The sequence below is a fragment of the Erpetoichthys calabaricus genome, chromosome 9 (genome assembly GCF_900747795.2).
Source record: "Erpetoichthys calabaricus chromosome 9, fErpCal1.3, whole genome shotgun sequence".
Lineage (NCBI taxonomy): Eukaryota > Metazoa > Chordata > Cladistia > Polypteriformes > Polypteridae > Erpetoichthys > Erpetoichthys calabaricus.
The window spans coordinates 179,447,435-179,512,042 of record NC_041402.2 but is presented as its reverse complement, the minus strand read 5'-3'; the positions used below and the strand labels follow the sequence as shown (position 1 = coordinate 179,512,042).

General features: G+C 42.0%; 2 protein-coding genes across 3 annotated transcripts; both read left to right on the top strand.

Annotated features, from left to right (window-relative positions):
• The first annotated feature begins 10,776 nt into the window (after nucleotides 1-10,776).
• chek1 (checkpoint kinase 1) lies at nucleotides 10,777-30,489 on the top strand. 2 transcript variants are annotated; one of them, XM_028808460.2, is made up of 13 exons: nucleotides 10,777-10,944; nucleotides 18,635-18,727; nucleotides 19,112-19,335; nucleotides 19,510-19,574; nucleotides 19,681-19,750; nucleotides 28,344-28,532; nucleotides 28,719-28,823; nucleotides 28,900-28,995; nucleotides 29,083-29,182; nucleotides 29,388-29,565; nucleotides 29,658-29,789; nucleotides 29,861-29,962; nucleotides 30,039-30,489. In XM_028808460.2, the coding sequence occupies exons 2-13, from the start codon at nucleotides 18,660-18,662 to the stop codon at nucleotides 30,132-30,134; spliced, it is 1,425 nt and encodes a 474-aa protein (XP_028664293.1). In that variant the 5' UTR covers nucleotides 10,777-10,944; nucleotides 18,635-18,659; the 3' UTR covers nucleotides 30,135-30,489. The 2 variants fall into 2 exon arrangements, with proteins under 2 accessions (XP_028664293.1, XP_028664292.1); XM_028808459.2 differs by having other exon boundaries at nucleotides 10,778-10,944; nucleotides 29,385-29,565.
• Nucleotides 30,490-30,686: 197 nt separating this feature from the next.
• Nucleotides 30,687-50,323, top strand: LOC114656871 (uncharacterized). The gene is made up of 9 exons (XM_028808461.2): nucleotides 30,687-30,773; nucleotides 32,462-32,707; nucleotides 32,800-32,846; nucleotides 37,951-38,074; nucleotides 38,472-38,608; nucleotides 38,698-38,866; nucleotides 41,509-41,592; nucleotides 45,548-45,652; nucleotides 45,743-50,323. The coding sequence occupies exons 2-9, from the start codon at nucleotides 32,483-32,485 to the stop codon at nucleotides 45,896-45,898; spliced, it is 1,047 nt and encodes a 348-aa protein (XP_028664294.1). The 5' UTR covers nucleotides 30,687-30,773; nucleotides 32,462-32,482; the 3' UTR covers nucleotides 45,899-50,323.
• The last annotated feature ends 14,285 nt before the right edge of the window (nucleotides 50,324-64,608 follow it).

The window sequence follows — 64,608 nt, the reverse complement described above, 5'->3', positions numbered from 1 at the left end:
AGGTAATGGACAACGGGTTAATGTTCTGTGGTATATCAACAGTAATGTCCTCCAGGCGGGACCCCCTCACCTTGAATTTTATTAAATGGGTTTATAAATGGATGTCCTACAAGTGATGTGGCAGATCAGTTGTAAATTATAGAGTAGAATAGTCAGAGGCAAGTCTTCACTTCAGGGTTAGAAGGAGTTGATGCCAACCCTGGATAGGATGCTGATTTGATGCACACTTTCACACACACTTGAGGCAGTGGTCAGTTTTTTTTTTTGACCTAAATGAAACTGCAAGAGTGTATTACACTTTTGGGATGCAGGTCCAAACTAAACTGCATGCACATGGTGTAAGAATTACAGTCCAGTGAAGAGTTAAACTGGTGTGTGTGACACAAGGAGAACAGCGATAAGCAATACAGACCACTTTATCACCATGCCACTTGGGATTGTAGTCCTCTTAACTGAAGTTGTCATTGGTAGTGACAAAGGGAATCTGCTTTTTGTTCTTCCAACTCTGCCTCAGATTTGATACTAAAATCGATGGAAATTATTGGGGAATACAAAATTATATAATCTTGGAGTGGACGAGATTATAGGATATCGTTAAGGGGCTACTGAAATATAAAGACTTGTGCAACATAAGCTACACAGATCCACCTATTGCTCTCTGGTACAGTTCTGGTATGTGGAATGCTGGCAAATAACTTGACAACAATGGGGACAAAGTGGAAACCATACTCTGGATTGGGGGACATTTTAACTTTGCATGCTCATTCATACTTCTGTTATAAAATGGATATATACGGTGTAACAAAAGAGACAAAAGTTTTTGGGGATCCTCCCTATTAATGAAGGTTGTCAAAACATTGAATTGGTCTTTACAGACTTGAGTCCAAACAGAACTGATCAGAGCAATAATGGTGGACAGTTGTATAGTGGAACAGCAGGAAATGATGTAAGCAGGTGGCATTCTGGGAACCTGAAGTGACATCCTCTAGAGGTGGGACTTGGAGGGTTGGAACCGGAAGTGACTGTTGTTGTGATTATTCAGTTCTGTGGTGAAGAGAGGAGAGACGGTTAAAGTACAGTGCCAACCCCAAGTCTGGAGAGCAACGACCCTTATTTGAGCCCTTAAACTCTCTCCCATTCGTGTATGTGGGAAATGGGAGTACTGGTATTGGATTTGAAACTCCTTCCTTCGGGATCCCCATGTGACTGCAGGTTTTTGTCCAAACCAAGTTTCCCCAATCCGAGTTGTTTTCCTCCTAATTGGTTCTATTTCATTAGCGGATTTTTCCTCCTTTAATCTTCAAGTATGTACAGCAGTGTGACTTTTCACATAAGACATTTAGAAATACTTGCATTTTTTTGCTCTAACTTCAAATGCTTAATATTTTTTGCATTTTTCCTATTAATTTGCCCCGTTCCGTGGAGTTTGCTCCCTTAAATTAATCCTAATACTGAAAATTAGCAATGAGCCGAAGGCCGAGCAAACGTCAACAGAATGATGAACGGCTACAGACACACACACATATACATTACTAAACCATCAAATAATCCGAATGCTTGGAAAAGCTGAATGAAAATCATGACGAAACTTCTAAAAACTTAAGTGTATTCCCATGCAACATAAATAAATGCTTGGCACATTCTAATAAGCAGCTCTCTTAGTACTAGTTTTGTAGTTTATAAATTGACCCCAGGAGAGGACCTGAGTAGCAACTTACATGATTTAGGCTAGGAATCCATTTAGAGACGGAAACAAAAACCTGCAGCTGCATGGTGCCCCCAGGGTCGTGATTGAGAAACACTAATGAAAATCTCGGCAACAGTGCATGGGGACAAGGTGGGTACCAATCCTGGACTGGTTGCCAATCCATTACTTGGCAGGGCACACTTTTATACTGAGCCCACAAGTCATTGCATTTTTCTAACTTGCATGTCTTTTGAATCTGGGAGGACCATCTCTACCCAGCTAGTGCCCAGGCCCGGTCTTAGGTATTATGGGGCCCTAGGTGAAAGGGGGGTCCAGGGGCCCCCTGAGGGGGGCGGAGCCCCCCTGGAAGCTCTGTGAAATGCGTGAAAATTAGACCAAGGAGTCGATCCGGGGCCCTAGGCGGTCGCCTACTTCGCCTATGCCTAAGGCCGGGCCTGATTGGGACAAATAATGCTGTAGTATATTTAAGTATATATGACAATTGCTCACTCGGACAATTTGTTTTGGGGGCCCCCAAGAAGGCGGGGGCCCTAAGCTATAGCTTGTGTAGCTTATACGTAAATCCTGCACTGCTAGTGCCAAGGCTGAGGTAGAAACTCTGTACCCGGGAGCTGTGAGGCTAACTACAGTCCAGATTTGTGGAATGCTAGGAACCGACCTTAGACTGGGTGCCATTCCATTACTTTGCCCACTTATTCACACTTTTCTCATAACATGGATCTACTAAAGTACCAAGTAGCGCAATGGGGGATGAGATTGTATAGGCTTCTGCTGAGGTACTCTGAGATCCATCCTTGCTTCTACAGTTCAAGTTTGTGGAAAGCTGATACCTTTCCTGGCAACAGTGGGTTAGGTGCCATGTCATCTCTTGGCACACTTGTTGATAATGTTGGATCTGGGAGGAATGCATAATCTCCATACAGCTACATCGTGCCCTGGTTGGGTGCGACCCTGGATTTCGGAGGCTGCAGTGCCAACTGCAACACCAACGTGCTGCATGCCCTACTGACATTGGGGGGTGAGTGATCCCTCTTTACAGACACGTTAAATAAAGCGATGATTAAACGAGATGACCTACGACCAAGAGTGTATCCGTGAATTCCAGGATAATGGAATGTTTTGTCTTTAATAATCAGAAAATGACTGGGCATATGTTACCATGGAATCCGCCTTTTTTTAAGTTGCTAAAATACTAGTAGAGTCAGACTCGCATATGCCTGAGGAATTAAATAAAGCAAGCAGCAAACACGAAGTCCGAAATGGAGCACCGGTCCTGCCATAGTCAGTGTGAGTCGCCAGTTATCTTAACATTACGGACGGGGATTCAAACAAAAATGATTGAAACGTTAACCACTTCGTCTGCTCACTCCGTGACAATATACAGGTGCTGGTCATAAAATTAGAATATCATGACAAAGTTGATTTATTTCAGTAATTCCATTCAAAAAGTGAAACTTGCATATTAGATTCATTCATTACACACAGACTGATGTATTTGAAATGTTTATTTCTTTTAATTTTGATGATTATAACTGACAACTAATGAAAGTCCCAAATTCAGTATCTCGGAAAATTAGAATATTGTGAAAAGGTTCAATATTGAAGACACCTGGTGCCACACTCTAATCAGCTAATTAACTCAAAACACCTGCAAAAGCCTTTAAATGGTCTCTCAGTCGAGTTCTGTAGGCTACACAATCATGGGGAAGACTGCTGACTTGACAGTTGTCCAAAAGACGACCATTGACACCTTGCACAAGGAGGGCAAGACACAAAAGGTCATTGCTGAAGAGGCTGGCTGTTCACAGAGCTCTGTGTCCAAGGACATTAATAGAGAGGCGAAGGGAAGGACAAGATGTGGTAGAAAAAAGTGTACAAGCAATAAGGATAACCGCACCCTGGAGAGGATTGTGAAACAAAACCCATTCAAAAATGTGGGGGAGATTCACAAAGAGTGGACTGCAGCTGGAGTCAGTGCTTCAAGAACCACCACACACAGACGCATGCAAGACATGAGTTTCAGCTGTCGCATTCCTTGTGTCAAGCCACTCTTGAACAAGAGACAGCGTCAGAAGCATCTCGCCTGTGCTAAAGACAAAAAGGACTGGACTGCTGCTGAGTGGTCCAAAGTGATGTTCTCTGGTGAAAGTAAATTTTGCATTTCCTTTGGAAGTCAAGGTCCCAGAGTCTGGAGGAAGAGAGGAGAGGCACAGAATCCACGTTGCGTGAGGTCCAGTGTAAAGTTTCCACAGTCAGTGATGGTTTGGGGTGCCATGTCATCTGCTGGTGTTGGTCCATTGTGTTTTCTGAGGTCCAAGGTCAACGCAGCCGTCTACCAGGAAGTTTTAGAGCACTTCATGCTTCCTGCTGCTGACGAACTTTATGGAGATGCAGATTTCATTTTCCAACAGGACCTGGCAACTGCACACAGTGCCAAAGCTACCAGTAGCTGGTTTAAGGACCATGGTATCCCTGTTCTTGATTGGCCAGCAAACTCGCCTGACCTTAACCCCATAGAAAATCTATGGAGTATTGTGAAGAGGAAGATGCAATACGCCAGACCCAACAATTCAGAAGAGCTGAAGGCCACTATCAGAGCAACATGGGCTCTCATAACACCTGAGCAGTGCCACAGACTGATCGACTCCATGCCACGCCACATTGCTGCAGTAATCCAGGCCAAAGGAGCCCCAACTAAATATTGAGTGCTGTACATGCTCATACTTTTCATGTTCATACCTTTCAGTTGGCCAACATTTCTAAAAATCCTTTTTTTGCATTGGTCTTAATTGATATTCTAATTTTCTGAGATACTGAATTTGGGACTTTCATTAGTTGTCAGTTATAATCATCAACGTTAAAAGAAATAAACATTTGAAATACATCAGTCTGTGTGTAATGAATGAATCTAATATACAAGTTTCACTTTTTGAATGGAATTACTGAAATAAATCAACTTTGTCATGATAGTCTAATTTTATGACCAGCACCTGTAGTTTGGGTTTACCAGACGTCCTTTTTAACCCGGACAGGTCTTCTCTTTTCAATTGTAAAATAAGCGTCCGGACGGACTGCCATAAACCGGTGTTTTTCAACTAACACCGCGAGACAGTGCTGAGCACTAGAAACAATAGTGTAGCGCCCCAAGCTCCGCAGGTGGTCAAGACCTGTCTCTGTCTTAGGAGGAGGACAGAACTATACCCAGAGAAGCTGGACAGTGAAGGACAGAACTATACCCAGAGATCGCGCAGACACAGCACTTTGGATGCGTCTCCAGGCTGCTAGAGTCCATCTGGCTGGGTGTGTGCTCGCCACCGAGTCTCACGGGGCCGCTAGGGAGTGGGACATACGAGTGGCCCGCCTACTGAGAAAGTTTTTGGGGGTATGGGATAGAACGACAAAGCAGGTGGTAGAAGTCCAACAAAATGTTCGCTAAGCATTGTGTCTGTGAACGCTGATCTCAGAGCTGCTATTTGTTTTATTTTTAGCAGCTTGTCTGGCAGTCCCGCCATTTCCAAAGACTGAGCATCAGAGAACAGGCCATTCAGCCCAACAAAGCTCGCCAGTCTTAATTCTTCTAAAAAACATCAAGTCGAGTTTTGACAGTCCCTAAACTCCTACTGTCACGCTATTTGGTCACTAGTTTTTTGTGGTTCTCTGTGTAAAGAAAAACTTCCTAATGTTTCAGTTTCCAACTGTGGCCATGTGCTTGGCCACGTGCTCTTGATGAACTCATTTTAAAATAACAGTCTCATCCACTGGACTAATTCCCTTCATAATAGTAAACACTTGGCAATCATGTCACCCCGTAATTTTCTTTTGCTTAAACTGTAAAGGCTCAGCTCTTTTAATCTTTCTTCATAATTCAACCCCTGTAGCCCTGGAGTCAGCCCAGTTGCTCTTTCTGTTCCTTTTCTAGTGATGTTATGTCGTTTTTGTAGCCTGGAGACCAAAACTGCACACAGAACTCTGGATGAGGCCTCACCAGTGTGTTATAAAGCGTCAGCGTCACCTCCTTGACTTGTGCTGCACACATCAAGGCGCTATTTCCTGGACCCATGCAGTGAGAAGATCATTCGTGCAGAAAACATCACCCCATATTCCTGCAGCACCTCCTAAAACACCTGCAGTGGGATACGCTCATGCATGTTCTAGATGTACAAAACGCAAGGTTATCAAACTCACATACATCATCCAGCAACTGAGCCAGGATAAAGGGCTGGTCTGCTGTCCAAAGGCCAGGAAGGAATCCACATTGGCCAAGAAGAGCGGGGATCTGTAGCAGAGGACTGAGACGTCTGTGCTGCCACTTCGACCCTCACCAGAAGAAGCGCACAAGAAGATGAAACTACATCTGATCCTGCACTTATGAAGGAAATATTTCCCACATGTAATATTTTAAAATGATTAAATTAAGTGCTGTAATTTAATAATAATAATCTTTATATATAATACGCTGGGCGGCAAGGTGGTGCAGTGGTAGCGCTGCTGCCTCGCAGTTAGGAGACCCGGGTCCTCCCTGCGTGGAGTTTGCATGTTCTCCCCGTGTCTGCGTGGGTTTCCTCCCACAGTCCAAAGACGTGACGTCTATTATCCGCTTTCGGTATGATGATTGATCTCCAAGGTTATTCCTATTTTTATTTTTGTATTGTAGAATCAACTCTCCGTAGCGGCCAGCAGGGCGGCGCATGAGTACGGGCGCCGTTATCATCCCTTCCATCTTTGCTGTCACATCTTCATATCTTAGATCATTCTTGGTGCAGATTGAAGACTTAAGTGCCAGATTAAGAAAAAAATTAAAAAAAAAAAAAGAAACTAAGTAATTGCAACACAAACACTGACTTAATCAGTTTTAACGCCAAAAGATGCCGACGGAAGGAAAGAAGAAGCGGGCGGCTAGAGTGGAGAAAACGAGCTGCTCACGAAGCAGCAAGCGCATCAAACTCTGAGCAAACGAATGCTAAACGTACAGAGAAAGAGTATGAAAACTATAAGTCAAGTGTATTCATTGCACGTCATCGCGCAGTACGCCGTTACTGGTAATAGTACTCATCATCATCATCATCATCATCATCATCATTATCATCATCATCATCATATCTGGGCAATCCAATTACATCTTGCCTGAAGAAGGGGCCTGAGTTGCCTCGAAAGCTTGCATATTGTAATCTTTCTAGTTAGCCAATAAAAGGTGTCATTTTGCTTGGGTAATCAAAGTAATTTTTTAAAAACAAAGATGCAAGTGTGGCTCTTGAAAGTGAGGCCATCCAAGAACCATCCTCACGAAAGTTCCAGAAAGAACCTTTATTTTTTTTTTTAGATCCGTAACAGGCTCTTTAAATAGCCACGGATAGATGTTAACAGATTTGTACGATACCAATGTGTTCCTTCTTTTAAAAGAACACTTGCTGCATAAAATAACATAGTCTAAGTTCAGGTTTTCTTGATCTGTTGTATTATCGCCACCCACAGTATCGCAATAAGACCTGGCTGTACAAAATTAACACCCGAAAGAGTATCATGCTGCAGTTAAGAGCTGGAGTGAAACTGTGGAGTCAAGCTCAATGTTAAACTCCGCCCACTCACGTATGACGGCCTTTGAGCGGGCGGGCGCCACTTGTTTCACACCGTCTGTGCGACTTTCGAGGAGTTACATATTGCTGGAAATATTAAAGTAAGTAATCTGTGTTTGTCATGATTGATTGTTTGGTTTGAATGTAACTACTTTTACATGTGAGATTCATTTTTTTTTTTTTTTAAATTAACAAATAGTAATCTTTTAGCAGCATCGCAAACCTCCAGAATATTTTATGTAAAGTTAATATCCAGCTGAGCAATTTGTACCACTGCATAATGTATATGAGTTATCTGAAAATACTCAGCTGCAATATTGCATAACAATACAGAATAAAGAAACTGTCCGTTTAACACTGTGCAGTACCTGAGATATCACAGAATGAGTAAACTGAAGTTTAAGTGTCTCTTGTACAGTAATAAATAACACCCCACAGAATAAGAAGAGATTTGAATCTCATGCAGAGTGTACTTGTACTGTGTATACTTCAGGGAGTTAAAGATGTGTGTCAGCGTAATTTTTATTTAGTATTCAGCTAGTTGGATAATGTCAGTTTAATTTTTTTTTTTTACACCGGATGGTGTAGTGCAGGGGTAGGCAACGTCGGTCCTGGAGTGCCACAGTATGTGCAGGTTTTTGTTCCAACCCAGTTCCTTAACGAGAACTCAATTATTGCTGATGAAGCACATATTGCTTAAGTGACATTTTAATGCTTCATTTTAGTGGTCTCGCTTGTTAAGGTTCTCCAACCTTAATTGCTTATTTCAATCTTAAACTGCTGCATTCAGTGTTTTAATTGCTCCTTATTAGCAATAAGATGTAAAAGACAAAGCAGCCAGCAGTTCTCCAGCTAGCTTTTTTCCAATTACATCTGTGTGTGTTCATCATGCACGGTTTGATTTAATAAAACACTTAATAGAAAAATGTGACAGACTGAAAATGATCTGTTTTAGGCTTGAAATCATTTGGATGATATCTTTGGAAAGGAAAAAAATCTACGATATAAAAGCCTTACATTGCACAGACTAACAAGCCATAAAATTAAATAAGGTCTGAGATTGGCAATGATTGGTTTCTAATTAAGCAATTGGGTTGGAATGAAAACCTGTAGCCACTGCGGCTCACCAGGACCGACATTGCCTACCCCTGTTTTACATCTTATTGCTAATAAGGAGCAATTAAAACACTGAATGCAGCAGTTTAAGATTGAAATAAGCAATTAAGGTTGGAGAACCTTAACAAGCGAGACCACTAAAATGAAGCATTAAAATGTCACTTAAGCAATATGTGCTTCATCAGCAATAATTGAGTTCTCGTTAAGGAACTGGGTTGGAATAAAAACCTGCACATACTGTGGCACTCCAGGACCGACGTTGCCTACCCCTGGTGTAGTGTATGTTAGAGTCTAACAAGAAATGGAGTAAAAACAACACTGGAAAACTGAATACTCTACAAAGAGTACTTTTAACAGTCTGGAGCCAGGGCAGGACCAAATGTTATCTGAGACAGTGTTAACTTTAACGCTGACAGATTTTATATTAAAGATATATATTTGGTCCACATTGTAGAGCTCCACCCAAGTCACATATGCAAAGAACCCTTCTCAGAATTATATGTTTCTTTGTCAAGCAATGGCTCTATGAGGAAACACACCACCCAATAAAGTGCCATTACAGAATTGTTATCTTCAAGAGTGACGTTTACTTCCATTGGTTTCTACAGACATGGAAAATATTTTTAAAAAAGTGAACCTTTTCTGGCTGTGAATTATAAAATGTGCAATTAATACCTGGAAACAATTTGCTTATAAAGGCATAACTGGGTATATATGAAGATGGTCCTGGATTTCATAAACCTTTACTAACAGAGGATAATTATATCAATTAACCAATAATCTTTCAGCAAAACTGATGTTATCTTTTATAACCTTCCTCAATAAACTCTTGGATTAATCTTGTTTAATAAAGAGATATGAATCCTGATAAATTTATTTGTACATTTTCATTCCAAAATATTTGGAGCGCCAACGAACAGGTCAAGAAGGCTCGGGACAAATGTTATGTAAAATCTGAATTAGCGCAAGTCACACTATTTCGGGGTGTTCATAAGAAATGCAATCATTTACTTCACAAGGTAGTATTTGACGCACAACAAACGGTCCGTCAAAAATATGAAATTTTAAAAACCGTGCTTCATTTTAAATGTTGAAAGTCTAAATATTCTCGATTGTGATAGAAAGTCGTCAACTCCGAGAGCGCCAGATCCGAAATGATCCAAAATTAAAAATAAAATCATATTCGTAATCACTGACCTTGAAATAGTCTAACACGACATCCCACATGATTATGTTTGGAAATATTTATGTTTAACCTTCTGGGAATGGGTCTTAGAGGGCTTGAACGACCGGTAAAGAATCAGATTATCAAAAATATTATTTTCCTTATCAGCAACCTTAAAATATCATAACATGAAACTCCACATGCCTATATTACCAATCCCTGTGTTTTCAAAGTTTTTCGAAAAGGAGTAACTTTGTCCCCTCGTATCCCATTAGGACGTGAACCCCTTGGTTCAGCTCTTTCTGATCATTTTAGCCGAAGACATTTGCTGAAGGGCGTAATTCCCCGCACAAAATTCAGTCCACCAAAAAAAAGATGGGAACCCCAACTTGCATAACTGGACATGAAGACCAGTCGAACGGTATCATGTGTGGGGTTTTTCACGTACTGTTGGGTCTGGATGTGCCCGGCAAAAGAAACTAAAGTCATTTCAAAGCGTTCATAAGCGATTCTTATGAACACAACAATGCATATACATAAATGGAATAAGTTCACTGGAGTAGCATTTAAAAGTAAAATAAATTCCGGAAAATATACAGAGAAACCATATTCTAAAATACTCATCAATGTCAAATAAAAACAGTTATTAACCCAATTGTCTAAAAAGAGATTTATTTTTATATAAAATACATACGTTATTCCAAACAGACCATTTATTTGGAGAAACATTATGTGAAACACACAGTTTTGCTGCCTTTGGTGTTTCTTGCATTCAAAGTTACCACGAAGAACATAACGAAGGCCACAATATCATGTAACAATAATTATTGGAATATGGGTCCATTTGATTCATTATGCAAAAAAAAAAAATCATCTTAATCCACTAAATTCTAAACGCACTCACTAAACAACTTAAACATATAGAACCTAAGCCACACTCTGTATAAATGCTACCCAACAAGAGGCTACTTAATTTATGATTTATTCTTCCATACAAGCCTAAAGTGGGCTGATCAATTCTGTTATACCACACAGAGGGTCCAGAAACAGACAACGGGAGTTAAACTGATCAAGATCTGCCAACTACTCCTGTCATGCTTTACTCTCTTCCGCGAACTCGTCGCAGAAGTGATGACGCAGTTGCAAAACTGGTCGCAGATTTTTTTGGGTAACTCGGCACTAACCGGATGTGACGTTGTAAACCTGTCGCGCGCCAAACTTTGGAACGCCCCCCGCGTGAAACTTCGGCGTTCACAAACACTTGCAGTCTGATACAGCGGCTACTAAAACTTGGAGAAAAAGTCTGAGATTTGCGCCAGTTTGGCGCCCTGGGCCAAGCTGCCCCTTCAGTAACAATTGTTTTAACCGGAGGCAATTGCGTGGTAAGTTGTTGCAATAGTTTCTGCTCTTTGGAGCCGTTGTGGGCATACTTTATTATTAAGGATGCAACGTCTGACTTGTGATAATTGTCAAGATTTGCAGAGGGGGATGCTTAATGATATTTAAGTTTAACATCGCTCATCAAAAAAGGAGATGATTTCAAGATGCTTTCGATCCGGTAGCATCAGTTAAAGCGGGTGCGTTAAAGCTGTAAGTTGCAGAGGCCGATTAAATGTGTTTAAGAGTTAAAAACGTAGGGTACCAAAGTCTTGGGCCAAATCGTTGCGCAAAGGTATGTTGCTTTAGAGATCGAAGTCCCAACACCGGCAGACAACATAGTTTTCTTAAGTAGATAAGTCTTCAGTAGATAAAATGTAAGATTTTAAGTTTTACTGTTAGACAGCAACTGTATGAGAATATAACTTAGACGAAGTAACATAAAAAATTATTAGAATTTAGTGGGAGAAAGTAGAATGGTAAACTAGCAGTATAGGCTATGCAGCAGGTCCAGTGGCATCAATTTCTTGTGCTGTAAAGCAGCAGTAAGCAAAGGAGTTTTAGCATCATCCAGCAAAATGGTAAGGCTATAGGATGCTTCCTTCCGATTTCTTTAGAACGCGAAAGCGTAATAATTTTAAGTTTTTAGAAGTTCTGATAACGTCAATTTTTAAGTTAGCAAAACAACAGAAAGTGAAGTTCTAATACAATTAGCAGCTGTAGTTAATTGTTGGACATTATGCGTTCTGAATGAGTTGAGAGTGCAATTTACAGGCAGCATGTTGTCGTTCTGAGATGAGATGTGACATCAGGTGACATCTCGGGTAAAGCTGTAATGTCTACAGTTCTGACAGTATCGGATTTTAGTGAAGTAAATCGGCATTGTGTTATGTTCCAGCAGTGACATATTTTGGTATCAAACGGCAAGGAGTAACACTACAGGATGCTAACATCTCATTCCATCAGGTTACAATGGAATAAATGAATAGTTTATTTGAACAGTAACGGTAATGGAGGTCATAGGTTTTAGCGTCATTGTACAGTGTACAGTGCAGTTCTCACTTTCATGCACTTTCGTAAAACAGTAGGAGCAAGGGTTATTAAGTAAGTAAAATGACACAGTAATGATATAAGAACCTTTTCGGTTAGCCTATAGGATTTTTAAAGTTTGATCACATTAGTCCCTTGCAGGGTTAAGATGCAAGATGAGGCTTCGTGTTGGCTTAGCTTAAGAATAACTATATTTGATATCACCTGGCAGTGAGAAGGCAAAGGTGCAGCATGATGGCAAAAGATGGTAATTCCAAGTACTTAGTCTTGCAGGCTATAATGGACTTGCTTGTTAAGGAAAGGAAAAAAAAAAACATCTCTATTTACTTTACGTACAAGGGTAAATCAAAAAATAAAGCCGATTTGAAAAATGTATGTGGTAACTGCAATGGATAGAAGCTGAAGAAATTGTGATGGGTAGTTTGAACATGCACAGTGCACCACTCTGTCGTTGGTCTAATTGAAGCCAAGGGTAGGTGAACATGAGCAGGTTTCGATCCTTCTTCCCAAAGAAATCTCACTACGGCATGTTGTTCAATAATGGTGCAGTCCCAAAGCAGAGTGTCCATGTTCATTTGACCTTGGCATTAACTAGACTAATGGCCGAGTGCTGTGATGTGTGTGTGTTTGAACTACCAATAAGCAAAAGCAAATGTGTTGGATTGCGTTGGCTTCTACCCATTATGGTTACAGCTTAAATTACTAATTGTGTTTACTTTTTGATTTACCCAGCACCTCAATTTTTTATTTACCTTTAACAAACAAAAGAATTCTAGGATTGCAGTGTTAATCAAACAATGGTGAGTATGAAGCCAACCTTGCCATTACAAGACAAAAATATGGGAGGATTAATGTACTGCATTTTTCATTCAGCAGTATAATGGAAGAGTTTAAAGTCTCTTGTACAAGTGAAGCACTGCAGTGTAAGGACTACAGGGACACTAAGTATCTTAATATTTTTATTTTATTAATTTTCATTGTAATCATTCCATACAAACAGATCAATTTATAACCCAACAAATTTGAAGACAAATCAAACTCCACCCCTGAGAAGGAGAGCTTAGAGGGACACTAAGTTTCAACAGCAGACGCTGAGGTTCAGGGACTGTGGAATTTCTGCCAGCTGGTTGAAACAGGATGTAGGGGCTTTACAGGGCCACTCGCTCTGCAAAGTATACAGTCGTGGCCAGAAGTTTTGAGAATGACCCATGTATTGGTTTTCATAAAGTTTGCTGCTTTGGTGTTTTTAGATCTTTGCGTCAGATGTTTCTGTGGTATACTGAAGTAGAATTACAAGCATTTCATAAGTTTCAATGGCTTTTATTGACAATGACATGAAGTTTATACAAAGAGTCCATATTTGCAGTGTTGGCCCTTCTTTCTTTTTCAAGACCTCTGCAATTCACCCTGGCAGGCTGTCAATCAACTTCTGGGCCCAATCCTGACTGATGGCAGCCCATTCTTGCATAATCAGTGCTTGGAGTTTGTCAGAATTTGTTTTTTTTTTTGTTTGTCCACCCACCTCTTGAGTATTGACTACCAGTTCTCAATGGGATTGAGGTCTGTGGAGTTTCCTGGCCATGGACCCCAAATTTTGATGTTTTGTTCCCTAAGCTACTTAATTGTCACTTTTGCCTTATGGCCCGGTGCTCCATCATGCTGGATTGTTCATTGTTGTTCACCAAACTGTTCTTGGATGGTAGGGAGAAGTTGCTCTCGGAGGATGTTTTGGTCCCATTCTTTATTCATGGCTATGGAGCAGGGCACCACCAGTGCAGAGCTTGCTCGGGAATGGCAGCAGGCAGGTGTGAGTGAGGCGAAAACTTTTGGAAAATGGCCTGGTGTCAAGAAAGGCAACAAAGAAGCAATTTCTCTCCAAGAAAAACATCGGGGACAGACGGATATTCTGAAAAGGTGCAGGGATTGGACTGCTGAGGACTGCTGGGGTCAAGTTATTTTCTCTGATGAATCCCCTTTCTAGCGCTGCTGCCTCGCAGTAAGGAGACCTGGGTTCACTTCCTGGGTCCTCCCTGCGTGGAGTTTGCATGTTCTCCCTGTGTCTGCTGGGTTTCCTCCCACAGTCCAAAGACATGCAGGTTAGGTGGACTGGCGATTCTAAATTGGCCCTAGTGTGTGTGGGTGTGTGTCCTGCGGTGGGTTGGTGCCCTGCCAGGGATTGGTTCCCTGCCTTGTGCCATGTGTTGGCTGGGACTGGCTCCAGCGACCCCTGTGACCCTGTGTTCGGATTCAGCGGGTTGGAAAATGGATCGATGGATGGAATCTCCTTTCTGATGAAAGGTGATGAGAAGGAAAAGGCGAGCGGCGCTACCTTCAGTCCTGTGTCATGCCAACAATAAAGCATCCTGAGACCGTTCACGTGTGGGGTTGCTTCTCAGCCAAGGTAGTGGGCTCACTCACAATTTTACCTAAGAACACAACCATGAATAAAGAATAGGACCAAAACCTCCTCTAAGAGCAACTACTTCCACAACAGTTTGGTGAACAACAATGCCTTTTCCAGCATGATGGAGCGCCGGGCTGTAAGTTAAAAGTGAGAACTAAATGGCTCGGGGAACAAAACATCGAAATTTTGGGTCCATGGCCAGAAAACTCCCCAGACCTTAATCCCATTGAGAACTGGTGGTCAATCCTCAAGAGTCAGGTGGACAAACAAAAACTCACCAATTCTGACAAACTCCAAACATTGATTATGCAAGAATGGGCAGCCATCAGTCAGGATTGGGCCCAGAAGTTGAATGCCAGACAGCCTGCCAGGGCGAATTGCAGAGGTCTTGAAACAGAAAGAAGGGCCAACCCTGTAAATATTGACTCTTTGCAACACCTTAATGTCATTGTCAATAAAAGCCTTTGAAACTTATGAAATGCTTGTAATTCTGATATAGAAACATTTAAGAAAAAGATCTAAAAACACTGAAGCTGCAAACTTTGTGAAAATCAGTACATGGGTCATTCTCAAAACTTTTGGCCTTGACTGTACTAATCTCATAGATCCAAACTATCCAAGCCATCCAAACTATCACACAGGCTGTGGAAAAGTGCCTGTAGGTGGCTTTGGTTCAAGAGGGGTGATTTGTGGACTAAACCTACTGGGAGACAAGTCAAGGCCTGATTAACCCTAAATGGGTTGGTGGACAAGGTTGTTGAATGTTTAAAAACCTGAAACCCCCAATGAACCCAGGGTACGTCACTGATAGCATGTCCAAGATCATCTAATGCAGCGTTTCTCAACCTTTAAGTATTTGCGACCCGAGTTTTCATAATAGTTTTAATCGCGCCCCCCTAACATTTTTTGAAAGTAGCCCACTAATACCAATTTTTTCTTTTTTTAATTAATGATATATCATAGATGCATATTTTATTATACCTACTTAACTTTTATCGACATTTATCTAACTCTATATTTATTTTTCTAGTATCAGAATGTAGTTTAAGTTAATTTATTTTGGTTTCAATAGATGTATTTTTCGTATTATCGATTCTTGTTTTCTTTTTTTCACATCTTCGCGCCCCTCTTTTTGTTACTTTGCGCCCCACAGTTTGAGAACCACTGGTCTAATGAGTGTATCAGTATATCAGGGTGTAGTGATTATGTTTGTGTAGCATGACATAATGTAATCGAATGCCATTTAAAGAAAAATGCAAGTTAAGCATCTCTACTGATTGTTAACATTTGTGTGTGTCATCAAAGAAGAAACAGAATATTCCTAAAAATTAGATCTTCATATTGCAAAGGGAAAAAAATATTCATAAATCAGGCATCTAGGACTAGCATTCAGTTGAAGAAGTTTCATCCAGTGAACTACACAGAGATACTAATCAGCTCCCCCAGAGATTGTAAATTTGGTTAAGATATCCATAAACAAATCTACCGTAAATCCAAGATAAAAAAAACAAACTGTAGTTTGCATTCAAGAATAAAACATACAGTGAGAGAAAGTGAGAAGTAGTGCAAGAAGTGTAAGGTTTAAGAAGTGTGAGGGGCGGAGTGCTGGCTCTGAGGCTAAGGATCTGCGCTGGTATCCCGAAGGTTGCCGGTTCGAATCCCTGTCAGTGCCAAAAGAGATCCTACTCTGCTGGGCCCTTGAGCAAGGCCCTTAACCTGTAATTGCTCCAGGGGGTGCTGTACAATGGCTGACCCTGCGCTCTGACCCCAAGGGGTATGCGAAAAAAAACTAACAAACACTGTTGTAAGTCGCTCTGGATAAGAGCGTCTGCTAAATGATGTAAATGTAAATGTTTAATGCAAAGTGTTTTGTTCGCACAGACTAGTGGCACCAAGTGTGTGGCAGTGTTCCCATTCTGCACTATGTGTGTGTTTATAAGTAATAAGATATGTTCACCATATTACTTTATGCTATTCTATCCAGATTGGGATGTTGCTTGGGCATCCTTTTCCTGCCCTCAGGTTAGTACTATAAAGGAATTAAAAAAAAAAAATGTGATCTTCAGCTGCACTTTCTAGTTTATGAGAAAAATATTAATATAAACATGAAAGAGATAATGGGAGAGCTTCCACCAAACTTAAGAGTTTCTACAAAGTCTTCAGGTAGTGAAGAAAAAGTTCCCAAGTGATTTTTTTTTTTTTGTGCATCTTTTTGTGGCATGCAGTATATAATGTATGCAGATTTTTAGGTGGTTTAACTTTAAGATCTACGGACATTTAGTTGCTTGAAGATGATCCTACAATCAGTACAGTCAAGTCAGTTCTGAGGTAATTTAGTCAAAGTTCTGACACTGATGATGTAAGGTTATTGAGGGAAAGATTGAAATATTCAGTCTAGTAGTAAAGTAAGGCAGAGAGAGTACTTCGTCATCTATGCTGGGGAGACATGCTAAAGCTTTAAAATGGGCCTTAGAAGTCAAGACTAAAGTTTCAATTGAAGCTTATATGTAAGGTTTAAACTTGTGGGGGGGGATGATAACCCTATTCAATGTGTGAGAGCCAGCCAGAGCACTCACAGACAGACATCGTTCTTAAATAAACCGTGTGTGGTGGACTTGCAATATTTACAGTGAAGTAAAAGTCCCACACAGCACACACTGCTCCAGCACCAAACACCCTTTTCTTGGGCCTCTCAATGGTCCTCTTCGGGCCATCTTTTCTTCCCACTCCGAAGCCTTGTCCTCTTCCTCCCGACTCTCGCTCCTTGACTGTTGGAAGGCGGCCCCTTATATGCTCGCCCGGATATGCTCCAGGTGCCCTCCGCCGGCACTTCCTGGTGTGGCGAAAGTGCCGCACGAGCACCCGGAAGCACTCCAGGTGACCCTGGAATTCCTTCCACCAGCACTTCCTGGTGTGGCGGAAGTGCTGGCTTCCAGGGCTCTAGGATCCACCAGCTTCCCAGCTCGATTCCCGTGACCCCCATAGCAACCAGGGCGGCTGTCCTCTCGTGGCCCGGGGGATGGATTAATCCCTCTCCCGGTTCTTCCAGGCGTCCCGACTGGGTATGGCGCCCAGCCGCCCGCCACAAATGTAACACGTCTTCCATTTTTGATATGTGCAAGTGTTTTTGAGACTTACATTTTGACTAGTCAGTGTACAAATTAGAAATCAATCAGCTAAGCAGTCTTTTTTTTTTTTTTTGTTTGTTTTTCTTCTGTCCTCCATGGCCAAAGGACCTTACATTTATTCTATGTTAAGTAATATTGCCTAATTTTATTTATATATATATATTTTTTCTCTTTCTTCATCCTATAAAGCACTTTGAGCTACATCATCTGTATGAAAATGTGCTATAGAAATAAATGCTGTTGTTGTTTATTCTCAGAATCGATATCCATGGACTACATCATCACAAGGAGCTTCACATAAACACAAACATACATTTCAAAACAAACCGTAAAAGCAGTAGCTTTAATAATAATCCAAGTGAGGATAATTATTTTCATTGGTTGCTGTATTTGTTAAATTAATATACTTTTTACCTTGTTATTTTGTTATTCCTTGCATGTAATACCTGGTTGATCTGCAAAACAAAACTGATATTATACGTTAACAAGTGCCTTTGTATTTGTATTTGCTTTCGTGCATTTTTTTTTTTCAATTTTGAAGCCTTTTTTGATAAAAGTGTTTGGTAAGTTGCTGTAAAATTCATACTCCAGTCAAAGTTATGATGCATATTCAAAAACACTCAATTTCCAAAATCCAGCACAATCTTTTTTGAGTATGTTTAAAGGTGGACAGGGCTGTGTTGTGGTAGCAACTGCTAAACACTGCACCAATATGTACCTGGCATCTTGAGTTTGTAGCCACACCAGTTTATTTCTGTGTGAAGTTTTCACATTCTCCCCCATGTCTGCCTGGTTTTTTACTGTGGGTAATATAGTTTTGATTCCATTTTTCCAATGCCTTGTTTTTGTGAACACAATGTTACATTGAAGCAAGACCGAATGGAATACATAAATGTAGGTTTCATCAATAAAGGGCCATTTTGTTCATGTTTGAAGACCTCGGAAATGAAGACAGATAATGATATGATTACATGCCTGGGGATTAAGATTAGGGGTAATTGCAGATAGTCATGCTTGTGACAGAACACAGCTCTTGAGATAAAGGTACAGAACCAAGCTTTTATAGTCCTATGGTGGCAACAACTGAACAGACCTTTTTTCTCTATCCTCTAGAAAGGTAACGATCCATCTGATCCTGATGATGGCAGTCCCTTTTGTCCAGGACTGGGATCTGGTACAAACACTAGGAGAGGGTGCTTATGGGGAGTAAGTACCCCTTTTTTTGGAAAGAACTTAGCATGCATTTTCTACTTGGCATTAGTTATTCTATAGAGGAAAAAGTAGTTTTGAACCATATAGAAAGTAGTAAATTGGATTAGTCATACTCTGCTATAAATGTCTGCACACCAGAAATGTCCGCTTTATTTTTTGAGATGCAGTAGTGGAATAAATCATTCCTTCTTAATTTTATATAAAAATAATTTATTTTCTGATTTGTGTGTATTATTTTTTGTTGCCCTTGATATCCAACTGACAGCTGGTCTGACCAAATCAGCTGTTTCTAAAATGCAATGTAATGGTTAACCAGCATTTTCAATGAACTCTCGGCTGTCTTCAAGCATATTCTCCTGTTGTCCCTTTCTACTTCAGGGTGCGGTTGCTGGTTAACAGAAAGACAGAGGAGGCAGTGGCAGTTAAGGTGGTGGACACATCACGAGCTGCTGACTGTCCTGAGAATATTAAAAAAGAAGTCTGTATCAACAAAATGCTCAACCATGAGGGGATTGTCCGCTTCTATGGCCACCGACGTGAGGGGAGCATCCAGTACTTGTTTCTGGAATACTGCAGTGGGGGCGAGCTGTTTGACCGTATTGGTGAGAAGAAAGAGCGTAATTGGAGTAGGGGTGGGATTTGTTGCTTATTATTTAAGGAATTTGGGCAGCCATTGCGAGGTATTCTGGTGATATAATCCTTTAGGGGTTGAGGGGCTGTGGATGCTTATACAGAATTGCGCTTTTCTTTGGTGACTGGTTTCCCTGTCCCCCTAGAGCCGGATATTGGAATGCCTGAAGCTGATGCACAGAAGTTTTTCCAGCAGCTTCTTGCTGGTGTGGTGAGTCTGCTCTGGTTGCCAGTCTTATGTCCTTCATATCATTGTATATAACTAGCAGAGGAGCTTCTGCTACACCAGTGTAACTCTGTCTGTTTTTGAATTATAGGAGTACTTGCATAGTCTTGGAATCACTCACCGTGACATTAAACCAGAGAACCTGCTGTTGGATGACCGAGGTGAGCAGAGCTGTTTATTGCACACACACATTCATTCTGTGATGCTTGCATTCTTATACACTGGCAAGTATTGTACATCATCTTATGCTTCCATGCAACTGCATTATGTATTTACGTCATGTGTTTTTAAAAAAGAGGTACTGTGTGAGAAATTCCTTTTATCTCGGTTTTTGTGCTCGTGTCTTTTATACTTCTCTATGATGTTGCTCTCTCACTCTCTTTTTGGCATAATCTGACTTAAGACGTTCTCTTAAGCATGCTGTCTGTCTTTATCTTCTGCTAGGCTATCTGTTATAAAATTACTGAATGCCCAGGTTTCACTGCACATTGTGTAAATGGTTGTAGTTGTTGAATCAGTCTCATAATTAAGCTTATTGTACCTCCACGGTTGCACCCTAAGGCTGAACAGAAATGGAAATTAGAGTTAAAATATTTTTAATGTCTAGTAAATCTTGGATCTCTTTGCAATAACTTTTATTAATTTTGCTAAACAAATGCAGCATATTGCAATTATTTAAGCTGAAATGTATATTTCTGTTCTACGACAAATATAAAACGTGATATGACAGTACATCATCTCTCATTGAGGAAAGTATCAGTTACACCCTGTGTTTTGCACAGTACTGTTGTCCATTTCATTCAAAGATATTTTCAGTTTTCTCTCTTAAAATAATGTTCTATCTTAAAATGTCTTTTTCTGATCTGTTACTTACCCCACATTGTTTGTCTTGATGGACGAGAAAAAAATGTGAATCTCAAATGAAGGGAGAGGTTGGTCTTCAAATTAAAAGCTTGGCCAACTCTGGATATACTTCACTGACATACAGTGGGGCAAAAAAGAATTTAGTCAGCCACCAATTGTGCAAGTTCTCCCACTTAAAAAGATGAGAGAGGCCTGTAATTTTCATCATAGGTATACCTCAACTATGAGAGACAAAATGAGAAAAAAAATCCAGAAAATCACATTGTCTGATTTTTGAAGAATTTATTTAATTTCAGAACTTAATTACAGAATTCACAGCATTTAATAAAATTTATTAAATTATCACTAAATCTTGACGTACAAAGAAGTAGTATTTGTTGCTAGTCCAGCTGGTGCAGAAGCATAAAGTATGCAGTGACGGCACAGCCCATGGTGGACCTGTGTAGTGCAGCAGACAGAGATTTCTAAATCGCCAATAAAAATGCAACTATATCAAGTAAAAATATTTAAAAATAAATATACAACATGTACCAAAACAAGTAACAGCCACACAATGTAAATAAGCACCCATAGGTTAGAAGTATCTGATTGGTAGAACAAATTTGCACTTAGTGAAGTTTTGATCAAAGGTCAAGCTGATGACTGTGTGTTAGTTCAGTTTAATGGCCCTGGGTTGAAAGGTGTTTGAGAGTCAGCTGGTAGAACATTTACTGCTAAACTACTTACAGGACAGTGGGGGGAAGGAACCCTTTCTGGCTCAGGTACAGTGGTGTGAAAAACTATTTGCCCCCTTCCTGATTTCTTATTCATTTGCATGTTTGTCACACAAAATGTTTCTGATCATCAAACACATTTAACCATTAGTCAAATATAACACAAGTAAACACAAAATGCAGTTTGTAAATGGTGGTTTTTATTATTTAGGGAGAAAAAAAAATCCAAACCTACATGGCCCTGTGTGAAAAAGTAATTGCCCCCTGAACCTAATAACTGGTTGGGCCACCCTTAGCAGCAATAACTGCAATCAAGCGTTTACGATAACTTGCAATGAGTCTTTTACAGCGCTCTGGAGGAATTTTGGCCCACTCATCTTTGCAAAATTGTTGTAATTCAGCTTTATTTGAGGGTTTTCTAGCATGAACCGCCTTTTTAAGGTCATGCCGTAGCATCTCAATTGGATTCAGGTCAGGACTTTGACTAGGCCACTCCAAAGTCTTCATTTTGTTTTTCTTCAGCCATTCAGAGGTGGATTTGCTGGTGTGTTTTGGGTCATTGTCCTGTTGCAGCACCCAAGATCGCTTCAGCTTGAGTTGACGAACAGATGGCCGGACATTCTCCTTCAAGATTTTTTGGTAGACAGTAGAATTCATGGTTCCATCTATCACAGCAAGCCTTCCAGGTCCTGAAGCAGCAAAACAACCCCAGACCATCACACTACCACCACCATATTTTACTGTTGGTATGATGTTCTTTTTCTGAAATGCTGTGTTCCTTTTACGCCAGCTGTAACGGGACATTTGCCTTCCAAAAAGTTCAACTTTTGTCTCATCAGTCCACAAGGTATTTTCCCAAAAGTCTTGGCAATCATTGAGATGTTTCTTAGCAAAATTGAGACGAGCCCTAATGTTCTTTTTGCTTAACAGTGGTTTGCGTCTTGGAAATCTGCCATGCAGGCCGTTTTTGCCCAGTCTCTTTCTTATGGTGGAGTCGTGAACACTGACCTTAATTGAGGCAAGTGAGGCCTGCAGTTCTTTAGACGTTGTCCTGGGGTCTTTTGTGACCTCTCGGATGAGTCGTCTCTGCACTCTTGGGGTAATTTTGGTCGGCCGGCCACTCCTGGGAAGGTTCACCACTGTTCCATGTTTTTGCCATTTGTGGATAATGGCTCTCACTGTGGTTCGCTGGAGTCCCAAAGCTTTAGAAATGGCTTTATAACCTTTACCAGACTGATAGATCTCAATTACTTCTGTTCTCATTTGTTCCTGAATTTCTTTGGATCTTGGCATGATGTCTAGCTTTTGAGGTGCTTTTGGTCTACTTCTCTGTGTCAGGCAGCTCCTATTTAAGTGATTTCTTGATTGAAACAGGTGTGGCAGTAATCAGGCCTGGGGGTGGCTACGGAAATTGAACTCAGGTGTGATACACCACAGTTAGGTTATTTTTTAACAAGGGGGCAATTACTTTTTCACACAGGGCCATGTAGGTTTGGATTTTTTTTCTCCCTAAATAATAAACATCATTTAAAAACTGCATTTTGTGTTTACTTGAGTTATATTTGACTAATGGTTAAATGTGTTTGATGATCAGAAACATTTTGTGTGACAAACATGCAAAAGAATAAGAAATCAGGAAGGGGGCAAATAGTTTTTCACACCACTGTATGTAAGGGACCAAGACAACGGAATGTGTTTCATTATAGGCATCTCTTGTCCTATATGGATTGGCATGTGGCTCCAGTGAAGAACTGGGCCATCTGAACAACCCACTGCTGGGCCTTGCAGTTTTCCAGAGTGCAGTTGTCTTGTCAGAATGTGTGTGTGTGTATCTCCACATTGACTTATGTGAATACAGACTGACTTCTCATCCTTCTGAAAAAGTGAAGGCTAACAAATGCTGCCAAATAGTTTAATGGGCAACGAACACCTGTATAAGTCATCTTGGACCAATGTAGAGAAGTACGCTAGTGAAAAAATATATCTTAAGATAAATATCTCTGAATTAACATAACTTTTGAATGATGATTGGAGGCAACCTATGACTTTTTTTTTTTTCCTCCCCTCACAAGAGCTACCGTGAATACATAAATTTTCCGTTTGTGTCATGTAACTGATAAATTGCCACAGACTAGTGAAGGTAGCAGGGTTGGTGAGACAGTGACGGATATTTCACTCATTTTTGTTTGAATTTGATTAGCACAACCTACAGTAGCATAAATGAGTTTGCACTATCTTAGGTTCCATCCAGTGTTTGTACCTTTCTTCTTTTTTCCTTTGTGATAAGACCAATAATGTAACTTTAGTATTCATTTTAAGAGTTTCAAAAAAACAGGCAGATTTGCAAAGGAAACGTGCATATGTATTGTTTTGAATATTAAAGATTAATAGCATTATCCTGGAATTCACTAACATTGTCTTTATATTTTTATTGTGTATAAGTCCACCTCTTTAACAGATCATCTCAGGTGATTGTCTGTTTCGGATCATCTCACCTAACGACAGTTGCATTATTTAACACATTCTTTGGAATGTCTATACAGTAGCTGTGTTTAAGCACATAAAGTCTGTACACCCTGCAGCATGATGGTGCAATGGTTAACACTGCAGCCTTATAGCTCATGAGTCCAGGCTTTCAATCCCAGCCAGGACAGTAGCTGTACAGTGTATGCATTCATCCAAAAGGCAACCAGGTTAGGAGACAACAGTAAATAATCTCATTAGGAATAAGTGTGCTGTGTAGTGAAATGGCAGCCAGTCCACTGTTGTCAGGAAAGGTATTAACTTTCCACAAACCTGAAATGTATAAGTAAGGATGGATGGACTTCTGTGAACATAAGCAGCAGCCTGTAATCTCGCCCCCATTGTACCTTTGTAGAGCCTAACAATTTCTATTTGTTTTACAATGGAGAAGATAGTATGAAGCTTGAAGCAGGTTTGAGAGATTCACGGCCATATTGGCCTTGGTTAGATGAAAGTCGCATTGGTATGGTTATGCAGTTGTCAGTAATTCATGAACATAGTGGTGACTTCGGTTTGCTACAACTGCCTGCACAGTACACAGATCTCAGTTTAGGATGAGGTTGGAATAGGAGGTTTGAAGCAAAAATCTGCAGGAACTCTGTGATAGTATTAAATCACAATTCAACAAAATCATTAAGGAATGTTTGCAACAACTTGTTAATTGGGTATCTTAAAGATTTAACTCTTTTAGGGCTAATTTTTTTTTTGTTTCTTTCTCCCAGGGCTGAATATTTTTCCAAAAACTAACATTTTTTAAAAAAGAAGACAAAGTAATTGTTTAACATATCAAATCAACAAAAAATATTTACTTTTGACAAATGTTACTGTCTTGCATGTTGTATGAGCCTGTATACTCTATGATTTCACATACATATCACATACATTTTACACAGCAAAGTCTGATCTCGCTCAAAGCAGCCAATTTCAGTCATTGCCACATTGCACTCCTTACAATATGTGTTGCTTTGGTGCCTATTTTTCAATTGTCTGTTGCTGCACTTTCTCACATATATTGTTAGTGTGTACTGTAGAGAGACAAGTCACCCATTTGCCATCGTGCCATGCCACTGCCACCAAGTTTTCTGCCTGCATGAAAACCGTATTGTCACCTCTTTTCATCTTCTGAAACTTTATGAACTTTATGTATGGCATTATAGCCTGGCTCACCCCATGGGATTTGCTTCCGTTTATTACAGAAGTGAATAAAACCTTGCAGCAGCACGTACCTAAGCCACCAGGGGACAAAACACGTTTGGACCAATGCTCCCTGAAGTTATATCACCAGTTCTGTCCCATCTCTATTTGTAATGCCACAGCGCACTTCATCTCGTCTTTCGTTGTGGGTTTCCACTTTGAAAAACGAGAATGCGATGCAAACGCAGCCCGCGATTCAAAAAAAATATGTGCCTACCTGTTTGTCTCGTCTGACAGTAGCTGAAAAGCAGCATCAGGAGAGAGCAGCCTGAAGTACAGCAGCTGGTGATCTGTCGCGTCCAACAGCAAGCCATGCCGTCTTGTAAACTCCGATAGCCAGATCGGCTCTCAACGGATCAATGTCTGTGTATTTATCCCATGCGAACCTTGCCGTAGATGCATCGGCTGCGCGAAGGCACTCAACTGGCAGCAGATCTGCTGGCGCGGCATCGGCTGGTGTCTGATCAGCTGATGCCTGCTTCTAACTCTCTTGCTCGATCTCCTGATCACTGCCAATAAAGTCCGATTCTGAAAAATCAAGAGTCCGACTCCGCGATAACGCGCAAAACATTGTCTGCCAAGTGTTTTCTTTTCTGCACTTGCTGCGCTGCCTTTTCACATGTCGGTGCCATCTTGCCTTTCGCAACTCACGCACACGCAATGTTTATTTGCCGAGTCAACGAGTCTAGCATTCCTCCAAGCACAGAGGGAATGCCTGTGACGTGACAGTGAGATTTGTCGCCATTAACAGCTGATTGTCGCCCCTATCCCTGGATGTCGACTTTTGTCGACATCCGCCTTCAACTCCTCAAGTCGACATCCGCCCTAAAAGAGTTAAAGCTGTTCTTGTGGCAAAGGGCCATGCTACCCGGTATTGATTAATGTACCTAATAAAGTGGCCATTGAATGTATTTATGAATAGCAGACATTTAGTGAAATAGCAACTACCCATAAATGTGAACATCACAAACTTATTACAAAAGAAGCTAATATAGTAGTGAAACTTATAATAATAATTGTACTTTATTCAGACTTCCGGAAGTTGCCACTATTGCTCTGCTCATCTACTTTTGAGCATTATCACCAGCTTAGCTGGTTGTGCTAAGAATTTTCCTTTGGCCCCATGGTCCTAGCCTTCCTTTGGGGTGAGACCCATTCTTTTTGTGCCGTTTGACACTGCCTCCAACCATGTCTTTTGTGGTCTCCCTCTCAACCTCATCGTGCCCACCTCCATTTTGGTGCACCTCTTCACTCGGTGAATCTCTGCCTTTAAGTCAACGTGACTAAACCACTTTAATCTTTTTCTCCTTAGTACAACACCTGTCGGCTCTGCACCAGGTCTTTTTCTTTGTCTTCTCTTTCTGTGACACTCTGCACATCTATATGATCATTCTCATCTCTGTTCTTTCCAGCTTTGCCTCATGTCCTGCCTTCATTAGTCACATCTCAATCCTATAGAGGATGCTACTCCTCCTACAGCTTTCACTTTTCCCTTCAGTTGTAAAGAGGCTTCTTTGGAAGTCATAATGAGGGAGAGCTCCTGGAATTTCTACCACTCGTATCTTACCCTCATTATAACTGCTCTGCCTGCACCTGTTTCTGTCCTTAACATATCAACCTAACTAGTAGAACTTCCTTCTTTGTTCTAAACAACTCTATTGTTAATATCTAAATTTATAGTTCTTATATCTGCATTTTACAGTTGAGCACATCTTTCAGTGAAAATAAGTTTACGAATATGGATGAGCACTGCTAAAGGCCGCCACATCAGTGCAATTGGAGAAAGTGATCTTATCTAAAGCAAATTTAAATTCATCATTCACATAACCTGTATCTAAATAATGAGATATACATGGGCCCAATTTATGTGATGTCCATACTTTTTTGAAGTGCATTTTGACTTTCTCTGTGTGAGCCTTTTTCTTTTTTTTTTTAGAATTTGTAAATAAAGTTTCCTATAAACCTGTGTTTTCCGTTGATCATCAATGAAAGCCAAGATCAGTCACTAGGAAAAACAGGAATTAGTCTACGGCATACATTTTTTACCCATGGCTAATTGTATGTAGCATGTTCAACAGTGAGGAGCTCCATTAAATTAATAACATTAATCTTTGGTTTAAAAAGAAAAAGGGAAAAAAATATCTTATGCAGGAATGTATTATACTCGCGGATATCTTCTCCCACAGATAAGTCCGGACTTGATTTTACAGTATGATTTCTGGTATATTATAATGTCGGTCATATAAGTCGAATGTGGACAACTCACGCTATTGGTCTGAGAGATTATGATATGCTAACGCCCACCTGAGAGAGTAACCACGGAGCACACTGCCTTTTTTTTTTTTCTATATGGGTGCGGCAATGCGCTGTATCAGTGTGTGCACCTAACCCCTCTCTCTCTGTTGTGCCTGTGTGACCACACGGTAATACCTGAACTATTCCAAAGCGGCATTTGCACTGTTTTGTGTTTTCTGTATGTCACACCTTCATTCACCTTTATTGTAAGAACATCCCTTATCTACCATAGAGTGTTCGATCAGAAGAAAATATGAAGCTGGTTTTAAATTAAACGTTGTTGAAGTAGAGAAAGAAATTGGTAACTGCACTGCTGCAACAAAATTCAATGTGTCTGAGAAACTTTTCCGAGATTGGAGGAGGCAAGAAAATGTAAAAAAAAAAAAAAAATTAAGCGTTGCATTTATGAACGGGCGTATAAGTCGGGGTATGATTTTATGATCGATTTTTTTTCGAGTTACAAGACCTGACTTATGCCTGAGTATATACAGAAGTACTTAAGATACATCCGATTAACTGACAGTGCTATTACAGAGGCTCATTGTCAGCTGAAGCAGGGTAATGCAACTATAGTTGAGAATTAAAGATGTTTAATGTGTTTTTTGGTGCAACACTACCTGCTAAATTATTAATTAAACTATTAAACTGGTGATATATTTTCCAAAAATATGTTGGAAACTTGACATTAGCTAAATTTTGTCTCTGGTTCTACTTCTTTTGTTACTTTTAAAATTATGAAATAAGCAAGTTGGATATTTGCCAGATGTAGGATTTTTAACACCTATATTATCACAATTGTCATGTGGGAAGTGTTGGAGGTCAGTACTGCCATATGATGATGATGATAATGATTTATTAAGTAAATGAAGACTAAGTCCAGTTCTTCCTTTCTTGACTGTTAATTTGTTCCTGTATGGGAGGCCAAAACTATACAGCATTCTAATTGTGTCCTCTTTAAAATAATCTATCTTGAAATGTACTCTGCATGTTACTGTATGTAATCCAACATTACTTTTTTTTTTTTTTTTTTAAATCACTTCTGTACACCAACGTGTTGCACCCTATGAGTAAAATTTTGCTTCTTGTGTTCTTAAACCAATTTAGTGTCTGATTCCTAAAAGCAAAGTTTATAAGTGAAACTCAGGCTGTATCTCTCCATTCACAGATAACCTAAAGATCTCTGATTTTGGCCTGGCCACAGTCTTCCGACATCATGGCCGTGAGCGCAAACTTGCCAAGGTTTGTGGCACGCTTCCCTATGTTGCTCCTGAGTTGCTGTCCTGCAAGGAATTTCGTGCTGAGCCAGTGGACATCTGGGCCTGTGGCATTGTGCTGACTGCTATGCTGGCAGGAGGTGAGATCTCATTACCTGCAACTCCACATCACAATGACAGCTTTATCCGGCCTTGGGATTCAGTTATGGACTGATGCATTGCAGCTTCATGCATATACACATGCATTCCACTGACCATGTCTAATCATTTGTTTGTGTCTGTAGGAAGTGGCCCTGTTTACATTTCTTTCCTCCATTCCATTTCAGAACTACCATGGGACCAGCCCGGAGAGAGCTATCAAGAGTACTCTGATTGGATGCAGAAAAAGACCTACCTCAGCCCATGGAAGAAGATAGATGCTGCTCCTCTTAGTTGAGTATTGTCATGCTTGTATAATCCCCTTCAAGCAAACATTTGCAACTTCTGACAAGTATTTCTGCTTTGCAGGCCTCCTTGCAAAGATCCTTATGCACAATCCTGAAAAAAGGTTCACAGTACCACAAATAAAGAGTGACCGTTGGTTCAGCAAAGTATTCAGAAGAGGTAAAGACAGAATAATGGGCATAGACCACGGAAGGTATCCTAGGGGGCAGGTGCGGTTGTCTAACGAAATGTGCGTCACTCCTGCAGGTGTCAAGAGAGCACTGGCTCTGGCTTCTGATTCTGTGGGAAGCCTGAGCAAGCAGACCCGTTCGGACATGGACTTGTCTCCCATCCGAAATGGCCGCAGGTAAATGGGTGAAGTCACTGATTTGATCAGTCCTACTTCTATATTTCAAGTTCAGGTTCAAATTTATTGTACCTAGTACAATGTGTTTCGCACAAACTAGTGACTGTAGTAAAATACAAAGAACATGCAATAAATATCTTGCATTAAAAGCAATATACAAGAATACTCATGCAACTCCCATCTATGTTCTTATTTCCTGCAGCAGTGATGAGCAGGTGAGGTTCTCTACCTCACAGCCTGATCCTGTCACAGGATCGTCATCTTGGGAGCACAGCTCACCCAACTTTGATTCCATGGTGCAGCAGATAAGCTTCTCTCAACCGGCCTGTCCTGACCACATGCTCCTTGGAAGCCAGCTGCTAGGAACTCCAGGCTCCAGTCAGGTGGGTTCTGTGTTACTGGCTTTGAATCTGAGCCTTACTACAAATGATACTAGAGGGCAATAAATTATTTACTGTTCTGTTTTGTGCAAAAGAATCCCTGGCAGCGTCTGGTCAAGAGAATGACTCGCTTCTTCACCAAAGTTGATGCAAATCTGTCATACACCTCTCTCATAGAAGTCTGTCAGAAGATGGGCTTCATGTGGAAAAAAAGCTGCACCAATCAGGTAAGGACAAGTGATGTGGACAATCGCCAAGGTCTTTTGGGACAGTACCTTTCATGTTTGTCTGTCTTTAGGTAACTGTGACTACAACTGACCGGCGTAATACCAAGCTGATCTTCAAAGTACACCTTCTGGAAATGGATGAGCGCATCCTACTGGATTTTCGCTTGTCCAAGGTGAGCTTACTAGTAGAATGAGATGGGGCTTTAGAAGTTTTCTTGGTCTGGGACTGACTGATATTTCCTTTTATAGGGTGATGGTCTCGAGTTTAAGCGCATCTTCTTGAAAATCAGACGGGAACTTAGTGATATTATCAGTAACCAAAAGGTGTCGCTTCCTGTCATCTGACATGCATCCTCTGGACAACTGCTCCACTCCTGCTGGGCCAGATCACAAGTCTCAGCCTACCAGCACATGTTGAATTGTTACTGTGGCGTTGAGAGACTAGCTGGACCTATGTAATAAGAATGTGAACTTTGAGGGGTATTGTTGTGATGACCAGCCTTTGCTCCTTTGCATTCCATTGAAGAAACGTGTGGCCAGGCACTGAAGAAAATATTTCTATTCTGGCCTGGGTTTACTACCTCACACATAAATGTCCACCTGAGGACCACCATTAGGGGGGAAAAAAGTTACTGTGTGCTTGTTCAATGTTAATAGTTATTGTTTCTTAAATGTGAAAAAATAAAGATAATTTTGACCTAGATTGCCCATTGTTTTTTTTTTAAACACCTGTATATTACTTTTATCCAGGTTGCCATCTCATTGACCTCTTTCTTCCCTATTGATGGCTTCTACCCCCGTTCCCCACTTCCTGCATTCCTTCATACAGCATTCCTGACATACCTGAAGAAGAAGTGAAACCAGTCTCTCCAGACTGACTGTCCATAAATTGATGGCCTCTGATACACCGGCTGAACAGTTGAGCTTTACAAGGTTGGAACATGGGGATATGTTAACATTGATATTTATGTGTGAATCAAACAGGTGAGTGGCCATGTGTATCCTTGTGTGTTGCATACCCAACAGTGAGCATCAAGCTTTGTATCCTAGTGATTTGGACAGAGGTTCTTTTATGTGAATCTCTTGAGTTTGTTGCTGGTTTTGCATCAGGATGCTTTGTATACAGTATGCATGCTTTTTCTAAGAATTTGTAGTTCTTTGTATGTGTAATTGTACTGTATGTGAATGTGGCCATTTTTGATGTATCTACATTTTTGTGAACCTGCTGTGCATGTTTGCTCCTGCATGTGTCCGTCTACTCGCTTCTTACATAACATTTTCTAAAATGAAAGGAGAGCATTCAGTTTGGCTTGTTGAATTAGCTAATAGATGATTTGCCTCTGTGTAATTTTTTTTAGGATTGTGCAATATGGTGGGTTTGAACAGTGGGGGGAAAAAAACAGATGTATGGGTGTTTTGTCCTGCCTATTATTTTGTGAGAATTTGTACTTGTGATTTTTTTTTTGTACAGTTTTTGTAAGGTTGTATAATGAAAAAGTTGAATAGTATAAAAGTAGACATGTTTTTATACTTGTGTGTGTCTATACATGTGGAGCATTTATCAGTATGTGTAGATACCTAATAGAGATCTGTGCTGAGCTTTGTATTTTTTGTTTCTTTATTTAACTTGTAACAGCTAGCCCAGCCACAGACGTACGACACCACAATGTCCACAACACACACGTTTATTACACTACTGTTTCCAATGACTATTTACAGTTTGCTCAGTCCTTGGTCCTTCAGGCCGCCTCCACTCTTGTCTCTCAAGCTCCATCCTCTTCCACCCGACTCCGGCTCTTCGAATGGAGTGAGGCGGCCCATTTTATAATGCCCCGGATGTGTTCCAGGTGCCTGATGACAAACTTCTGGCAGCACTCCCCAGTGTGACGGAAGTGGTGCCCTTGCACCCGGAAGCACTCCGGGCGTACACCATCCCTGGTCCGTCAACACTTCCTGGTGTACTGGAAGTGCTGTCCTCCACGGGATCAAGGACCGTCCAGGTGCCCAGGGAAGAGAAATGCCGCTCTCTCTGTCCCTCCTTCCTCCAGGCGTCCCGGCGGGGCAGGGTTCCTGGCCGTCTATCACAAATTATACTTTTTTTGTAATAATACTGTGTATTAAATACTGGGCGTATAAGTGAAAGTGATCTTTTCAAAAAATGGTTTAAATGGAAAATCGTGTTTACTGCTTTGGACCTAGGCTCTGGCTTCCCATGACTCTGAAATGGATAAGCAGCCTAGAAAACTGGTTAATGGTTTTCACTTGTCTTCTTGCTATTTATGGGCTTTCTTTATGAAAATGTGGTCATGTGTGAATATTCTTTTCCCTATGTTTGTCTTTATAAGAATAAATTGACTTCAATGTGTAGTTCTTTGCGCTGTTATGTGCCTGCCCACTCGTGTGTGTCTATTTGTGCTTATAGAAATGTGGAATTATGTGAGCTGTCTCTATAACAACACGTGCGCTCTTCTCTTGTCATCATGTATAGTTGAATGAGTATTCTTCTACCAGTTTCTGTTTGCATTTTTTTTTTTGAAGGTGTGTAATTATGGGTATTGTTTTACGGGTGTCTATTTCTTTGTGTGAATGTGTATGGTTCCCTTTCTATTTTTTTTTTCTTTCTCCTAGTTCTGTTAATTGTGTTTTAACTTCTTTCTTCGGATCCCCAACAGGTTTTTCACTTCTCCTGCATCATGTTGCATTTGTGGGTCACCACTTTCACTCTACTCCTTGTTGGCATCTGCTTGTTTGCCCAGTGTGACTATTGTCTCGGCCTCTTAAATGTGCTCTGCTCTCTGCTGGCCTCTTTTGTCCTGAAGCTGCTTCTGGCATGTCTTCTGGCTCTCGGGATACTGGCACCTTTTGATCTCCTAGATGCTTACCCCTGCTTCAAATGGATGTCCAGCGAAGTTCAAAAGGTGAGCAGATCCACTTGAATTCTATAGGTGTTAATTTGGAGGAGGAACCCGAGTTCAGAGTTTTACAAAATGTATTTTATTTTTTTTTTCAGGTTCCAGTGGTTGAGCAAGTACAGAAATCTGAGAAGAGAAAGCACAGGTTGTATAAAATACGTCACAGCTCTCTTCTGTTTGTACAGATATTAGAACAGTGTTTCTCAGCCTTTTATAGCCTTGGGACCCAGCTTTACCTTTTTAAATTCACTGTTGAACCACAGACAACAACAGAAGAATGGTGAAATGAATGCAAATAGACGAACGGGGTATCTCTTTGGCGAAATTAGCACAATTCGATGTACCTTGGCTTCTTCTAATGGATTTTCAGTTAGAAGAGCTGACTTCCACCTTAGTGAAACGAGTGGTAGATGGGGTCTCCCTTTGTGAAACGTGTGGGGGATTTGGATAGGAATAAGAAACTGGAGAAAAACCTTACCAAGTGCCATCGATCTCTTTGGGAGTTGTAGCTGAAGTGGGTTTTATTTATTTTATTTTTTTAATCTGACTAGGGGGCTCTGCGCCCTGCTCGCTTCACTTGCCCACCTCCGGGTTTGGTGAACCGGATATACAATTTTAGAGATTGTTATTTTCATGGGAATTGTTACATATGCATTATTTTCACTTTTACTTTAAAACTTTAGTAAAAACAATATTTAGAGTTAAGTTTTCTTCAAGATCCCATTAAATTTTGTTTCCGTGTTTGGACTTACATCGTAACAACGCAACATATAACTGCCTGTGAGTGAATATCGTTTCTTTCTCCCTAATAAATAAAACGACTTTTACGAATGTTTCTCCATGCTCTTTCTTCTTTGCTTAGTCATTGATGTGTTATCTAGAACGTGTAAAAGTATTGTCCTGATAAAATTTATAAGAGCTGAGAGCACAGGAACTGTGTCTGACAAAAGCATTCACACGACTGAGAGGTTAGATGACCGTGGTCTTGTTTGAAAATAGTTGTAAGTAGGGCGTGACTTGAAAGAATCTCATGTTAAAAGTCTCCATCTCACTGGACTTCAAACTGCGCCAACGTTTTTGGGATCTTTTAATTCTCGCTGGAAACACGAATCAGACGATCTACAAGTCTCCGAAAGTTTAAACCCAAACAATATATTCGATCTCTTTTTTGGTGTTCTGTTATTTCACCGAGTAATAATTTCTGTTTGTTTGCGCTAATGCGATCTTTACTATCCTTTTTTTGAGACTTTCGAATTTTTCGTACTTCCATTATCTTTAACCTGCTCCGCATGTGTACCGCGCCAACATTTTTGAATTCTTTTCGACGTTTTACTTTGTCATCTACTCATTGTCCTTTATTTCCGGCCCCAGGAGTGGACTCGTCTCGCGGGACGTATAAGAGTCTCTCTGAGAAAATCACGTCTCGCCTCCTTCCAAGATTGTTTTTTCTTTTGTAATCGAGGGATATGCTTACAACACAAGGACAGCTACCAATGGCAACCCAGAGCTAGAGAAAGACTGTCTTAGACAACCTTCCTCCAAACCCTCATTCTTTTTGTTCTGTGTGTGGTGCACAGCAACTGCCCGGTATTGTTTTAGAATTTGTTTGGAAGTCGGGTGTTGCCATTAAGGTGGGTTCTTTTGTAAACGTTTTCCTTTATTTGTATTCTGGCTATTGCCAGATGGTCAGATTTATGTAGAGGCTCTTTTCCAATAGTGTGGGCACAGAGCACCTGGTAAACAATAACGAGATACAATATGCCCTTGTGTATCGCTCAATGAAACACATTAGTGAGCATATCTAGGAATGTTCATTTCAAAAGAATGGTACTGCAGTGAAGAGAAATTGGCAGGACTTGAGAGAAATTAGGATCCCACACCCAGAGCTCACAAAACAGCTGCAAGCTGGCCAAAAAAAAAAATAGAAGTGCAAAGAAATGTTGGCAGTACAGTCAGGCAGAATACATCCACGGCTTTGACAGAAGTTGAGATCATGAAGTGTGATGTGAGAATGACCAGAAGCCGAAATGTTTTTAGATAGTTCATGCACTCTTCATGCTTCTCCCTGTACGACTCAACAGCTTAAGACCTTAGTAATAGCAGCAGTAGTATTTTTTTACATGTATAGTGCTGTTCATGCTTGCATGTCAAACTGACACACATGTTGCCACTATCTGATGCCATGATAAATGAGATATACTAAAATACAAAACTCCATTTTATTTACGAGAAAACACAAATCAGTTTACCTGGTGTACTTCTTGCCCCTGTTTCCATACTACTTGATCAGTGACACCTTTCAGTGTCTTCAAAACTTGTTCGATTAAAAAAAACTCTCTAGACCAGTGATTCTTAACCTTTTTTTGAGTCACGGACCCCTTTAAGAATCTGATAAAGCCATGGACCCCCTTACCCAGAAATATTCACATAAACACAACTTTAATAAGCATGACAGAACAACTGACAAAAAGACATTGACGGATAGACAGACCATTGAACAAACCTTCGTAGACGGACAAGCAGATACACACAGAGTCTGGTTGGTTTTTCACAACCCTTGCACGTGCATTTCTCGATACTGCACCTTCATGCACCCTGCACACAAATCACTTTTCAGCCAGCCACACTTGAAAGAAATTGTGGACAATTATTCCTCACCAGTATGTGAGAAGATAATCAACCTGTGATAAACCATGGAAAAGGAGAATTAGCACTTGCTCTTATGGAGTGGCACAAGATGGCAGTCGTGCAAGCATCTAAATGGTAAACGGGGGCCAACAGCAAGTCAAGAAATGGCTAGCGGTCGACGCTGTAAGCTGTGGCAGGGGGCGTTTTCTTTCATTTCTTTCAATGGGAAACCGTTGATTGGGACAAGGGAGAGGGCTGTATGGTGACCTCTATTTTTTCTCACGTGATGTTTCTCATGTGACATTTTTGTCGCCGTTATTTTTCTCACAAGTATGTAACACATGCATTAGGCTTAGTTGAGATAAATACTTGTGAGAAAAAAATACTAGAGAAAAGTAACGGCGAGAGACATAACATGCGAGAAAAATCACGTGAGAAAGTTCACGCACGGAAAATCAACAGTACTGGGGCTGTATAGTGAATATAAATGTTAATTTTTATCTGACCCCCTAGAGGTCTACGGACCTCAGGTTAAGAACCCCTGAGCTAGAAGATATAAAATTACTTTGCAGGTAGACTAAGTGGGAAGGTATAAGACTTGAACTGTATTCACCTACAAGGGAGCCTTCTAGTCCAATGAGTCCCCATCGAAAGCAAACCTCTTTTGCTAAGAGCCTCAGATCCTTGTTGGAAACCCAGTAAGTTGTACTTTGAGGCCTGCGTTTGAATTCTGGCACTGCCTGTGCAGAGTGTACATGTTATCTTTGTGCTTTCGTTTATTTGTCTCCAACGTCTTTCCTACCCCAAGATGATAGTCTGGTTCTTGTGTCTTTGCTGATTTTCCTCCATTCCCCCTACCTTTGGTTAACTGGGTACTGCCTGTGTAGAGTTACCATGATGTCCTTGTGGCATTGTGTTTTTTCTTCCTATAACCTCCTCGGTGAATTGGCTTATATTTGTGAGTTGTTCCCCATGATGGACAGGCACCAAGTCTAGCTTTGATTAGCATGTGTTGCTAGTCACCAAATTCCTAAAACCATGAACTGGAAAAGTGTGTTAAAAAGTATAAATTGTTCAGATCAGATTACTTCCTACAAGCAGGAAGTGGGTGGTAAGACTCGAAACGTTCATCGTACTAGAGGTGTAAATTTTGAGACTCACTTTGCAGAGAATCACAAACACAGTGCTGCTGACGTATTCAAAGAAAGAACCAAAACCTATAAAAAAATGGACCAGCTGCGTACCTACTTAGCCATGAAACCCAGCTAATCCAATGCACCAGGCCTCTGGGCCAGCGTACCTTGATAAGATGTCTCTGTAAAGCTCACAAATCATGGGATTGAAGAGTGGTGATGTGTTGGATGTTGATTACCACGTTCAAGCAATTTCACCGTACTCTGTACATGTGACAGAATTGACACTGAACCTGTGTTTGAACTGTCAAAAAGGAAAAATAGAGTGGGCTACAGAGAGAAAGGAAAAAGGTCCACAGGGTAATTACGGACCACCGACAGCAGAACCAGAACTCAAACATCTTGGTAAAAAATTAATATATAGTTGGAAATACCTGATGAAATACCTTCTTCCTTCCTTCATCATCATCATTCTCTCTTTTTTATGGGGTTGCCATCCTGTTTATGGTGGAGTGGTGGCTCTGAGGCTAGGGATGTGCACTGGTAATCGGAAGGTTGCCAGTTCGAATCCCATAAACACCAAAAGTGACTCTACTTCATTGGGCCCTTGAGCAAGGCCCTTCACCTGCAATTGCTCCGTCCTGGGTATGATGTTCATCTGTATCCAGCCCTGCATGTAGGCCTTCCAACCTGCAGGGAAAACCTGGTGGTTGGTGGCAAAATTGGCACTCCAGCCACCATAAAAAAACCTCACACTGGTTCCATTCCATCTGATCTACTGTGGTGCTGAGGTGTCACCCGTTGCATGGCTGCACTTGGGTCCTAATCTGAGATCCTGAGTTGGTTTGTCATGTGGTGGGTGTGGTAATGCGTTGAATCGGCGTCTGCTCCTAACCTCCTCATCCTGTTTGAGCACCTCTAGTTTGCGTAGGTTTTGTGGCTGCTTGTGTTGTACTCCCACATCCACAAAGTCAGGCGGGTTGGTTAATCTAAATAGGCCCAGTGTGGGTGGGATGCCTGGTGGCTCATCCTGGGCTGATTTCTGCTATGCACCTGCCCAGCCCCTGATGACCCTGAATTTAAGTGCCTTGAGAACATTGAAGCAACTTAGCTACACAAATGAGCTTGATGCACTGAGCAGCCTCCTCCCATTCGTTGTTTTCTGTGCTATTCATGTCTAGTGGATAAAAGAGTAGCGTGGTTATGAATTTGAATATGAATACTATTAGGTGAGGTGTTGCCATGTCTGCTGATCGAGTTGGGTCAGTAAACTGGCTTCAGACACCAGGGGCGTAGCTAGGGTTTTCAGCGCCTGGGGACAACTGAAGATTTTGCGCCCCCTCCTGTTTGACAAAATGCAATGGGGAACATCAATTCGGTGCCCCCTGGATGCTGCGCCCGGGGACAGATGTCTCCCCTTGCCCCCCCACCCCCAGCTACGCCACTGTCAGACACCCCTTTCCATGTTGCTGTTCTTCTCACCCTCAGATCCCCCCAGCTGACCTTGACCACACTGCAGAGGCTGGCAGAGACATTCGAAGTGCACTTGAGTTCTGAGGTGCTACAAGAAGCTGACTTTGAGCACGCTGAGGCCCACACCAAGACCCTATGGGTAACATATTTATTAGCTTACTGTACTTGGTGGAGGAAGTTTGCTTGGGTGGAAACTCCTTGGTTGCATGTCCACACTCAAGCCACTGGATTCAGGTTGCTGAGTACAGTCGTCTTAGCAAGTTGAGTTAAAGGGAAAGACCCCTCTCTCTAGTGACTGTGAGGCCATCTTCTTTTCACAGTGGGCATTCTCTGTTTCAGCCTTGCTACATTCACCCACTCTGGACAAATTTTGCATGACTCCACAAATGTCACCAGTGAGAAGTTCCCTCAGGTGGTACTGTCTTCCAAATCAGGGTTGTGCAACTGAGAAGGGGCACTGTCTGATGGTATTGGAGGCCAGCTAGTCTTGCTGGCTTCCTGTCACTGAGCCAACTCATTGTTTCACTTTCTTCCAGGGTGTCCATCAACTGCTGAACAAGACACTGTTGCTGTTGCCAGCACTTACATTAGTACAGCTGAATGCTGGGAATGACCAGGAGTTCTGGATGCTCACTGATCGATTTGAGCATATCAAGTCTTATCTGGAGCTGAGGTACGAGAGGCTCTTTAAACATCCCTGAGTAGTGGATGCAGCAGTTAAGCTGCAGGTGTGGTTGTTCTAAAATTCTTTACTTTCTTCAGGCTGGCTCTGCTGAATGCCCTACTTGCCAAGTTAAAAGACTTTATGAATTCAGTCAGAGATGCCACACTATGGCTCAATGAAATGCTGGCTTTACTGGAAGTACTTCACTGCAGGCTGAGGGACAGTAGTGAGAGTGAAGTGGCCAGCAGGATCCTTTGCCAGCAACAGGTCAGCATTTTTAACTCTTCTTTGTGCTCAGTTTTATGGCTCCCTGGTCCTTAACGCTGCTGCTTCTTAAAGCTACTGGCCCCATGTCACTTCAGATAAGGTATACAAGTCATTACTCTCAGTTGGCCTTGTTGGCTACAGTTTTAGGGTTGATCCCACATATCATTGTATCTCCTGTCAATTTGTTCCTTGGTGTTCCATTTCTTCTCATACCTGGAGCTTCCACATTTATCACAGTGAGCCTTTCTTAGGTTCTGTTCAATCGATGTAACTTTTACTCTCCTTCTTACTTCCTCTTTCTTTATTCTATCTTACGACTGACCTTACGCATACAGCTCCCCATCCACATTCCAGTCCCATGCAAGTGGTGCATTTTTGCCTTCTTTAAGTTTATATAACTGGTAATAAATCGGTTAGGATCTTGCCTCTCATGGTTTTACATCTTCACACAGATAGGCTGACTATAAACCCAGGTCTCTGTGTCGCCACGCAGGATTGTATACAGATGAGCATTAGCCCTGGGTTACGGCCATCCTCACTATAAAACTCAGAATGGAGCCCTGTGTGTTTTGTTGCCAGTCACATTGCCCCAACATACTTCAAGACAGGACAGACAACAGCTTGCTAGACTGCTGACTACAGTATGAGAGGCATCATTCAGTCTTTCATAACTCCATGCCATTTCTTCCATTTTCTCCATGCTTTACTGAATCTGTCACTCGCTTCACTGACCAATAAACAGGAGACAGAGCTGGAGGTGGCAGAGTTAAAGATGCTAGGATTTGCATTGGGTGTGACGAGGATGGACAGGATTAGAAATGAGGACATTAGAGGGTCAGCTCAGGTGGGACGGTTGGGAGACAAAGTCAGAGAGGCGAGATTGCGTTGGTCTGGACATGTGCAGAGGAGAGATGATGGGTATATTGGGAAAAGGATGATGAAGATGGAGCTGCCAGGCAAGAGGTAAAGAGGAAGGTGTAAGAGGAGGTTTATGGATGTGGTGAGAGAGGACATGCAGGTGATGGGAGTGACAGAACAAGATGGAGAGGACAGAAAGAGATGGAAACAGATGACCTGCTGTGGCAACCCCTAATGGGAGCAGCCGAAAGAAGGAAAAGAAGAATCTTTATTTCACTGTAGTGTTATACTCTGGAGCCCAGCTACCTGAATGATGATGAGATTGTAAGTTAATGTTCACTCATCTTCACTAGAGTTTTTGTCTCTTCTCTTCCAGTGAAATTGGAGCACATGAATTCTCTCTTTGTTAAGCTTATTTTAATGCAGATATCATTCCACTTCTTCATGCTGTTCTCTGCCGTCTATTTGGAAGGCTGGTGAGGATCTCATGAAAAGAAAAAAAAAAAAACTAATAATAACATAAAATAAATTTGTCTACTGGTCTGTGCTATAAATTTGTTTTCTGTATGATTCCAATAACTTTGATAATTTTTATAGTCAAAATTGCTGAATTGGCGCATTTCCTGATCAAATACAGGGGAGAAACACGAAGTGTGGCAGCGAGGAGCCTCTCCTCACCTCAGACTGCGCTCACCGTGACACACTGGGTTAATGCCTGCAATTGGCGCGTGCCTGTTGCTGTCTCTCTGTATGTCGCCAATATAAGGTTTTCACACACATTTATTATATACCCTGACTTTACACAGACTGGCTAATGAAGGTGTGTGACATATTTAGTCTTGCTGATGGAACATAAAACTGCAGTGGAGAGGCAGACAGTACCGTGCTGTACTGAAGGGGGCGCATGTGTGCTGCTGCTCTTCTCCTGCAGAGGCTCTCAGCGCCAGTAAGTTAGCGATATCAGAAAGTCAAGTGCACTGCAGCGGTCCGTTTATTTTTATTTTTTGTTCCGACTGACTTCCAGATTGGAAGATTATATATCTAAACTTAAAAATTTCGGACAAAACAGGAAGTGATAAATAACAGAAGACCAACGCCGGAGCTAAAAAGTTTGCTTCAAACTAAGGCACAACTAAAGTTTGACCTTAAATATAATAATCTTTTGTTTTTCTCGTTATCCTTTTGTTGAACAGTCTGTATTAAAATTGATTAAAACATCAGAATTAAAAGCTTTTAAAAACAACTAAATATTTCAACTAATGTCAAAATTTAAATTTTTTTTGTGCAACACTCTATACCTTCATTTGTACTGAATGAGTATGAATTGTGGAATTGCAACGGCAAATTTAGAACACATGGAGGGTGCAGAGCAAATGTGTTCTCTCTCACCGCTATGAACGTAAAGTTCTTTCTTAGCCAGATGTGTACCTCACCTGTGTGTGTGTGTGTGTGTGTGTGTATAAAGAATGCTGATGAGATGTGAAACATAATCAGTAGTTAATGTGCATGCTGCCAGTTGAATAGTGAATAAGCTACTCTTTGAGTTCATATACAGTGTATTTGTAAATCTGAGTCTGAAGGAGTCCGTGCCGCACCGGCCATGAACTTCACTGCACGTCACTGCTACTTGCTGTCTCCAATATCCACAATGTCTCCTACATACTGTAGGTAAAACAGTGCATCTACTCTAACCCCTGCCATAAGGTGTTAAAACACACTGCAGTGTTGATCCACAGTGCCTTTTGACTGATGCTCTCACTATCTTTTCTTCTTTCACAATCCAGTCCATACAAGAAGAGATAGTTGATGGCAAAAGGAGACTTGATCAATGTACCCGTCTTTTCTCTGAGAGCCAGGACCTTCTGATGGTAATCTTCTTTTTGTTATCTTTTGAGAGTCGTGTTATGTCTTTCAGTGTCGAATATCTACTGTGTCCAGCATTGAGTGATTAGCTCATCCAATGGAGCAGGTTCAGTGTTTGGAAGTGCACTGTGGAAAGATAACTCCACTTACCGAACCTCTCAAAAGCCACAATGGTGACAAAACCACAACATTTGCTAACAGCAACACAAATAATGTATACATAGGTTGTATTAAATAATAATTCAGCATGCAGTCCACCTCAGGTAGTGCTGGGAAATCGCATTGGAATTTGGCAGTAACAGCAGTTAGGACGCTTGTGCTCGGTTTTTCTCTCGTTACCTGGAGTACTCTCGGTCCTCCAGTCATCTTTTCTCAATGCTCTCTCAACATGCTGAATATTGACGGCCACAATTCAAAAGTCCTAAGGCTGAGCACGTCTGCATTTACAGTGCTTCAGTGTGTCCGGAATTTAACAGTTATGGGGTTGGTAAGTGTCAAGGTGTGGTAATGCTTTCAGGTAATACTGTCATTGTTAAACTTGGAGCTTCATCTTCTTTTGCTAGAATTCTCTAGAAAACTCAGAACCTTCTCAGCACTTCTCATGGCATGGCCCAAGAAGTTCTTTCTGACAGATTGGTACCAAATAAAAGTGAAAGCACAAAGAAAGACTGCTTAATACAAGGAATAACCACCTCTGTTACTTTATAAAAGGTGTCATTTATGTTAGGTACAATGCTTAGAGGGGGCTGGGTGGTCTCGTGGCCTGGAACCCCTGCAGATTTTGTTTTTTTTTTTTTTTTTTTTTTTTTTGCTTTTTCTGTCCTGTCTGTGGCCATCAGACCTTACTTTTATCCATCCATCCATCCCATCCATCCATCCATTTTCCAACCCGCTGAATCCAAACACAGGGTCACGGGGGTCTGCCGGAGCCAATCCCAGCCAACACAGGGCACAAGGCAGAAACCAAGCCCGGGCAGGGTGCCAACCCACCGCAGGACACACACAAACACCAAGCATACACTAGGGCCAATTTAGAATCGCCAATCCACCTAACCAGCATGTCTTTGGACTGTGGGAGGGAACCGGAGCGCCCGGAGGAAACCCACGCAGACACGGGGAGAACATGCAAACTCCACGCAGGGAGGACCCGGGAATCGAACCCAGGTCCCCAGATCTCCCAACTGCGAGGCAGCAGCGCTACCCACTGCGCCACCGTGCCGCCCCCATCCATTATCCAACCCGTAATATCCTAACTACAGGGTCACGGGGGTCTGCTGGAGCCAAGGAAGGCAGGAAACAAACCCCGGGCAGGTCACCAGCCAACCACAGGACCTTACTTTTATTCTATGTTAATTAGTATTGCCTAATTTTATTTTTAAATTGTCTTTTTTCACTTTCTTCATCCTGTAAAGCACTTTGATCTTTTTATGTGTTATGATCATTTCTGCTGCTGGAGTATGTGAATTTCCCCTTGGGATTAATAAAGTATCTATTTATCTGTCTCTCTGTCTGTCAATATGATGTATAAATAAATGTTGTTGTCATTTTGCTTGACTTCTCACTACATTCATAATGGCTAACACGGTACAACACCCTAGTACTAATAAGCAGAAATAAAATCAAGGTAACAATAGTACTTCTTTAGCAGGTTATACAAAAGCCTATTCTATACACAGTCCACAGTGACAAATTGGATAGTGGTTGAAGTTCACTGCTGCCAACATGTATTACATCACATTTTTATCAAAAGGCCTCAGTGCTTTATTGTTTAGTTTAGCACAGGGGTGGGTAATGTCAGTCCTGGAGAAGCTGCAGTGGCTGCAGGTTTTTGTTTCAGCCCAGTTTCTTAATAAGCAGTCAATTATTGCTGATGACGCACTTTTTGCTTAAGTGACATTTTGATGCATCATTTTAGTGGTCTCGCTTGTTCAGGTTCCCCACCCTTAATTGCTTATTTCAATCTTAAACAGCTGCATTCACTTTTTTAATGGCTCCTTATCTTAATACATAATTCGCCAGTCTCCTCACTCACTCACTCATGTCCATCCAAAGCCGAATGCGCAGTCGCCCTCTGCGCATGTCCGAAGCCGAATGCGTAGTCGCCTTCCGCGCAGCTGCCCGAAAAACCTTACGAGACCAACATCGCGGCAGGCGGCGGATTTACGGCCACGAAAATTCAAAGAGAAAGGCGACTTCGACTGACATCCAACCCCAACATTGTGACAGGCGGCGGATTTACGGCGACAAAAATTCAAAGAGAAAGGCGACTTTGATTAAAGCTCTAGAGGCCTGAAAGGCGATTTCGACTACAGCTTGAGGCCTAATTACGCATTCATTCAATACACCTATATCAGGTTTGTGGTGCTTATACTTATTACTATTCCACTCGTGCCCGTTTCATCTTACGTTGTCGAAACGGGCTCTTTGTCTAGTTAACAATAAGATGTAAATGACAAAGCAGCCAATAGTTCTCTATCTAGCTTGTTTCCATTTATATCTGTATGTGTTCATCATACACTGTTTGATTTAATTAAACAATAAATAGAAAATGTGACAGACTGAAAATGATCCTTTTTAGGCTTCAGATCATTGGGATGATATCCTTAGATATAAGACCTTATATTGCAGAGCAACAAGCCATAAAATTAAATAAGGTCTGAGATTGACAAGGATTAGTTTCTAATTAAGCAGTTGGGTTGGAATGAAAACTTGTAGCCACTGTGGCTCTTCAGGACCGACATTGCCCATCTATGGTCTAGCACAGGGGTCCTCCATCATAGTCCTGGAGGGCCGCAGTGGCTGCAGGTTTTTGTTCTAACCCCTGTTGCTTAATTAGAAAGCAATTCTTGCCAATAATTTAATTTCATGGCTCGTTAGTGCTTTAATTCTGCTATGTCAGGTCATTCTCATATCCTAGATTTTCTTCCCCTTTCTAAGGATATCATCCAAATGATTTGAAGGCTAAAATGGAGGAGTAATTCTCAGTCCTTCACTTTTTTCTCTTCATTTTCCTTCCAAGTATTTAATTAAACCCAATAGTGCATGATAAATACACACAGAGGTGTAAATGGTAACAAGCTAAATGGAGAAATGCTGGTCTCTTTTGTCCTTTGCATGTTATTGCTAATTAGGAGCCATTAAACACCAAGAATACAGCGATTTAAGTCTAAAATAAGCAATAAGGTTTCAAAATCTTAATGAGCGAGACAACTAAAATGAAGCAGAAGTGTTACTTGAGCAATAAGTGCTTCTTATTAAGCAATTGGGTTGGAGCAAAAACCTGTAGCCACTGTGGCCCTCCAGGATCGTGACTGAGGACCCCTGGTCGAGCACATTCCACTTACAGTTACCATATTGTAATCTTCAATCTGGTAGGTTTACACTGAGTTTGGGCACCTTGTTGCCAATTACGTTGTGTTGTGGGTTCGTTAATGTTTAATGCAGTTGACATTCATTCTCTTTTTATCATAAATGCTGAAATACAATCAACAAGCAAAGGAGGTCCCTCTTCTTTATTAGAATACCCCACAAAGTGCGACTGCCGAGTAGTTAACCAGCACACACACCTTTTGTACAGCAGCCTACTAGACCTTGTTAATTACACACTTGGAACATTTCAAAATATTAGTTAACCTTTTGTAATTCCGTGATTCATTCTTGTAATGCCAAGACAGACAAGCCATAAATATTGAGACTGGAGTGAACATTAGATTATTAGAGCAGTTGTGATGCGAACAGGCCATTAATTCCGACAGGTGTGTCCCCTCTATCTAGATTGTCTAAAATAACATCGACTTGAGATCGGAAGGTCTCTGAAGTCTTACTCTCCACCACACTGCTTGGTAATTTATTTCTTGTGTACTTTGCATGAAAAAAAAATATATACTAACATTTGTGTGAAACCTGTCCTAGGTGTGGACCATTCACTTACAGTATAACTTGAGTCAGTGTGTTTCCTAGGAGCTGCACCAGTGGTTCAAGAAGTTCAGACTGCATGTGGGCACGAGGGTACAACATTCCAGTCCTTTCTGGACACAGGTGTTACTCTCCTCGACCACTGAACAGGTATGGGCAGCCTCTTTTATAGACTTGCTTGTGTGAAATGCCTCCCCTTCCCAAAGTGATTCCTCATCTAATGTTTTGCTGCCTTTTCAGCTTGCAGATGTGCATCAGAGCTTCTACAATATTCAGCATCTGACAGACTGCTTTTGGGTCCACTTGCACGGTCTGCCAGAATTGCATCAGAAGCCTCGCAACGGGGTGCATTCACTTTTCGTATGGAACTCCCCGAAGACCAGTTGGGGGAGGTAGGAAGAAGTCACCCACGCTTTGTGGTTGAAACTGGACATTATTAGTGATCTGTCCTTGTGTTTTACATGACTCACACTCCCCTGGCCCCACTTGACATCACTGCTTCATTAGACAAGAGGCTAAGAAGCAGGAATTGACAATGTCAATCACACTTCAGCCTAAGCTACCTGAATGTCATCAGCTGCACCAATGCAATGTATGCTTGGTCTGAAAATGACACCATCTTTCACAGCCCTGACTTTCAGCAGACTTGAGAGTCAGATGCCTCTGATGTCAGAGGAGTGCAATTTTTTTCTGGGTCCTTGGATAACCCAGAAGGTTATATTTGTAAATATAGAAACTATTGTTTTCTGCGTTCAAAATATATTGGGGTGAAAAATATTTATTATGGCAGGTGCTGTATAACATAATTTGTTGCATGTACCTAGTATGACCTGTTATATAACAAGTAGTTCTCAAGTTCAGTCCTTAGTCTCTGTGGAAGAAATTTTTTGTTCCTACTCAGGAGATACCAATACCAGAATTTTAGTATTCAGTATCAATACTGGTAAAATTTCACAACACTCAATTCCTATTCAATACCATAATAAAATAGTAATCAGATTCATTCATTCATTCATTTTTCACTGCTTATCCAAGACCGGGTCAAGGAGGTAACAGTCTCAGCAGTGAGGCCCATACATCTCTTTCCCAGGCCACACTTGCCAGCACATACTATGGGATCCCAAGGTGGTCTCAGACCATGTGGGAGATATAATCCTTTCACCATGCCCTGGGTCTTCCCCCAGAGTATCCTTTCAGGTGGTCATCTGGGAGGGCATCTGTATCAGTTGCCTGAATCGCCACAATTGAATCTTCTCAATGCGGAGGGCCAGCAGCACTTACTCCGAGGCTCTTCTGGATGTGTAGGCATTTTACCCTAACTCTGTCTTTAAGCCACTCTGTGGAGAAAGTTAATTTTGGCCACTTATAACTACCATCTTGTTCTTTCGTTCATTACCCAGTGCTCATGGCCATAGGTGAGGGTAAGGACGTAAATCAAGTGCCATATCAGGGTGGAGTAGTGACTCTGAGGCGAAGGATCTGTGCTGGTATCCCAAAGGTTGCAGGTTCAAATCCCCGATCTCTGCCAAAAGAGATGCTACTCTGCTGGGCCCTTGAGCAAGGCCCTTAACCTTCAGTTGCTCCAGGGGCGCTGTACAATGGCTGACCCTGTGCTCTGACCCCAAGGGGTATGCGAAAAAACCAAGTAATTTCCTTCGGGATTAATAAAATATAATAAAATATATATATCAAAAGAAATCCCATTCAGCTGCTCTTATTAAAAGTACCTCCATTATTAAAGTGAGCAATATTGTGCCTTTTTTGTAATGGAATATAAAAAATATATAACTACTAATACATTTTCATACTTGTCTGATGCCTTTATCCAAGGTGACTTGCAACATCTGAGATGCAATTGGTAACATTACTTTTGTTTTTCTATTTAGAGCAAAGACTGGTAAAGTGACCTGCTCATGGTCCTACAGTGGCAGTAGCTGGATTTGAACCCACAGCCTCAGGGTTTGAAATCCAAAGCTTTAACCACCACGCCACACACTGTCAACCGCAGCTTTAAAATACTGGCATACCCATCAAGTAGTTACCCAACTATCATCATTTAAGCAAACTAGGGTTGGCTTTCATAAATATCCAGTTACAATGCAGAGAGAGAAATTTAATGTACAATAGCCATGGGGATTCCCCCCAGTGTAACAACAAATGGGGCAAATTTTATTATCTTGGGGGGATTTCAGCTATATCATCACCACTGGAAGCCATTTTTTGTATGTCATTTTTATCATGCTTTTCTCACGTATTACCATGCCTTCTGGAGTAGTTTCGTCTGCAAGCAGTCAGGCATGACTGCGGTACCATTTGGTATTAACTGATACTCTACAAAACAGTACTGTTATGTATTTACTTTCTCATATATGCAGTATAAGGAAAGTATTGTAATCATCCGAGAGTTTTAGACCTCCCTGAGTCCGATTTACTTTCTCGTAGGGAAAGTATTGTAATTGTCCAAAAATCTGATTTTGATGAATCTCAACGTTTTAGATCTCCCTGACTTTTTTGTATACAAAGTATTGGAATCCTCTGAAAATTCCATTTCAAGATTCCGATGAATCTCAACGTTTTAGAGCTCCCTGAGTCCGAAAATTAAATTTTTGAAATTATGTCTGTGTTGTACTAAGATCCAGGCCTTTAATGACCTCTTGGGCACAGCCGTGTGTTTGTGGAGAGAGTGTCCACCTCATCGAGAGGTTTACTTACCTTGGCAGTGACATATTATTATTATTATTATTCATGTCTCAGGTGACTCTTTCTGTGAAGTCAGTAGATGGATTGGGAGAGCATTGGGGTGTCATTAGGTCGCTGGAAAAGGGAGTGTGGCACTCCCAATATCTATGCAATAGGATGAAGGTCCAAGACTTTAGAGTCCTAGTGCTTCCTGTCTTACTATATGGTTGTGAGACATGGATTATCCAGTGACCTGAGACGAAGACTGGACTCCTTCAGTACTGTTGTCTCTCCGGAAAAATCCTCCGGTACCGTTGGTTTGACTTTGTGTCGAATGAGCGGTTACTCATGGAGTCCCGAATGAGGCACATTACTTGCATTGTGAGGGAGCGTCAGTTACGGCACTACGGCCATGTGGCGCGTTTCCCCGAGGGTGATCCGGCTAATAAGATCCTCATTTTTGGGGACCCAAGTGGCTGGACCAGGCCCAGGGGTCGCCCACGTAACACCTGGCTGCGGCAGATAGAGGATCATTTCCGGAGGGCAGGACTGGACCGCGTGTCTGCCTGGGGGGTTGCCAACTGGGATCCCAAGCTGTTTCGATGTGTAGTGGGTGCAGAAATGTGCTGTACCAGTGCATGCTCCCCAACTTGACTTGACTTGATGTGCGTGTGAAAACACGATAACTTGAGTACGCTTTCACTAAGGTCAATCAAATTTTGTATACAAATATTCGGTACAAAACCTAGATTTCTATCAACTTTTGAGCTATTTCCACTAACCCTGAAGTGGTACTTTTTTATTCATGCAGCTGCAGAGTCCGATTTATTCAACTTTACTTTTATAATAGATAGATACTTTATTAATCCCAATGGGAAATTCACATTCTTCAGCAGCAGCATACTGATACAATAAATAATATTAAATTAAAGAATGATAATAATGCAGGTGAAAAACAGACAATAACTATGTATAATGTTAAGTGTTAACGTTTACCACCCTGGGTGGAATTAAAGAGTCGCATAGTTTGGGGGAGGAACGATCTCCTCAGTCTGTCAGTGGAGCAGGACAGTGACAGCAGTCTGTCGCTGAAGCTGCTCCTCTGTCTGGAGATGACACTGTTTAGTGGATGCAGTGGATTCTCCATGATTGATAGGAGTCTGCTGAGCGCCCGTCGCTCTGCCACAGATGTTAAACTGTCCAGCTCCATGCCAACAATAAAGCCTGCCTTCCTCACCAGTTTGTCCAGGCGTGAGGCGTCTTTCCTCTTAAAGCTGCCTCCCCAGCACACCACTGCGTAGAAGAGGGCGCTCGCCACAACCGTCTGATAGAACATCTGCAGCATCTTATTGCAGATGTTGAAGGACGCCTTATAATAATTGTTCAATATACTGTATTACTAATTTGATTTGTTGTTGATAATTCTTTAATGTACGGAATATAAAAAAATAATATAATTATTGTGTTGCGGTTTACTCCTCAAATATCTATTCCCATATCAGAGTATACGATATAGTCGAGACCACCCCCAATTTTTGGAATGTTGGTATTGGCTGGTACCAAATGTACTGGATCTTTTGATCTCCCTAGTTCCAGCTAATTTCCCAATTACTGATCCCTCTAAATTGATCTTACTGTTTGTTTAGCTGTTTTTTTCTTTACATAGTGTAGTGTTATGACGTTTACATTTATGATAAGAAATATTAAGAAATTAATATTAAGTATCTTTAAACATGTTAGGTGTATTGGACATCCTAAATTGACCGTAGTGTGTGCTTGTGTGTTTACCCTACGATGGACTGGCACCCTGTCCAGGGTTTGTTTCTTGCCTTGTGCCCTGTGCTCACTGAGACAGACCCCCACAACCCTGTTGAGGACTAATAGGTTAGACAATGACTGACTGTTCTCTTTTTTTTTTTTATTTACTTATTTTTTTCCAATTTGTTATCTTAATTGTGTCTGAATACTGAAAATGCATGATAAGCAAATTAGATATACAGTATGTGGCAACAACAATGGATGCTGAAAGGTGCCAATTTATGTGTTGATTGTGAATTTCCCATTGGGATTAATAAAGTATCTATCTATCTATCTATCTATCTATCTATCTATCTATCTATCTATCTATCTATCTATCTATCTATCTATCTATCTATCTATCTAATTGTGTGCTTATTAATAAACAATGATTTAAAAACCAAAATATTAACAAAAAACAAAATGAAAATAATGATTTCATCCTTGTCTAACACATAAATACTAAATCAATTTTCTAGAAAAAAATAAGCATAAAGAATTGTAATTCTGAATCGACGCAAAAAAAAAAAAAAAAAAACAGCTTGCTTTATTAAGGTGGGAGTCCAATTATAGAAAAAATTGTAAACCTGTAGCCTCATGGGGGGACTCTGAGAGCAACCTCTACTACGTAATGTAATGACTGATGACACATACGCAGTATGACAGTGTTCACTATGACAAGGTGCTATATAAAGTAATGTCTGATGAATCGTGTGTTGTGTCTCATACTGATTAAGGTGTTGCCATTTAACCACAGGGGCAACTTGATTCCTTACCAGTGCCTTGCTTTGTTAACATGAGTGTTAAACTTCCAATGGCCTAAGTTGTAGATTTATAGCTACGCTACTATTGTATCTGTAATGAGACACTACAAGTATACAAATATGGTGCAAGATTTTTCAGATAATGAAGATAGCTAGTATAAGTGCATTACCTCAGAGCTTCTAATTATAGTGCCAGAGAGTGGAAGTGTTTTGCATTTTGATTAGCCCATGGGCTCACCACCTATGGGAGGGGCCAAGGAGGTCGGGTGCAGTGTGAGTTGGGTGGTGGCCGAAGGCGGGGACCTTGGCGGTCCGATCCTTTGCAAGGCAAAGCTCTCAATTTACCAGTCGATCTACGTTCCTATCCTCACCTATGGTCATGAGCTATGGGTAGTGACCGAAAGAACGAGATCGCGAAAACAAGCGGCTGAAATGAGTTTCCTCCGCAAGTTGTCTGGGCTCTCCCTTAAAGATAGGGGGAGAAGCTCCGTCATCCGGGAGGGGCTCAGAGTAGAGCCGCTGCTCCTCCGCATCAAGAGGAGTCAGATGAGGTGGCTCGGGTATCTGATCAGGATGCCTCCTGGACGCCTCCCTGGTGAGGTGTTCCGGGCACGTCCAACCGGGAGGAGGCCCCGGGGAAGACCCAGGACACGCTGGAGGGACTATGTCTCCCGGCTGGCCTGGGAACGCCTTGGGATTCTCCCGGAAGAGCTCGAAGAAGTGGCCGGGGAGAGGGAAGTCTGGGTATCTCTGCTCAAGCTGCTGCCCCCGCGACCCGACCTCGGATAAGCGGAAGAGGATGGATGGATTAGCCCATGCAAATCAGATTTTCACTCTGCTCTGCACATGTGACAAGAATTACACTATGATGGTACTTGAAATAAAGACCAGTTACACACCTTAACTAAATTTATACCTGTTCTGCAGTGCTTTCACTTGCATTCATTGGCTCCTCCAAGTGGTGGAAACACGGGAGTGTAAGGCACAGCATTCTCAATTCCAATCCCATTTAACCTTTCTGGGCTATTATTGTAAAATACTGAGACATATACAAAAACTTACAAATAATCGCACAATAAGATAAAGGTGTTAGCTGTATAGATTTATTAAAATAATAAAGCCTATGAGGAAGCAATTTTCCCCTTATGATGTGTGTAAACCATTTTGTTATAGTCCGTCACTCCCAGAAGAGAAAATGATCTGAAAGCGTCACGGGGTGTCTCATCCTTGTAATAGTCAACTACGTATAAGAGTTTCACTTGTGGACTAGTTGCTTGTAACCGTAAGAAAGGAAGGTTCTAGTAGTGACCAGAAGAGGGCGCTGTTGCATTTTTTTAAACTAATAGAATCAAAATTGTAGGATTTATTTTTTTTTTTTTATATAAGACGAAACTGTTAGCGGCATGAATATATTTAAGACCTCTAGCTAAGTGTACCTTCACAATGAGTGCATTGAATTTGTTGTTTGTTTAAACTAAATTTAGCCTCTCATCCCTAAAATAAAGCATGTTCGGCAAACTTCGTGGCGTGATTCATCCTTCTAGTGCAGAGCTGTGGAATTGGTGACAGTAGGATAGCGAGGTTCCAGCACTCACCAGCAGAGGGCACTGTTGCATTTGCAATGGTGCGGTCCATCCCTCTCAGAGACGACCGTTTTACTAGGGGCTTCTGTTATTAAAATAAAAAAAAGAAAGGTGGCGTGGATCTATCCATAACGGCCTTTGGCTTCATTTGAAATTTGAATGGTAGACCGAGGCAAAATAATTATAACTATGTAATGTTAGTAATTTTCCAGTCTTTTATAAGCCAGACACACATTTTTAGATACTGTATATGTGTGTGTGTATATAATTTTATATATATATATTTGTTCAATATACTTACTTTTACTCAATACCTTACTTTTATTCAATGTTAATTAGTGTTCCCTTATTCTATTTTCTTATTTATTTTGTCTGGCAAAGACTGAATACTTATGTACATGTGCTTTCTCAATTTTTTTTATTTTTAATAAATTTGCAAAAATCTCAAGTAAACTTTTTTCACGTTGTCATTATGGGGTGTTGTGTGTAGAATTCTGAGGAAAAAAATTAAATGAATCCATTTTGGAATAAGGTTGTAACATAACAAAATGTGGAAAAAGTGATGCGCTGTGAATACTTTATGGATGCACTGTATATCATTTGTATGTAAATGTGCTATAGAAATAAATGTTGTTGGTGTGTGTGTGTGTGTATATATATATATAATATATATATATATATATATATATATATAGAGAGAGAGAGAGAGAGAGAGAAAAGCCAAGCAAAATGACACCTTTTATTGGCTAACTAGAAAGATTACAATATGCAAGCTTTCGAGGCAACTCAGGCCCTTGCCTGAAGAAGGGGCCTGAGTTGCCTCGAAAGCTTGCATATTGTAATCTTTCTAGTTAGCCAATAAAAGGTGTCATTTTGCTTGGCTTTTCTCTACATTCATAATGGCTAACACGGTACAGCACCCTAGTACTACATATATATATATATATATATATATATATATATATATATATATATATATATATATAAAATATACACACACACATTCATGTCATTGTGTATTAGCTTGTTGAACAGCAGCATACATTTCCAAGTCAGTTTATATGGCCACTATTGGAGTGGAGTAACAGGGAGTGCTCCAAATCTAATCAGCTGAGCTGTGGCCATAACAGATTTGTGTTAGCTTGTCTGGTTTGAGACCGAGATCGACATGAGCTCTTTCACATTTTGATGATGGTGTTCTAAAACATAAAAATATAACAATTATGAGTACCTTTTTTTTTCTCTGTCTCTCTCTATGATTTTAGGCCTTGACCCAGGCAGGCAGAGGCCAAAATCAAAATGTGACATCTGGACATTCACTTCACTACCAGCACGCTGCGTCTTGATTTAATCCCATATTATGAATTATATTTTTTAAAAGGTTGGAAAAAAAAGCACTGCAATGGTCACATCTGATGTTATCCACAAAAACGGAGTGAAGTGCTTTGGCCAACTCCTTTTGAGGAGTTCTGAGTAAGTTCGTTCTGGTAATTGCTTTGTGATTTATTTATTTTTTTCCCTCCTTTATCTGTGTAGCTTAATCTGTTTTTCCATTTTTAGTGCTAAAACAGTTGACTCTTATCAAGTTATACTGATCCGGGGGCCTGTTTGTGGGGGTTTGGTTGTGTTTTATGGCTTGCCGTGTTGCTCTCGGTGTCTGGTTCGTTCGTTTGTTCTTTCTTTCTTTTTTTCTTGGCCGCTCCGTGCTTCTCATTTTTTCCAAAGGACACCTCAAGTAGAAGGAAGGTATTGTGTGTGACCCCCTGCTGTTATGGTGCATTGCTTCACTCGGTCAGCCATCTGTTTTTCAACCCTCTTCTCTATTTCAATGTCCTGGGAAGATGGAGCTTGTCGGTTTTGGGTGCATTGCAACTCTTCCTGGACGGAGTGCCAAGCAATTGCAGGGCACACCTGCACATATGGTGCCAGTTTAGATTTCTTAATTAATCCAGGGAGATGTGGGAGTAACATCTACAAATACACAAGGAGAACATGCAAGCTGCAGTTAGGCAGAATTTCAGCCCCGGCCCTCGAGTTACTAATCATGTTTTCCAGCCATGATCAGCAGTCCCCCTAAGAGGAGGGTCGTGCTGGCAATGGCACGTGTGAGAGGAGGTTGTAAGGAGCACATTCAACATGACCTTTTATCTCTAAAGCAAGACATAGCAAAGCTTTTTAATAAGAAAGCAGGCTTGGAATGGGTTGAGCTCACAGACTCCCAAAGTGGATGCTGGGCAGTGGTCCACTGAAAGATGGTAAAGAGGGGCTGCAGACTCACTAAGCACCGACAGGGTGTGCCTTAAATCTGAGCTTGGAGTGGTGAAATGGAAAAGGATAATCAGATGTTGGCAACCAGGCATGGAACCCCCAAAACGAAAGCCACAGTGATGTCCTGGGCAAAACCATGGTGTGCAGAAAGCTATAAAGCCACCTCAGGCTCTAGGCAAAGAAACTGGGCACAAAAGGGCAATGGGTAGGCAGTCCTACAGTAGTGGGTGCCATGCAGATCGCTCAGCAGTAGTGATGTGTTGGTGCCAGGCCGATAGTGCTCAGCTGGAATGCCACACTGGGCACTAGGCAGTTTGTCCCAAAGGGGGTGTCTGAATCCAGAATGACACTATCGATGCCCAGATAGTGAAAAATTGTGTATTTATTTATTTTTTTACTTAATAAATCACCAAGAGTAATGTAAAACCTAAATAGTTACTACAGAAGGTCATAATAAAATAGAGGTTAAAATTAAAGGTCCTCAGTCTCCATTGGCATGGCTGCCCCATTCTTACTTCCTGTGCCATTCTCTTGAATCACCCATCCCTGCCAGGCGAGCCCTTTCTGTTCCTCCTCACCCAACTCCATGCATGCCAAGCATGTTGTAAGGAGGTTTATTTAAGGTCCTGACCTGGAAGGGGCTGTGCTTGGCCCTGTAAATCCCCTGGAGGGGGGGAAATGCTTCGCTGTCAACTCCTAGTTTCCTCACAAGCGGTCATTTTAAGGGCCAGGCAGGGCCTCATTATGTCAACTTGAGGAATAAAATGCATCATCCAATATCCTTCCATGAACTTGGCATCCCTGCTACTACGGGTTTATATACTGCTCAAAACAATTAAAGGACCCCTTTGTAATGCGAGTATAGCATCAAGTCAATGACACTTGTGGGCTATTGATCTGCTCAGTTAAGTAGCAGAGGGGCTTGTTAATCAGTTTCAGCTGCTTTGGTGTTCATGAAATTACCAACAGGTGCACTAGAGGGGCAACAATGAGATGACCCCCTAAACAGGAATGAATGGTTTAACAGGTGGAGGCCACTGACATTTCTCCCTCCTCATCTGTTTTGTCACTCGTTTTGCATTTGTCTACAGTCAGTGTCACTACTGGTAGCATGAGGCCATACCTGGACCCTACAGAGCTGGCACAGGTAGTCCAACTTCTCCAGGATGGCACATCAGTACATGCCATTGCCAGAAGGTTTGCTGTGTCTCCCAGCACAGTCTCAAGGGTGTGGAGGAGATTCCAGGAGACAGGCAGTTACTCTAGGAGAGCTGGACATGACCCCCTCGTAGAAGGTGCTTAACCCATCAGCAGGACTCACCGGTATCTGCTCCTTTTGCCAAGGAGGAACAGGATGAGCACTTCCAGAGCCTACAAAATGACCTCCAGCAGGCAGGCCACTGGTGTGAATGTCTGTGACCAAACAATCAGAAACAGACTTAATAAGGGTGGCCTGAGGGCCTGACATCCTCTAGTGGACCCTGTGCTCACTGCCAACTCGGCACTGTGAAGATTGATTGGCATTTGCCATAGAATACCAGAATTGTCAGCTCCACCACTGGCACCCTGTGCTTTTCACAGATGAGAGCAGGTTCACCCTGAGCACATGTGACAGACGTGAAAGGGTCTGGAGAAGCCGTGGAGAACATTCTGCTGCCTGTGACATCGTTCACCATAACCAGTTTGGTGGTGGGTCAGTGATGGTATATCTGGGGAGGCATATCCATGGAGGGATGCAGAGACCTCTACAGGCTTGACTGCCATTAAGTATCGGGATGCAATCCTTGGACCCATTGTCACACCCTGTGCTGGTTCAGGGGGTCCTGGGTTCCTCCTGGTGCACGATAATGCCCAGCGTCATCAGGCGAGAGGATGCAGGCAGTTCCTGGAGGATGAAGGAATTGACCCCACGCTCACTCGCCTGACCTCAATCTAATAGAACACCTCTGGGTGGGACATTATGTTTCGGTCCATCCGACACCTCAGACTGTCCAGGAGCTCAGTGATGCCCTGGTCCAGATCTGGGAGGAGATCCCCAGGACACCATCAGACATCTCATTAGGACTTCGGGGGGGCATACAAACTACTGAGTACGATTTGGAGTTGCTGCAATGAAATTTCAGCCAAATGGACTCTCCTGCCTGCCGCTGTATCGTTTTTTCCCTTTGATTTTCGGGAGTCTTTGAATTCAGCCCCCTGTTGGTTGATCATTTTCATTTCCATCCTTTCGTTTCTAACACATCACCATATCAGTCCATACCACTAGAGCTATCCAGCAGGATTTTTTTCCCCATTGAGATCTGATGTGTTTTCAAAGTGTTCCTTTAATTTTTTTGAGCAGTTTATTTTCAGTAAGACCCTAATCATTATAAATTGGTCCCTCACTGTGACAAGATGGCACTGCAGTAGAAGGCTTCAGTGGGCACCAGACAAATGTCTTAAAGTCACACTTTGACCTAGCAGGCACCTTGCCGACAGCTCAGTGTCTGACCGGCTCAGAAGGAGTTGACTGTATGGCTGTATGTGAGAAAACTCCAGTGGGTGTGCAGGCTGAGCAGCCAGCAGGCGTAAACCGCCTTCCCCAAATCGCTGGGTGCCCGGTGATGAGGCGCACATTTGGTTCCCATTACTGCTGAAAGCAGAGCTTCCTGTTTGGATAAATATTTTCTTTGTTTGTGAAGCAGCAGTCCTGAAGCTGGCTACTGTAACCCCTTGAGACAACAAACTTGCTCGTCACCCTGCTGCATGTCTCACACAGACCACGGAGAGGGTTTTTAAGAAAAGGGAAGGACGCATGTTGTGTATGGGACAGGAGCAAAAAAAAAAAAAAACGTACAAGGCAAGGTTCAAGTCACAAACCCTCGAGGCATCTAAAATGGAAGTGCAAGTCTGTCTTGTGTGTTGTGGTCGACGGGCGGAGATCCGATCCAAACTCTCTCTGTGATCCTCCAGCCAGACCTAAACACCCCACTGTAGCCCGAAAGTCGTCATCCATTCCCACCTTGTGACTTGCACACTGTCTCCTGAACTTTTTCTTCCCCAAGTGGACAAAGAAACCACCTTTCTTGTATTCTTGTTAAAGGTGGCATGCTGTTAGCGATGTTGCCCACCAGTGAGTAAAGCAGGGTCTGCATCCTGGGTCCTTCTGTGTGGCGTCTGCATGTTCTCCCTGTGTCTGTGTGGGTTTCCTCCCATGCAGATTAGGTGAATTGGTGACACTAAATTGTCCCTAGTATGTGGTGTGTGTGTGTGAGAGTGTTTGCCCTGTGATGGACTGGCACCCGGTCCAGCGTTTGTTGCTGCCTTGTGCCCAGGGCCGTCTTAACAGCATTATAGGCCCCCCGGGCAAAGCAGTGCACTGGAGCCCCTACCTACACAACCAATAACAGGAATAAAAATGGAAATGGTCGATAAATTTAAACGTATATTTATTGTATTGGTACTTTCAACAAAATCAGTGTTTAAACATTAAAAAACATGCTGTACAGCAACGAATAAAACATTTGAACAATAGAACATGAGCCTTGAAAGACACACACATTTCAACCTATAAATGATGCAGCACTATTTATATTATACATCATGACGCAGGATATACAGATATACAGAAACAATTAGGTCTCTCAGTCCTGCAGGTCGAACGCTGCATGGTGCACTGTGAATGGTAACGCCGAGGTCTGCGTCGATTACTGAGATATCAGGATCTGTAGCACAGCCAGTCAACTGTAATACAAGGATAAATACGATAATAATAAATACAAAAGTCTACATTGATTAGTTAGAATTCAGCCTGTCTCAGACAATAAGCACGGCAAGTCCACCTTAATACAAAGGATAAGTGTCTGTCTGGTTTCTACATCTGTTATTCCAACAGATGGCGCATCACAAGCATTTGTAGTAATAAAATGCATTGCATTTGTCATTCCAACAGATGCCATTATGTAAATGATTATATGAACCATACAGATGGAGATGGCACAGTATGAAATTACTATGAATTATTTATTACTAGGGGGCTCCGCCCCCTGCTCGCTTTGCTTGCCAACCCCTGGTCTTGGGTAATCCGAAATAGATTTGAAAGAGATTATTGTCGGCGCCTGCGCCTTTCGTACTTTCCCGCGCCTTCTGTACTATCTTTGTGGACCTGTGGGGCCTCTGTAGCCTCGTCCGTTTGACTCTGGGGTGCAGCGCAGAATCCTCTTTTTTTTGTGTGGCTGTGTCGTTAGTCGTTAGCTATGGGCGCGTTGTTGCTTCATTTCTCATTCACGTTAGTTGAGCTCTTTCGTTTTTGGGCCGTGACTCCTTTATAAGACGCACGCTTTAGGCGCCTGCGCAGTACGTCTCATGGTCCCATCGCCGTGTACCTGCGTCCATATCCGGTTTATTCATCCATCCATCCATTTTCCAACCCGCTGAATCCGAACACAGGGTCACGGGGGTCTGCTGGAGCCAATCCCAGCCAACACAGGGCAGAAGGCAGGGAACCAATCCCGGGCAGGGTGCCAACCCACCGCAGGACACACACAAACACACCCACACACCAAGCACACATTAGGGCCAATTTAGAATCGCCAATCCACCTAACCTGAATGTCTTTGGACTGTGGGAGGAAACCGGAGCGCCCAGAGAAAACCCATGGAGACACGGGGAGAACATGCAAACTCCACGCAGGGAGGACCCGGGAAGTGAACCCGGGTCCCCAGATCTCCCAACTGCGAGGCAGCAGCGCCACCGTGCCGCCTCCGGTTTATTCTCGGTTAGTAATATGGATTGGTCAAGTGTTCAACACAAACATTTGCGAAATTTCTTTGACTTGAAGTGACATTAACATATATGCTTTTACGTGATGTAGTGCGTGAGAGCCGTACACATACAGGCACGCGAGGTGGCAGAGGTGACCGTGATACTAAATCAGAGGCGAATGCCAATGTCCACTTGCCACACAATAACAAATATTTATAGTTTAGTAGAGTGTAGTATTTATTTATTGACAGCAAGTCACAACATACATAGATTAGCATGGGGCCCCCGGACAACTGCCCAGCGTACCATGCGTTAAGATGGCCCTGCTTGTGCCCTATGCTGGCTGGGATTGGCTTCTCTGCCCAGACCTCACAACCCAGGTCTGGATTAAGTAGGTTAGTAAATGACATGACATGACGTCGTTGCTGACTCTGAGTGGCACATGCAATGCTCATCACTGCACAGCCATTTGGAAGCTGGAGGGTGCAGATGTGGACCTGGCCCACCAGTCCCAGTATGAAGCCACGTGTTTGCTTTTTCCAGTTTGACTCTTTCCCAAGTGGCTTTCGCTCTCTTGCACTCTTAGGTACTTTGCTGAAGTTTGTTCTTGGTGCTCATTAGGTAAGACACCAACTCGGTTTCCTCTGAAGTTTGGGTCCATGCTGGGCCTTGGGTACCTTTAATGCCTTCTTAGTTGCACTTCTTAGTTTCTTCTTTTGTGCTTATTGGCTGTGGTTTGTTTTTCAGTATTATTTTTTTCCCCATCTAGTGCCTCTCCCACACTCTCTAAAGGGTCTTTTCTTTAGCGCTCCACATTTTTGCCCAGATGGCAATACACATACGGGTAACCAATCGAGTCGAAGGTGACCCTACCCGGGCACCTCTTTTAATTTTACGACTGCTGCGCAGCACAGTGCTTCTAGAGTGGCGTCTTTCTTGTCGTCATAGTTACAAAGTGGGGTGGGGTGGGGGGGTCGGGGGTGTCACGCTGGCTGAGTTTTATAAGCTGTGGCTAACCGAACTCCCCACAGCTGACTGAATATTAAATAAACAGAGCCAAGTGCCTGAGCCGTGGCAGCTGAGGCCGCACCTCGCCCCGTGTACTGCTCCCCCGGGGCCGGGATCACGTTTCCTCAGCTGCTGTAGTGAAGATCAGCGAGTCAATGAAGCGAGAGAGAGAGAGAGAGTGTATGTGTGTGAGAGAGGGAGTGTGTAAGAGTGCTCGGCCTCCTCGCTGTGCACACTAAACTGAAAAGAGCGCCGTGTAGTAAATCACCTCCCCTTACGCTCTGGCAGCTCCTCCTGCTTTATGGTCTCCTCTCTGCTGCACTTAAGGCCCTTATGTTAGTGATGTCTGATGCACACATGTCACCTTATGCTCAGATTTGCTAATGTGATTAATGGTGGAGATATACAGTGTCTAGAAAAAATTTTAACTCCTTGGAAGTTTTCAAATTTTATTATTATTATTATTATTATTATTATTATTTTTTAACATTAGAAGAGTCCAGACGAGAACAGGCCCAACAAAGTTTTCCAGTCCTATCGGCTTCCTTCTTCTAAAATAATATCAAGTCGAGATTTGAAGATCCCTACTTATACCAAGTGTCTGTGGCTCTCTGTGTAAAGACAAACTTCTTAACATTTGTGCAAAATTTACCCTTCACAAGTTTCCAGCTGTGTCCACATGTTATTGATGAACTCATTTTAAAGTCACCGTCTTGATCTACTGGACTCATTCACTTTATCATTTTTAACTCTTCATCTCCTTTAAAGGCTCAGCTCTTTTCATCTTTCCTCATAACTCATCCCCTGTAGCCCATCAATCAGCCTGGTCGCTTTTCCATCCATCCATTTTGCAACCCGCCGAATCCGAACACAGGGTCACGGGGGTCTGCTGGAGCCAATCCCAGCCAACACTGGGCACAAGGCAGGGTGCCAACCCACCGCAGGACACACACAAACACACCCACCGAATTTTGTTGCAGCAGCGCAGTTACCGATTTCTTTCGCTACTTCAATGACGTTTAATTTCAAACCAGCTTCATATTTTCTTCTGATCGAATGCTCCATCGTAGATAAGGGATGCTCTTACCATAAAGGTGTATGAGGGTGTGAGGTACAAAAAACACAAAACAGTGCTAACGTCGCTTCAGAATAGTTTGGGTATTACCGTGTGGTCACGTAGGCACAATACATAGAGAGAAAAAGGCCGTGTGCCCCGTGGTTACTCTCTCAGGTGGGCGTTAGCATATCATAATCTCTTCGACCAATAGCATGAGTTTTCCACATTCGACTTATATGACCAACATTATAAAATACTGGAAATTATACGATAAAATCAAGTCCCGACTTATCCACGAGAGAACTTATCTGTGAGTATATATGGTACATTTTCCCTTTAGATGAATGAAGTTTATCTAATCCAGGGTTTCTTAAACTTTTTTATTTTGTTTGTTCTCACAGCCAAATCTTGCCCTTCTTAGTGTTTTCAAGACCCAGACCATGACCACCATCAGATCATCCCCCTTGGAGAATCATCGCCGACAAAATGGCGGAGTAATGTCGATGGATAACCCGCAGCGACCCATTCCCATTGAATACAAAGAGGAGCTCATCCCACGCCTCATAGTTTAGGGAACCGTGATCTGATGTAATCAAGACCATGTCTGAGTCAATGAATCTCCAGTTCAGTCAGTCGTTAAGAAATGGAAAGAGTATGGCGGAGCAGTAAGTCTGCTAGGGCATCAGCTAGAGTGATCGTGCAAGAAGGCGAGGCTACCAAGAAGACCTGTGATGACCATGAAGCAGCAGTGGCTTAGGTCGGAGAGACTGTGCCTGCTGATAACAGCTGTTGTCACCAGTCGCATCTGGGAGAGTGGCAAAGAGAAGAAAAAAAATGGCATCTGTGCTAGGCTACCGAACGTTGCGTGGGAGACCCAAGTTAGCTGGAAGGAGGGGAGGTCTTATGGTCTGGTGAGATCAAAATGGAGCTTTGTGGTCATCAGACCAAACACCATGTTACTCTGCGTCTTATTGAAAACACACCATCCCACCGTGAAGTATGATGGTGACCGCATCAGGAGGTGAGGATGCTTCTCTCATGATCTCCAAGTGACCTGACTGAGCTTGAATAGTATTAAGAAGAAGAGTGGCGAAAAATGGCAATGTCCAGATGTAGTAGTACGGTGTTGTGCCGTGTTAGCCGTTATGGACGCAGTGAGAAGTCAAACAAAATTACACCTTTCATTGGCTAACTGAACAAATGACAAAATGCAAGCTTTGGGGGCAACTGAGGCGCCTTCTTCAGGCAGGATGCAATGTCCAGATGTGCAAAGTTGACCGAGAGGGAGAGATGTATGTACACAGACTCCAGGCTGTCACTCTTCTTTACGTGCTGTGATTGGGAAATGCAAGGGGCCATCTATAAGTAATTGATGTCTACTGTCCGCTACCAGCTGTAAGAGATAATGTAGGACTTGTTATCAAAATTACTAGCTGACATGCAGCTTCCACGCTCTATGATTGGTCAGAGTAGGTTAAGTGCGACTAGTGTGTGACTGGGAAGCATCCAATAGCAGAGCCTCACCGCAAGTCTACACCAGCAGTTTCATGGCGGACGTGACATCACCACATGTCTGTACTCCATGCTAACCACACTAACCCTACCCTTAACCTTACCAGTAATCTTAACCATTAATACTCCATGATAACAACACTTACCCTAACCTTAACCTTACCACTAATCTTAATTGTTAAAACTCCATGCTAACCACACTAACCCCAAAATCTTAACCTTACCACTAATCTTAACCGTTAATACTTCACACTAACCACACTTACCCTAACCTTAACCTTACCACTAATCTTAACCGTTAATACTCCATGCTAACCACAGTAACCCCATACCTTCTAATCTATGATAACTACACTAACCCCTAAACTTAACCTTACAAGTAATCTTAACTGTTAATACTCCATGATAACCACACTAACCTTAACCTTACCAGTAATTTTAACCGCTTATAACAACACTAATTTCAGTCGTGAAACTGCTGGTGTAGACCCACGGTGATGTTTGGTGCTGCAGTGTGGAAATTATTGGTGTGACTGCTCGTTCTCTGCTATGTAATGTCCAGCCAGTGCCCCCTACGGGCTCCAGTACTCCTAACAGGTAGTTTAGCTACTGCCCTCTAGTGGCCCTTGTTAGATAATGTAAGTTTCCTTTCTTTATTTTTAGGTGATGCAGGTCTATACAATATAATATAATGCAATTTATTTTTTTGTATAGTCCAAAATCACACACGGAGTGCCACAATGGGCTTTAAGAGACCCTGCCTTTTGAGAGCACCCCTGCCTTGACTCTCTAAGTCATACAATACAATACAATATTTCAATAGAAATATTACAAGTACATAACAGAATTCAACAGTAGATGATATCACATGATAGGATTTGGATTTGTTCAGAGTCCTGGAGACCTCGCCCATCAAGCTGCCTCCCCCTATTGGCCATTCCACAGCTGAGTCAGCATTGGGCCAGCCAATCCAATGAAAGGACACCTCTACTCAACGATTCCTGTAATCCTCTGTCAGAGATGGCTCTTCCTTAGGCAGGCAAAACAACTTGGCAGCTTGGCAGTGGCACCAAGTGCCACATTTAAGTACCAAGAAGAGAAACAGAATAGGTGAGGGTTTAGTTAGTATGATAGCCCTCCACAGGACACAGTAGGTAACGTAACCATACTAACCCAATAGCTGTAATTGCTTGCCTGGAGTTACCGCTCACTAGATGCTCCTATTACAAAATTTGGGCACTGTGGCCTTTTATTAGGTAACACAAGGCTGCTGTCTCTTGGCAGATATACAAGGCAGCTCAGGACTAATGGGGACCCCACCCCCACAAACATTACAGAATGTGAAATTGCTGCCCTCTTGTGGGCCTCATTAGGTAATGTGATGGTGATGTACGTCAAATGGCCGTCACTAAATAACATTCAGCTACTCCACATCAAGTGGGAGATTGTAAAGTGTGTTTCCATTAGAAAATGGACCTTCTCTTGGATTGTGGCCACTGCCATTAAATGATACAAAGCTCCTGTCTCTAATGGGTCCCATTAGGTAACTGACAACTAATTACATTTGTTCATCCCTCTAGCTGTCATTAGGTTACATTTAATGTACAGTAATCCCTCACTTATCGCGAGAGATAGGTTCCAAGGCCGACTGCGATAACTGAATTTCCTCGAAGTAGGGACACCATATTTATTTAA

Excerpts from the sequence above, each read along its gene's own strand:
- LOC114656871 (XM_028808461.2), top strand. The coding sequence starts at position 32,483 with ATGTTGCATTTGTGGGTCACCACTTTCACTCTACTCCTTGTTGGCATC. Across the intron at positions 32,847-37,950 it reads TCTGAGAAGAGAAAGCACAG|ATCCCCCCAGCTGACCTTGA; the intron begins GTTGTATAAAAT and ends TCTCACCCTCAG. Across the intron at positions 38,867-41,508 it reads GGATCCTTTGCCAGCAACAG|TCCATACAAGAAGAGATAGT; the intron begins GTCAGCATTTTT and ends TTCACAATCCAG.
- chek1 (XM_028808459.2), top strand. The coding sequence starts at position 18,660 with ATGATGGCAGTCCCTTTTGTCCAGGACTGGGATCTGGTACAAACACTA. Across the intron at positions 29,790-29,860 it reads AAAAAAGCTGCACCAATCAG|GTAACTGTGACTACAACTGA; the intron begins GTAAGGACAAGT and ends GTCTGTCTTTAG. Across the intron at positions 29,963-30,038 it reads TGGATTTTCGCTTGTCCAAG|GGTGATGGTCTCGAGTTTAA; the intron begins GTGAGCTTACTA and ends TTCCTTTTATAG.